Source organism: Mytilus edulis, chromosome 7 (genome assembly GCF_963676685.1).
Source record: "Mytilus edulis chromosome 7, xbMytEdul2.2, whole genome shotgun sequence".
NCBI classification, from domain to species: domain Eukaryota; kingdom Metazoa; phylum Mollusca; class Bivalvia; order Mytilida; family Mytilidae; genus Mytilus; species Mytilus edulis.
In genome coordinates, this window is record NC_092350.1 from 85907067 (window position 1) to 85979155 (window position 72089).

The window sequence follows — 72089 nt, forward strand, 5'->3', positions numbered from 1 at the left end:
ACCTCTGATAGCCGATAATCGCGTGAGAGATCCTCTATAACTGATTGTACAATCTGTAATCTACTGCTTGATCAGAAGTGTTTTACAATGCAATATATATGCATTTTTTACAGCTACAAAAGGTTTAACGTAAGTTTCTTCCAAATCTTAAAGGTTTTCCGATTGTCATTATAATGAGTAACCATCATATCTACCAAATCAACACCGCTCATGTTTTTAGCTCACCTGGCCCGAAGGGCCAAGTGAGCTTTTCCCATCACTTTGCATCCGGCGTCCGTCGTCGTCCGTCGTCGTTAACTTTTACAAAAATCTTCTCCTCTGAAACTACTGGGCCAAATTAAACCAAACTTGGAAACAATCATCATTGGGGTATCTAGTTTAAAAAATGTGTCCCGTGACCCGGCCAACCAACCAAGATGTCCTCCATGGCTAAATATAGAACATAGGGGTAAAATGCCGTTTTTGGCTTATAACTCAATAACCAAAGCATTTAGAGCAAATATTAGAGGGGTAAAATTGTGAATCAGGTCAAGATCTATCTGCCCTGAAATTTTCAGATGAATTGGACAACCCGTTGTTGGGTGGCTGCCCCTAAATTGGTAATTTTAATGAAATTTTACTGTTTTTGGTTATTATCTTGAATATTACTATAGATAGACAATAATAGTGCATTGACTTGACATACCAACGATATAAGGATGAGGCTTAGAAACGGGGAAATGCGAGGCTGTGCCGAGCTATTTTCCCGTTTCGGGCCGAATCCTTATATCGTTGATATGTCAAGTCAATGCACTATTATTGTCTTTATACTGCAATCTAAAACAACCTTTTCAATGGTTGTTTAATGCGTAAAGGTTATTTATTGGATTTAAATATTGGGGAAAATCCCCTTTAAAAAGGCCTCATATCATGCTCGCGGAGAAATGTACATATTTACCTGTTGAAACTCACACTCGATGGTGAACGAAATCGTTTGAGTCTGGACTTAAATAGCAACCATAAGCACGAAACATAATAATTTATAGGTTGCAAACAAAAAATATTAACAAATGAAATATGTTTTCCCAATAATTGCAAAAGAAACAAGGTTTAGTCGATCCACGCGTCGTTGTATTCATTGGAAACAAGAACAGGTTGAAGAGGTCGTATGCATAACTAAATATTATTTCGGCATTTTCTATTTAAATATTCATGAGGAAAAGTGATATCGGGTCAGTGACTGTATATGACATAGAAATATACAGTCAACGCATTTTGACTGCTCAAATAGAACGAGTGCAGTATAAATAGAGATAAACTGTAAACAGCAATAATGTTCAGCAAAGTAAGATCTACAAATAAGTCATTATGACCGAAATGGTCAGTTGACCCCTTTAGAAGTTATTGTCCTTTATAGTCAATTTTTCACAATTTTTCGTAAATCTTAGTAATCTTTTAAAAAAAATCTTCTCCTCAGAATTGACTAATTTGACTAAAAAAAAATTTCCGGTGAAATGTGAGTGTTTTACATGATACTGAAGAAATCACAAACTTCCGTCGCAATGGAGAAGAAGTAGATCGTTTAAACCTTTCATAATCATCATTCACCCAACGATAAGTCACTGGAAATCTTGCAATTGAGCTTCAAATTGCTGGGTAGACCAACCAATTAACGTATTTTTCAAATAACTTATTATTAAAAGTGTGTTTATCCCAACGAATAGGTTATCTGGGGTTGTTTGATTCATTCAATAAAATTGAGAATGAATCATATAACATCCTTATAATTCTATCAATCTCACATGTCTTATATCTTTGAGTATTAAGTCACGGCCGATTTGAATACAGAAACCAGCTTTGTGCGCATAAAACATATCCTCAATAAAAATACTATGCTTGTGCGATCTCTAAGGTTTTGTGATAAGAAGAGTATGACGAAACAGCGGTTCATAAACAAAGACTCGCATTCAAGAACTAGCCACTGTTTTTCTTACTGCCTGAACATTTTACCAGGTGATTACTTCAAGTCAAACAATCCTTGCGATTTTATTTGTGAATGGAATCTTGATTTATGGAAGTAAATATGCCTTGGTAAAATATCATTTGTATACAACATGGACTTGTTTAATCTGTTAGGGAGAGGGAGCGTAAAGAAAAGAAAACACTTCCAACATAAATATGCCTTGGTAAAATATCATTTGTATACAACATGGACTTGTTTAATCTGTTAGGGAGAGGGAGCGTAAATAAAAGAAAATACTTCCAACATAAATATGCCTTGGTAAAATATCATTTGTATACAACATGGACTTGTTTAATCTGTTATGGAGAGGGAGCGTAAATAAAAGAAAACACTTCCAACATAAATCTGCCTTGGTAAAATATCATTTGTATACAACATGGACTTGTTTAATCTGTTAGGGAGAGGGAGCGTAAATAAAAGAAAACACTTCCAACATAAATCTGCCTTGGTAAAATATCATTTGTATACAACATGGACTTGTTTAATCTGTTAGGGAGAGAGAGCGTAAATAAAAGAAAACACTTCCAACATAAATCTGCCTTGGTAAAATATCATTTGTATACAACATGGACTTGTTTAATCTGTTAGGGAGAGGGGGCGTAAATAAAAGAAAACACTTCCAACATAAATATGCCTTGGTAAAATATCATTTGTATACAACATGGACTTGTTTAATCTGTGAAGGAGAGGGGGCGTAAATAAAAGAAAACACTTCCAACATAAATATGTCTTGGTAAAATATCATTTGTATACAACTTGGACTTGTTTAATCTGTTAGGGAGAGGGAGCGTAAATAAAAGAAAACACTTCCAACATAAATATGCCTTGGTAAAATATCATTTGTATACAACATGGACTTGTTTAATCTGTTAGGGAGAGGGAGCGTAAATAAAAGAAAACACTTCCAACATAAATATGCCTTGGTAAAATATCATTTGTATACAATATGGACTTGTTTAATCTGTTAGGGAGAGGGGGGCGTAAATAAAAGAAAACACTTCCAACATAAATATGCCTTGGTAAAATATCATTTGTATACAACTTGGACTTGTTTAATCTGTTAGGAAGAGGTAAATAAAAGAAAACACTTCCAACATAAATATGCCTTGGTAAAATATCATTTGTATACAACATGGACTTGTTTAATCTGTTAGGGAGAGGGAGCGTAAATAAAAGAAAACACTTCCAACATAAATATGTCTTGGTAAAATATCATTTGTATACAACATGGACTTGTTTAATCTGTTAGGGAGAGGGGGGCGTAAATAAAAGAAAACACTTCCAACATAAATATGCCTTGGTAAAATATCATTTGTATACAACATGGACTTGTTTAATCTGTTAGGGAGAGGGAGCGTAAATAAAAGAAAACACTTCCAACATAAATATGTCTTGGTAAAATATCATTTGTATACAACATGGACTTGTTTAATCTATTAGGGAGAGGGAGCGTAAATAAAAGAAAACACTTCCAACATAAATATGTCTTGGTAAAATATCATTTGTATACAACATGGACTTGTTTAATCTGTTAGGGAGAAGGGGGCATAAATAAAAGAAAACACTTCCAACATAAATATGCCTTGGTAAAATATCATTTGTATACAACATGGACTTGTTTAATCTGTTAGGGAGAGGGGGCATAAATAAAAGAAAACACTTCCAACATAAATATGCCTTGGTAAAACATCAATTGTATACAACATGGACTTGTTTAATCTGTTAGGGAGAGGGAGCGTAAATAAAAGAAAACACTTCCAACATAAATATGCCTTGGTAAAATATCATTTGTATACAACATGGAATTGTTTAATCTGTTAGGGAGAGGGAGCGTAAATAAAAGAAAACACTTCCAACATAAATATGCCTTGGTAAAATATCATTTGTATACAACATGGACTTGTTTAATCTGTTAGGGAGAGAGGGGGAGTAAATAAAAGAAAGCACTTCCAACATAAATATGCATTGGTAACATATCATTTGTATACAACATGGACTTGTTTAATCTGTAAGGGAGAGAGGGGGAGTAAATAAAAGAAAACACTTCCAACATAAATATGCCTTGGTAACATATCATTTGTATACAACATGGACTTGTTTAATCTGTTAGGGAGAGAGGGAGCGTAAATAAAAGAAAACACTACCAACATAAATATGCCCTGGTAAAATATCATTTGTATACAACATGGACTTGTTTAATCTGTTAGGGAGAGGGAGCGTAAATAAAAGAAAACACTTCCAACATAAATATGCCTTGGTAAAATATCATTTGTATACAACATGGACTTGTTTAATCTGTTAGGGAGAGAGGGGGAGTAAATAAAAGAAAACACTTCCAACATAAATATGCCTTGGTAACATATCATTTGTATACAACATGGACTTGTTTAATCTGTTAGGGAGAGAGGGAGCGTAAATAAAAGAAAACACTACCAACATAAATATGCCCTGGTAAAATATCATTTGTATACGACATGGACTTGTTTAATCTGTTAGGGAGAGGGAGCGTAAATAAAAGAAAACACTTCCAACATAAATATGCCTTGGTAAAATATCATTTGTATACAACATGGACTTGTTTAATCTGTTAGGGAGAGGGAGCGTAAATAAAAGAAAACACTTCCAACATAAATATGTCTTGGTAAAATATCATTTGTATACAACATGGACTTGTTTAATCTCTTAGGGAGAGGGGGCGTAAATAAAAGAAAAACACTTCCAACATAAATATGCCTTGGTAAAATATCATTTGTATACAACATGGACTTGTTTAATCTGTTAGGGAGAGGGGGCGTTAATAAAAGAAAACACTTCCAACATAAATATGTCTTGGTAAAATATCATTTGTATACAACATGGACTTGTTTAATCTGTTAGGGAGAGAGGGGGAGTAAATAAAAGAAAACACTTCCAACATAAATATGCCTTGGTAAAATATCATTTGTATACAACATGAACTTGTTTAATCTGTTAGGGAGAGGGAGCGTTAATAAAAGAAAACACTTCCAACATAAATATGTCTTGGTAAAATATCATTTGTATACAACATGGACTTGTTTAATCTGTTAGGGAGAGGGGCATAAATAAAAGAAAACACTTCCAACATAAATATGCCTTGGTAAAATATCCTTTGTATACAACATGGACTTGTTTATTCTGTTAGGGAGAGGGAGCGTGAATAAAAGAAAACACTTCCAACATAAATATGCCTTGGTAAAATATCATTTGTATACAACATGGACTTATTTAATCTGTTAGGGAGAGGGAGCGTAAATAAAAGAAAACACTTCCAACATAAATTGGCCCTGGTAAAATATCATTTGTATACAACATGGACTTGTTTAATCTGTTAGGGGGAGGGAGCGTTAATAAAAGAAAACACTTCCAACATAAATATGTCTTGGTAAAATATCATTTGTATACAACATGGACTTGTTTAATCTGTTAGGGAGAGGGAGTGTTAATAAAAGAAAACACTTCCAACATAAATATGTCTTGGTAAAATATCATTTGTATACAACATGGACTTGTTTAATCTGTTAGGGAGAGAGGGGGAGTAAATAAAAGAAAACACTTCCAACATAAATATGCCTTGGTAAAATATAATTTGTATACAACATGGACTTGTTTAATTTGTTAGGGAGAGGGAGCGTTAATAAAAGAAAACACTTCCAACATAAATATGTCTTGGTAAAATATCATTTGTATACAACATGGACTTGTTTAATCTGTTAGGGAGAGGGAGCGTAAATAAAAGAAAACACTTCCAACATAAATATGCCTTGGTAAAATATCATTTGTATACAACATGGACTTGTTTAATCTGTTAGGGAGAGGGAGGAAAGAGGGAGCGTAACTAAAAGAAAACACTTCCAACATAAATATGCCTTGGTAAAATATCATTTGTATACAACATGGACTTGTTTAATCTGTTAGGGAGAGGGGGAGTAAATAAAAGAAAACACTTCCAACATCAATATGTCTTGGTAAAATATCATTTGTATACAACGTGGACTTGTTTAATCTGTTAGGGAGAGGGGGCGTAAATAAAAGAAAACACTTCCAACATAAATATGCCTTGGTAAAATATCATTTGTATACAACGTGGACTTGTTTAATCTGTTTAGGAGAGGGAGCGTAAATAAAAGAAAACACTTCCAACATAAATATGCCTTGGTAAAATATCATTTGTATACAACATGGACTTGTTTAATCTGTTTAGGAGAGGGAGCGTAAATAAAAGAAAACACTTCCAACATAAATATGTCTTGGTAAAATATCATTTGTATACAACATGGACTTGTTTAATCTGTTTAGGAGAGGGAGCGTTAATAAAAGAAATCACTTCCAACATAAATATGCCTTGGTAAAATATCATGTGTATACAACATGGACTTGTTTAATCTGTTTAGGAGAGGGAGCGTAAATAAAAGAAAACACTTCCAACATAAATATGTCTTTGTAAAATATCATTTGTATACAACATGGACTTGTTTAATCTGTTTAGGAGAGGGAGTGTAAATAAAAGAAAACACTTCCAACAAAAATATGCCTTGGTAAAATATCATTTGTATACAACATGGACTTGTTTAATCTGTTAGGGAGAGGGGAGCTTAAATAAAAGAAAACACTTCCAACATAAATATGTCTTTGTAAAATATCATTTGTATACAACATGGACTTGTTTAATCTGTTTAGGAGAGGGAGTGTAAATAAAAGAAAACACTTCCAACAAAAATATGCCTTGGTAAAATATCATTTGTATACAACATGGACTTGTTTAATCTGTTAGGGAGAGGGGAGCGTAAATAAAAGAAAACACTTCCAACATAAATATGTCTTTGTAAAATATCATTTGTATACAACATGGACTTGTTTAATCTGTTTAGGAGAGGGAGTGTAAATAAAAGAAAACACTTCCAACAAAAATATGCCTTGGTAAAATATCATTTGTATACAACATGGACTTGTTTAATCTGTTAGGGAGAGGGGAGCGTAAATAAAAGAAAACACTTCCAACATAAATATGTCTTGGTAAAATATCATTTGTATACAACATGGACTTGTTTAATCTGTTAGGGAGAGGGGGCGTAAATAAAAGAAAACACTTCCAACATAAATATGCCTTGGTAAAATATCATTTGTATACAACATGGACTTGTTTAATCTGTTAGGGAGAGGGAGCGTTAATAAAAGAAAACACTTCCAACATAAATATGTCTTGGTAAAATATCATTTGTATACAACATGGACTTGTTTAATCTGTTAGGGAGAGGGGGGCGTAAATAAAAGAAAACACTTCCAACATAAATATGCCTTGGTAAAATATCATTTCTATACATCATGGACTTGTTTAATCTGTTAGGGAGAGGGGGCGTAAATAAAAGAAAACACTTCCAACAAAAATATGCCTTGGTAAAATATCATTTGTATACAACATGGACTTGTTTAATCTGTTAGGGAGAGAGGAGCGTAAATAAAAGAAAACACTTCCAACAAAAATATGCCTTGGTAAAATATCATGTGTATACAACATGGACTTGTTTAATCTGTTAGGGAGAGGGGAGCGTAAATAAAAGAAAGCTTTTCCAACATAAATATGCCTTGGTAGAATATCATTTGTATACAACATGGACTTGTTTAATCTGTTTGGGAGAGGTAGCGTAAATAAAAGAAAACACTTCCAACATAAATATGCCTTGGTAAAATATCATTTGTGTACAGCATGGACTTGTTTAATCTGTTAGGGAGAGGGGGTGTAAATAAAAGAAAACACTTCAAACATAAATATGTCTCGGTAAAATATCATTTGTATACAACATGGACTTGTTTAATCTGTTAGGGAGAGGGGGCGTAAATAAAAGAAAACACTTCCAACATAAATATGTCTCGGTAAAATATCATTTGTATACAACATGGACTTGTTTAATCTGTTTAGGAGAGGGAGCGTTAATAAAAGAAAACACTTCCAACATAAATATGCTTTGTAAAATATCATTTATATACAACATGGACTTGTTTAATCTGTATAGGAGAGGGAGCGTTGATAAAAGAAATCACTTCCAACATAAATATGCCTTGGTAAAATATCATCCGTATACAACATGGACTTGTTTAATCTGTTTAGGAGAGGGAGCGTAAATAAAAGAAAACACTTCCAACATAGATATGTCTTTGTAAAATATCATTTGTATACAACATGGACTTGTTTAATCTGTTTAGGAGAGGGAGCGAAAATAAAAGAAAACACTTCCAACAAACATATGCCTTGGTAAAATATCATTTGTATACAACATGGACTTGTTTAATCTGTTAGGGAGAGGGGAGCGTAAATAAAAGAAAACACTTCCAACATAAATATGTCTTGGTAAAATATCATTTGTATACAACATGGACTTGTTTAATCTGTAAGGGAGAGGGGGCGTAAATAAAAGAAAACACTTCCAACATAAATATGTCTTGGTAAAATATCATTTGTATACAACATGGACTTGTTTAATCTGTTAAGGAGAGGGGGCGTAAATAAAAGAAAACACTTCCAACATGAATATGCCTTAATAAAATATCATTTGTATACAACATGGACTTGTTTAATCTGTTAGGGAGAGGGAGCGTTAATAAAAGAAAACACTTCCAACATAAATATGTCTTGGTAAAATATCATTTGTATACAACATGGACTTGTTTAATCTGTTAGGGAGAGGGGGGCGTAAATAAAAGAAAACACTTCCAACATAAATATGCCTTGGTAAAATATCATTTGTATACAGCATGGACTTGTTTAATCTGTTAGGGAGAGGGAGCGTAAATAAAAGAAAACACTTCCAACAAAAATATGCCTTGGTAAAATATCATGTGTATACAACATGGACTTGTTTAATCTGTTAGGGAGAGGGGAGCGTAATTAAAAGAAAACACTTCCAACATAAATATGTCTTGTTAAAATATCATTTGTATACAACATGGACTTGTTTAATCTGTTAGGGAGAGGGAGCATAAAAAAAAGAAAACACTTCTAACATAAATATGCCTTGGTAAAATATCATTTGTATACAACATGGACTTGTTTAATCTGTTAGGGAGAGGGGGAGTAAATAAAAGAAAACACTTCCAACAAAAATATGTCTTGGTAAAATATCATTTGTACACAACATGGACTTGTTTAATCTGTTAGGGAGGAGGGGGGCGTAAATAAAAGAAAACACTTCCAACATAAATATTCCTTGGTAAAATATCATCTGTATACAACATTGACTTGTTTAATCTGTTTAGGAGAGGGAGCGTTAATAAAAGAAAACACTTCCAACATAAATATGCTTTGTAAAATATCATTTATATAAAACATGGACTTGTTTAATCTGTTTAGGAGAGGGAGCGTTAATAAAAGAAATCACTTCCAACATAAATATGCCTTGGTAAAATATCATTTGTATACAACATGGACTTGTTTAATCTGTTTAGGAGAGGGAGCGTAAATAAAAGAAAACACTTCCAACATAAATATGTCTTTGTAAAATATCATTTGTATACAACATGGACTTGTTTAATCTGTTTAGGAGAGGGAGCGTAAATAAAAGAAAACACTTCCAACAAAAATATGCCTTGGTAAAATATCATTTGTATACAACATGGACTTGTTTAATCTGTTAGGGAGAGGGGAGCGTAAATAAAAGAAAACACTTCCAACATAAATATGTCTTGGTAAAATATCATTTGTATACAACATGGACTTGTTTAATCTGTAAGGGAGAGGGGGCGTAAATAAAAGAAAACACTTCCAACATAAATATGTCTTGGTAAAATATCATTTGTATACAACATGGACTTGTTTAATCTGTTAGGGAGAGGGGGCGTAAATAAAAGAAAACACTTCCAACATAAATATGCCTTGGTAAAATATCATTTGTATACAACATGGACTTGTTTAATCTGTTAGGGAGAGGGAGCGTTAATAAAAGAAAACACTTCCAACATAAATATGTCTTGGTAAAATATCATTTGTATACAACATGGACTTGTTTAATCTGTTAGGGAGAGGGGGGCGTAAATAAAAGAAAACACTTCCAACATAAATATGCCTTGGTAAAATATCATTTCTATACATCATGGACTTGTTTAATCTGTTAGGGAGAGGGGGCGTAAATAAAAGAAAACACTTCCAACAAAAATATGCCTTGGTAAAATATCATTTGTTTACAACATGGACTTGTTTAATCTGTTAGGGAGAGGGGAGCGTAAATAAAAGAAAACACTTCCAACAAAAATATGCCTTGGTAAAATATCATGTGTATACAACATGGACTTGTTTAATCTGTTAGGGAGAGGGGAGCGTAAATAAAAGAAAGCTTTTCCAACATAAATATGCCTTTGTAGAATATCATTTGTGTACAGCATGGACTTGTTTAATCTGTTAGGGAGAGGGGGTGTAAATAAAAGAAAACACTTCAAACATAAATATGTCTCGGTAAAATATCATTTGTATACAACATGGACTTGTTTAATCTGTTAGGGAGAGGGGGCGTAAATAAAAGAAAACACTGCCAACATAAATATGTCTCGGTAAAATATCATTTGTATACAACATGGACTTGTTTAATCTGTTAGAGAGAGGGGGCGTAAATAAAAGAAAACACTTGTAACATAAATATGTCTTGTTAAAATATCATTTGTATACAACATGGACTTGTTTAATCTGTTAAGGAGAGGGAGCATAAAAAAAAGAAAACACTTCCAACATAAACATGCCTTGGTAAAATATCATTTGTATACAACATGGACTTGTTTAATCTGTTAGGGAGAGGGGGAGTAAATAAAAGAAAACACTTCCAACAAAAATATGTCTTGGTAAAATATCATTTGTATACAACATGGACTTGTTTAATCTGTTAGGGAGGGGGGGGGGCGTAAATAAAAGAAAACACTTCCAACATAAATATGCCTTGGTAAAATATAATCTGTATACAACATGGACTTGTTTAATCTGTTTAGGAGAGGGAGCGTTAATAAAAGAAAACACTTCCAACATAAATATGTCTCGGTAAAATATCATTTGTATACAACATGGACTTGTTTAATCTGTTAGGGAGAGGGGGCGTAAATAAAAGAAAACACTTCCAACATAAATATGTCTTGTTAAAATATCATTTGTATACAACATGGACTTGTTTAATCTGTTAGGGAGAGGGAGCATAAAAAAAAGAAAACACTTCCAACATAAATATGCCTTGGTAAAATATAATCTGTATACAACATGGACTTGTTTAATCTGTTTAGGAGAGGGAGCGTTAATAAAAGAAAACACTTCCAACATAAATATGTCTCGGTAAAATATCATTTGTATACAACATGGACTTGTTTAATCTGTTAGGGAGAGGGGGCGTAAATAAAAGAAAACACTTCCAACATAAATATGTCTTGTTAAAATATCATTTGTATACAACATGGACTTGTTTAATCTGTTAGGGAGAGGGAGCATAAAAAAAAGAAAACACTTCCAACATAAATATGCCTTGGTAAAATATCATTTGTATACAACATGGACTTGTTTAATCTGTTAGGGAGAGGGGGAGTAAATAAAAGAAAACACTTCCAACAAAAATATGTCTTTGTAAAATATCATTTGTATACAACATGGACTTGTTTAATCTGTTTAGGAGAGGGAGCGTTAATAAAAGAAAACACTTCCAACATAAATATGTCTTGGTAAAATATCATTTGTATACAACATGGACTTGTTTAATCTGTTAGGGAGAGGGAGCGTTAATAAAAGAAAACACTTCCAACATAAATATGCCTTGGTAAAATATCATTTGTATACAACATGGACTTGTTTAATCTGTTAGGGAGAGGGAGGCGTAAATAAAAGAAAACACTTCCAACATAAATATGCTTTGGTAAAATATCATTTGTATACAACATGGACTTGTTTAATTTGTTAGGGAGAGGGAGCGTAAATAAAAGAAAACACTTCCAACATAAATATGTCTTGGTAAAATATCATTTGTATACAACATGGACTTGTTTAATCTGTTAGGGAGAGGGGGCGTAATTAAAAGAAAACACTTCCAACAAAAATATGTCTTGGTAAAATATCATTTGTATACAACATGGACTTGTTTAATCTGTTAGGGAGAGGGGGCGTAAATAAAAGAAAACACTTCCAACATAAATATGTCTTGGTAAAATATCCTTTGTATACAACATGGACTTGTTTAATCTGTTAGGGAGAGGGGGCGTAAATAAAAGAAAACACTTCCAACATAAATATGCCTTGGTAAAATATCATTTGTATACAACATGGACTTGTTTAATCTGTTAGGGAGAGGGGGCGTAAATAAAAGAAAACACTTCCAACATAAATATGCCTTGGTAAAATATAATCTGTATACAACATGGACTTGTTTAATCTGTTTAGGAGAGGGAGCGTTAATAAAAGAAAACACTTCCAACATAAATATGTCTCGGTAAAATATCATTTGTATACAACATGGACTTGTTTAATCTGTTAGGGAGAGAGGGGGAGTAAATAATAGAAAACACTTCAAACATCAATATGCCTTGGTAAAATATAATTTGTATACAACATAGACTTATTTAATCTGTTAGGGAGAGGGGGAGTAAATAAAAGAAAACACTTCCAACATCAATATGCCTTGGTAAAATATAATTTGTATACAACATGGACTTATTTAATCTGTTAGGGAGAGGGGGAGTAAATAAAAGAAAACACTTCCAACATAAATATGCCTTGGTAAAATATCATTTGTATACAACATGGACTTGTTTAATCTGTTAGGGAGAGGGGGGCGTAAATAAAAGAAAACACTTCCAACATAAATATGCCTTGGTAAAATATCATTTGTATACAACATGGACTTGTTTAATCTGTTAGGGAGAGGGAGCGTAAATAAAAGAAAACACTTCCAACATAAATATGCCTTTGTAAAATATCATTTGTATACAACATGGACTTGTGTAATCTGTTAGGGAGAGGGAGCGTTAATAAAAGAAAACACTTCCAACATAAATATGCCTTGGTAAAATATCATTTGTATACAACATGGACTTGTTTAATCTGTTAGGGAGAAGGAGGAAAGAGGGAGCGTAACTAAAAGAAAACACTTCCAACATAAATATGCCTTGGTAAAATATCATTTGTATACAACATGGACTTGTTTAATCTGTTAGGGAGAGGGGGCGTAAATAAAAGAAAACACTTCCAACATAACTATGCCTTGGTAAAATATCATTTGTATACAACATGGACTTGTTTAATCTGTGAGGGAGAATGGGGGAGTAAATAAAAGAAAAAACTTCCAACATCAATATGCCTTGGTAAAATATCATTTGTATACAACATGGACTTGTTTAATCTGTTAGGGAGAGGGAGCGTTAATAAAAGAAAACACTTCCAACATAAATATGCCTTGGTAAAATATCATTTGTATACAACATGGACTTGTTTAATCTGTTAGGGAGAGAGGGGGAGTAAATAATAGAAAACACTTCCAACATAAATATGCCTTGGTAAAATATCATTTGTATACAACATGGACTTGGTTAATCTGTTAGGGAGAGAGGGGGAGTAAATAAAAGAAAACACTTCCAACATAAATATGCCTTGGTAAAATATCATTTGTATACAACATGCACTTGTTTAATCTGTTAGGGAGAGGGGGGCGTAAATAAAAGTAAACACTTCCAACATAAATATGCCTTGGTAAAATATCATTTGTATACAACATGGACTTGTTTAATCTGTTAGGGAGAGGGAGCGTAAATAAAAGAAAACACTTCCAACATAAATATGCCTTGGTAAAATATCATTTGTATACAACATGGACTTGTTTAATCTGTTAGGGAGAGGGAGCGTTAATAAAAGAAAACACTTCCAACATAAATATGCCTTGGTAAAATATCATTTGTATACAACGTGGACTTGTTTAATCTGTTAGGGAGAGGGGGAAAGAGGGAGCGTAAATAAAAGAAAACACTTCCAACATAAATATGCCTTGGTAAAATATCATTTGTATACAACATGGACTTGTTTAATCTGTTAGGGAGAGGGGGCGTAAATAAAAGAAAACACTTCCAACATAAATATGCCTTGGTAAAATATCATTTGTATACAACATGGACTTGTTTAATCTGTGAGAGAGAAGGGGAGTAAATAAAAGAAAAAACTTCCAACATCAATATGCCTTGGTAAAATATCATTTGTATACAACATGGACTTGTTTAATCTGTTAGGGAGAGGGAGCGTTAATAAAAGAAAACACTTCCAACATAAATATGCCTTGGTTAAATATCATTTGTATACAACATGGACTTGTTTAATCTGTTAGGGAGAGAGGGGGAGTAAATAATAGAAAACACTTCCAACAAAAATATGCCTTGGTAAAATATCATTTGTATACAACATTGACTTGGTTAATCTGTTAGGGAGAGAGGGGGAGTAAATAAAAGAAAACACTTCCAACATAAATATGCCTTGGTAAAATATCATTTGTATACAACATGCACTTGTTTAATCTGTTAGGGAGAGGGGGCGTAAATAAAAGAAAACACTTCCAACATAAATATGCCTTGGTAAAATATCATTTGTATACAACATGGACTTGTTTAATCTGTTAGGGAGAGGGGGGCGTAAATAAAAGAAAACACTTCCAACATAAATATGCCTTGGTAAAATATCATTTGTATACAACATGGACTTGTTTAATCCGTTAGGGAGAGGGGGCGTAAGTAAAAGAAAACACATCCAACATAAATATGTCTCGGTAAAATATCATTTGTATACAACATGGACTTGTTTAATCTGTTAGGGAGAGGGAGCGTAATTAAAGAAAACACTTCCAGCATAAATATGCCTTGGTAAAATATCATTTGTATACAACATGGACTTGTTTAATCTGTTAGGGAGAGGGGGGCGTAAATAAAAGAAAACACTTCCAACATAAATATGCCTTGGTAAAATATCATTTATCTACAACATGGACTTGTTTAATCTGTTAGGGAGAGGGAGCGTAAATAAAGGAAAACACGCCCAACATAAATATGGCTTGGTAAAATATCATTTGTATACAACATGGACTTGTTTAATCTGTTAGGGAGAGTGGGCGTAAATAAAAGAAAACAGTTCCAACATAAATATGCCTTGGTAAAATATCATTTGTATACAACATGGACTTGTTTAATCTGTTAGGGAGAGGGGGTGTAAATAAAAGAAAACACTTCCAACATAAATATGCCTTGGTAAAATATTATTTGTATACAACATGGACTTGTTTAATCTGTTAGGGAGAGGGGGCGTAAATAAAAGAAAACACTTCCAACATAAATCTGCCTTGGTAAAATATCATTTGTATACAACATGGACTTGTTTAATCTGTTAGGGAGAGTGAGCGTAAATAAAAGACAACCTTTCCAACATAAATATGCCTTGGTAAAATATCATTTGTATACAACATGGACTTGTTTAATCTGTGAGGGAGAATGGGGGAGTAAATAAAAGAAAAAAAACTTCCAACATCAATATGCCTTGGTAAAATATTATTTGTATACAACATGGACTTGTTTAATTTGTTAGGGAGAGGGGGCGTAAATAAAAGAAAACACTTCCAACATAAATATGCCTTGGTAAAATATCATTTGTATACAACATGGACTTGTTTAATCTGTTAGGGAGAGGAAGCGTAAATAAAAGAAAACCTTTCCAACATTAATATGCCTTGGTAAAATATCATTTGTATACAACATGGACTTGTTTAATCTGTTAGGGAGAGGGGGCGTAAATAAAAGAAAACACTTCCAACATAAATATGCCTTGGTAAAATATCATTTGTATACAACATGGACTTGTTTAATCTGTTAGGGAGAGGGGGCGTAAGTAAAAGAAAACACATCCAACATAAATATGTCTCGGTAAAATATCATTTGTATACAACATGGACTTGTTTAATCTGTTAGGGAGAGGGAGCGTAATTAAAGAAAACACTTCCAGCATAAATATGCCTTGGTACAATATCATTTGTATACAACATGGACTTGTTTAATCTGTTAGGGAGAGGGGGGCGTAAATAAAAGAAAACACTTCCAACATAAATATGCCTTGGTAAAATATCATTTATATACAACATGGACTTGTTTAATCTGTTAGGGAGAGGGAGCGTATATAAAGGAAAACACGCCCAACATAAATATGGCTTGGTAAAATATCATTTGTATACAACATGGACTTGTTTAATCTGTTAGGGAGAGTGGGCGTAAATAAAAGAAAACAGTTCCAACATAAATATGCCTTGGTAAAATATCATTTGTATACAACATGGACTTGTTTAATCTGTTAGGGAGAGGGGGCGTAAATAAAAGAAAACACTTCCAACATAAATATGCCTTGGTAAAATATTATTTGTACACAACATGGACTTGTTTAATCTGTTAGGAAGAGGGGGCGTAAATAAAAGAAAACACTTCCAACATAAATCTGCCTTGGTAAAATATCATTTGTATACAACATGGACTTGTTTAATCTGTTTAGGAGAGGGAGCGTAAATAAAAGAAAACCTTTCCAACATAAATATGCCTTGGTAAAATATCATTTGTATACAACATGAACTTGTTTAATCTGTGAGGGAGAATGGGGGAGTAAATAAAAGAAAAAAAAACTTCCAACATCAATATGCCTTGGTAAAATATTATTTGTATACAACATGGACTTGTTTAATCTGTTAGGGAGAGGGGGCGTAAATAAAAGAAAACACTTCCAACATAAATATGCCTTGGTAAAATATCATTTGTATACAACATGGACTTGTTTAATCTGTTAGGGAGAGGGAGCGTAAATAAAAGAAAACCTTTCCAACATAAATATGCCTTGGTAAAATATCATTTGTATACAGCATGGACTTGTTTAATCTGTTAGGGAGAGGGGGCGTAAATAAAAGAAAACACTTCCAACATAAATATGCCTTGGTAAAATATCATTTGTATACAACGTGGACTTGTTTAATCTGTTAGGGAGAGGGGGAAAGAGAAAAATATGCCTTGGTAAAATATCATTTGTATACAACATGGACTTGTTTAATCTGTTAGGGAGAAGGGGGCGTAAATAAAAGAAAACACTTCCAACATAAATATGCCTTGGTAAAATATTATTTGTATACAACATGGACTTCTTTAATCGGTTAGGGAGAGGGAGCGTAAATAAAAGAAAACACTTCCAACATAAATATGCCTTTGTAAAATATCATTTGTATACAACATGGACTTGTTTAATCTGTTAGGGAGAGGGAGCGTTAATAAAAGAAAACACTTTCAACATAAATATGCCTTGGTAAAATATCATTTGTATACAACATGGACTTGTTTTTCTGTTAGGGAGAGGGAGGAAAGAGGGAGCGTAACTAAAAGAAAACACTTCCAACATAAATATGCCTTGGTAAAATATCATTTGTATACAACATGGACTTGTTTAATCTGTTAGGGAGAGGGAGCGTAAATAAAAGAAAACACTTCCAACATCAAGATGCCTTGGTAAAATATCATTTGTATACAACATGGATTTGTTTAATCTGTTAGGGAGAGGGGGGCGTAAATAAAAGAAAACACTTCCAACATAAATATGCCTTGGTAAAATATCATTTGTATACAGCATGGACTTGTTTAATCTGTTATGGAGAGGGGGAGTAAATAAAAGAAAACACTTCCAACATAAATATGTCTTGGTAAAATATCATTTGTATACAACATGGACTTGTTTAATCTGTTAGGGAGAGGGGGGCGTAAATAAAAGAAAATACTTCCAACATAAATATGTCTCGGTAAAATATCATTTGTATACAACATGGACTTGTTTAATCTGTTAGGGAGAGGGAGCGTTAATAAAAGAAAACACTTCCAACATAAATATGCCTTGGTAAAATATCATTTGTATACAACATGGACTTGTTTAATCTGTTAGGGAGAGGGAGCGTAAATAAAAGAAAACACTTCCAACATAAATATACCTTGGTAAAATATCATTTGTATACAACGTGGACTTGTTTAATCTGTTAGGGAGAGGGAGCGTTAATAAAAGAAAACACTTCCAACATAAATATGCCTTGGGAAAATATCATTTGTATACAACATGGACTTGTTTAATCTGTTAGGGAGAAGGGGAGTAAATACAAGAAAACACTTCCAACATAAATATGCCTTGGTAAAATATCATTTGTATACAACATGGACTTGTTTAATCTGTTAGGGAGAGAAGGGGAGTAAATAAAAGAAAACACTTCCAACATAGATATGCCTTGGTAAAATATCATTTGTATACAACATGGACTTGTTTAATCTGTTAGGGAGAGGGGGCGTAAATAAAAGAAAACACTTCCAACATAAATATGCGTTGGTAAAATATCATTTGTATACAACATGGAATTGTTTAATCTGTTAGGGAGAGGGGAGCGTAAATAAAAGAAAACACTTTCAACATAAATATGTCTTGGTAAAATATCATTTGTATACAACGTGCACTTGTTTAATCTGTTAGGGAGAGGGGGGCGTAAATAAAAGAAAACACTTCCAACATAAATATGTCTTGGTAAAATATCATTTGTATACAACATGGACTTGTTTAATCTGTTAGGGAGAGGGGAGCGTAAATAAAAGAAAACACTTCCAACATAAATATGCCTTGGTAAAATATCATTTGTATACAACATGGACTTGTTTAATCTGTTAGGGAGAGGGAGCGTAAATAAAAGAAAACACTTCCAACATCAAGATGCCTTGGTAAAATATCATTTGTATACAACATGGATTTGTTTAATCTGTTAGGGAGAGGGGGGCGTAAATAAAAGAAAACACTTCCAACATAAATATGCCTTGGTAAAATATCATTTGTCTACAGCATGGACTTGTTTAATCTGTTATGGAGAGGGGGAGTAAATAAAAGAAAACACTTCCAACATAAATATGTCTTGGTAAAATATCATTTGTATACAACATGGACTTGTTTAATCTGTTAGGGAGAGGGGGCGTAAATAAAAGAAAATACTTCCAACATAAATATGTCTCGGTAAAATATCATTTGTATACAACATGGACTTGTTTAATCTGTTAGGGAGAGGGAGCGTTAATAAAAGAAAACACTTCCAACATAAATATGCCTTGGTAAAATATCATTTGTATACAACATGGACTTGTTTAATCTGTTAGGGAGAGGGAGCGTAAATAAAAGAAAACACTTCCAACATAAATATACCTTGGTAAAATATCATTTGTATACAACGTGGACTTGTTTAATCTGTTAGGGAGAGGGAGCGTTAATAAAAGAAAACACTTCCAACATAAATATGCCTTGGGAAAATATCATTTGTATACAACATGGACTTGTTTAATCTGTTAGGGAGAGGGGGAGTAAATACAAGAAAACACTTCCAACATAAATATGCCTTGGTAAAATATCATTTGTATACAACATGGACTTGTTTAATCTGTTAGGGAGAGAAGGGGAGTAAATAAAAGAAAACACTTCCAACATAGATATGCCTTGGTAAAATATCATTTGTATACAACATGGACTTGTTTAATCTGTTAGGGAGAGGGAGCGTTAATAAAAGAAAACACTTCCAACATAAATATGCCTTGGTAAAATATCATTTGTATACAACGTGGACTTGTTTAATCTGTTAGGGAGAGGGGGGAAAGAGGGGGAGTAAATAAAAGAAAACACTTCCAACAGAAATATGCCTTGGTAAAAAATCATTTGTATACAACATGGACTTGTTTAATCTGTTAGGGAGAGGGGGCGTAAATAAAAGAAAACACTTCCAACATAAATATGCCTTGGTAAAATATCATTTGTATACAACATGGACTTGTTTAATCTTTTGGGGAGAGGGGGCGTAAATAAAAGAAAACACTTTCAACATAAATATGCCTTGGTGAAATATTATGTGTATACAACATGGACTTGTTTAATTTGTTAGGGAGAGGGGGAGTAAATAAAAGAAAACACTTCCAACATAAATATGCATTGGTAAAATATCATTTGTATACAACATGGACTTGTTTAATCTGTTAGGGAGAGGGAGCGTTAATAAAAGAAAACAACAACAACTAACCTGGGAAGAGATACAAAAGAAAGATAAAGACAAATGTATGATTACACACTCAAACTTTAATAAATCATCGATTATAAACTACACTACAACATTTAAAAGTACAAAACGTAAGTTGCAATTTAAATTTAATGTAGTTCATCCAAAATATTTGTTTGGTAAACAGTTGCATAAGCATTGCATTACTTGGGTCTAAAAGACATCAACATAATTTTCTAACAATTAACATCCCACTATCCGTTCCTCATGTCAGAATTTCAAAATCTAGTTATACACCTACTAATTCTATTCTGAATCCTTTTAACATGTTTAAGAGATAAAATTTTTGATGGTTACTACCATGAAAAATGCAACCTTGATTTCAGATTTACTTTGTTAAAGATTTTAAAATATCTTCTATTGATTTTTTTGTTACAATAAACATTTTTGTTGAATGACACATGTTGTGTATTTGTAGACATTTTGGTACCCTTACGCGAAATAACTTATAATTAATTTGTAGACCTGTTGCTCCCCTTTCGCAAAATAACTTATACATGATGTGTAGACATTTTGGTCCCCTAATGCGAAATAACTTATACATAATGTGTAGACATTTCGGTCCCCTTACGCGAAATGACTTATAAATGATGTGTAGACATTTTGGTCCCCTAATGCGAAATAACTTATACATGATGTGTAGACATTTCGGCCCCCTTACGTGAAATGACTTATAAATGTTGTGTAGACATTTTGGTTCCCTTACGCGAAATAACTTATAAATTATTCTTTAAATATATAGCTTGACAATTCTCTGCACATTTTACCCAAGGATAATATCTGTATCCCCTCACTTCCTCGACATTAACCTCCTTCTTAATGTCATAATTTCAACGTAAAATAATATTTCAAAAACTAAATTCAGGTATATTCATTCACACCAATGCCATGTTTTAAGCCAGATTAATTTCAATCTCAACTTACAATGTACTTGCATAATGAATTGAAATTCTAACTTGCTGAACTTTTGTCATGTTTAAGTGCTTAGAATATACAAAACGGCGATGTCATTTTATAGGAAGGTTCAAGATGAAGTCTGGATAACGGGTACGAATTTCACGTTGTTTGGTGATAATCTAAAAACAGATATTCTTGATAATATTGAAAAAAACGATACTGTAACAGATGTTCCAAATAAGTAGCTAAACACCATCTTACACTTTCAAAATAAAAATAAAAACAAAAACAAAACAAACACAGAAACAAAAACAATATACCACGACATTGGTTCGTACTACATAAACAAGTGACCACCGTCACACTGTACCTCATCATAATTTACCACAATGCATAATGCGACGTCATGCATGGAATTGAATAATCCAAATATATTTTATAAAATGAAGACACCTCTACCAAGAAATTTGTTTTACATGCGCACGTATAAAGATTGCGGTATTTATACAACGCAATCATAGGTTTGAACTTTGTTTTCAATTTAGACTTGTTTATAACTTTTCGTTTGGGTTTGTATTATATTTGTCTTCAAGATTATATACTCTGTTCCTCCTGTTTCGACTCTTCCTAAATTGAGGTAAATTATATGGCCTTCCAAACACCGTTTCAATTCCTAACATCACTGAAGAAACATCAATTGTCGAAATCAGGACATGGTGTACTAATGTTTGCACCTCATGTTTGCGGTATACCATCTTTTTCGCAAATTTGTTTTTTTTCTGTTTGGTATTAAATCAATTATTAAGATCCATTCTGTTAAATCTGGTGATCCGTTTATTTGGCAATTGCAATGTCAGTCAGTAGTGTTCAAGAACATTCGTTGTTCGACCTGCTTGTCAAATGCGTTTTGTTAAAATATACTTGTTCACTTTTTTTTAGAAAATGTTGTTTGTGCTGTATTTAAACCCCTGTGACAAGAAATTGTTTTTTCATGCAGACGTATACAAATTGCGGTTTTTATCCTACGCAATCATAGGTTTAAACGTTGTTTTCAAGTTAGACTTGTTTATAACTTTTCGTTTAGGCTTGTGTTATATTTGCCTTTGGGTTTATATAATCTGTTCATCCTATTTCGACTCTTCAAAATTCAAGAGTCTATCCTAAATACGGTGTACTAATGTTTGCACCTCATGTTTGCGGTATACCATCTGTTCCGCAAGTTTATTGTTTTCTGTATCAAATTAATTGACTTTTAAATCAGAAAATTTACTCTATTTTATAACATGTGTCAACTGTAAAGAAAACTACATAGGTTAAACGGGAAATAGTGTGAATGAACGGGTCAGGATTCATAAACCTCAAATATGGCAACCCGAGTAAAGACAAATTCCGTTGAGCGAACATTTGGACATGTGTGCGGGAGGGAAATTTAATTGTTCCGAGTTCTTCATATGTACGGTATCAACAGAGGAATATCGGAAATAACTAGAAAGAAAGTTCAGAAAAGTATTGACGCCAAGCTTAATGCTTAGTAGTTACATGTACAACGACGTTGCGATATAATACAAATGTGTTCCCAATAACGACGTTCATAGTCGGATGAAAGTGCTTCACAATGCTGCTTTTAAAACTCTTTTGTGTATTTGATTTTTAATATATAATTCCGGGCATCGCTTAAATAGAAACTTTTTTGTATATTAAACTGAGAATGGAAATGGGAATTATGTCAAAGAGACAACAACCCGACCAAAGAGCAGAAAACAGCCAAAGGCCCTCAATGGATCTTCAACACAGCGAGAAAATCACGTACCCGCAGGCGTGCATCAGCTGGCCCCAAAACAAAAATGTGTACTAATTCAGTGATAATCGACGTCATACCTAACTCCGAAATATATAAAAGAACTAAAACTAAAAATCATACAAGACTAACAAAGGCCAGAGACTCCTGACTTTGAACAGGAGCAAAACTTCGGCGGGGTTAAACATGTTTTGTGAGATCTCACCCCCTTTACCTCTAGGCATTATAGAAAAAAAAACAAATACACAGCAATACGCACAGTAAAACTCAGTTTAAAAGTAGTCCAAGTCCGATGTCAGAATAGGTAACAAAAGAAAATAAACTAAATGACAAAAGTCAATGATACATAGATTAACAAAGGACTACTAGCAGTTACTGACATGCCATCTGCAGACCTCAATTAAACTGATTAAAAGATTTTGTCTTCATCATACCTGACCGTATAAGATGTCTGCATGTTTATTTATAATTACAAATGATGTCCTTGAAACATTGATGAAACTTAGTTATTGTTTTGACTCGTTTGTGATATCGGAATCCCTAGTGTAATTATTTTTTTTAGTAATACATAGCTTTCTTTCGTTAAAATCTAATACGATGTTACATACACGAGCGGATCGAACAAGTTGAGATATATAAACACCTTAGGGTGGTGACAAGGAAACGTCACCATCTAACAATGGATAATTAACAATAGGAAATGAAAAATCATCTCTTTTATCACAAATTTTGGTATTAAGCTTCCCGTTAAAAGATATAGATATCAAGATCCAGGAAAGGACATGGTTCATTGTTAGTATTAGCTTTATTTAAAGTTAGTTCAACAGGATAAATATCTTTAGAGTACATACTAAAGTCGTCATTATTGAGGGCCAATATATCCTCCAAACTGCTAACAGTATTATTATTATTTTTTATATACGTTTATAAATCTTATAATCACAATATACCATACTAATGACAGTTTGTTTTGGATAATATGTTTTTAGAATATATTAAAAATATCACATGGTGTTGCATTTTTTTAAATAGTTATATGTATTGTGTAGGAATTGTACGCTTCGGGTACAAGATAAATAGTCTGATGGTCTTAATTAGCAGGAAGAGCATCAGCTCAGTAAGAAAATAATAAGATGGCTATTTTACGTATCTCTGAAATAAAGTTTCTGGCAGCGAAAAGATGAACACAATATAAAAGAATTGTCTTTCGATCAAATCCATTCTACAACAATTCACAATTATATATATATTAATAATAAAGAGAAATTCTAAAAGTCTTTGTATCACTTCAATATATCAATAATTTATCATGAACAATTTTTTTTTGTATTTCTTAATTAGGGAAAACAAAACGGTCCGTATTTCTTTGTCTTCATAGCACGGATAATTACTTTGTAATTGACACTCATGTTCCAATTATCTTTTTAGATATTCGCAACTTGTCCTTATTAGTTCATGAGTATGTATACGTTGTGTCTATATATATACTTCCAAGAAATATCCTTAACCTATTTTTCATCGTGGATAGATTTAACAATCTATCAGAATTTCAAATTGACGAGAAAAACATCCTGCTAAAAGGAAGTTGAAACTTATGTACAGTCGAAATTTCTGTTATATTGTTCAAATTTAAAGAGAGATTCATTACGCGTATTTTATTTACATTCGGAAGAAAATAACATCATAACATCCCTGTAAGTTAATTCCAAAGTTTACTGGCATTTCAACATATTTCTAAAAGGCGGCAGAATTTACAACTTTTAATTTCTATATATCAAATTGTTTAGTGTTTAAAGACTTTTAATAAAGTTAGTTATTGCGGTAATGAAAATCATTCGAATCATACTAAAAAACGAAGGTCACGCGATTTAATAATTTTTGAAAATATGAATTATACAAAATTATGAAAATAAACTCATCGTAGATACCAAAATTAAAATTTTATATTTGCGCCAGACGCGCGTTTCGGCTATAAAAGACTTATCAGTGACGCTCGAATCAAAAATATTAAAAAGGTCAGATAAAGTACGAAGTTGAAGAGCATTGAGGACCAAAAATTCCTAAAAGTTTTGCAAAATACAGCTAAGGTTATCTATTTCTAAGGTAGAAAAACCTTAGTATTTTAAAAAAATTAAAGTTTTGGGAATAGTTCATTTATAACTATGAACATATCAATGATAACTCAAGTCAACACATAAGTGCTGACTACTAGACTGGTGATACCGTCGGGGAATTAAAACTCCACCACCAGTGGCAACGAACAAATGGTTGTAAATAAACTCATCATACATACCAGGATTGAAATTTTATATTTGCGCCAGACGCGCGTTTCGTCTACAAATCACTCATCAGTGACGCTCGGATCAAAAATGTTAAAAAGGCCAAATAAAGTACGAAGTTGAAGAGCATGCATTGACGATAAAAAATTCTTAATTGTTTTGCCAAATACAGCTAAGGTTATCTATTCCTGAGGTAGATAAACCTTAGTTTTTCAAAAATTTAAAGATTTGCAAACAGTTAATTTCAAATTATGAACATATCAATGATAACAACGGATAACTCAAGTCAACACAGAAGTGCTGACTACTGGGCTGGTAAGCTTAGATGGCGATGACCCATTGGTCTTAATTAAAGTTTCGGAGATAGCAGATAGAGTTTTTTTTATACGATTATTTGAAGTAATCAAATAAGTAAACAATATCATTAAGCAATTAGTATTATTGTGAATATAATGGAAGTACATTGTAGGTCAGAATCAATAAATTCTGTAAGTCTATGTGTCTGTCAGTGTTTAATAATAACGTTCAAATTAAGGAAAAGAAAGACATCAGCCCCCCCCCCCCCCCTTTTCCCCTTTATGGTTAAACCTTAAACGCGTTCCCCTGAACATTCAAGTTCCAAATTTTTACCCCCTATTTTTTCGGCTATTTTATTTCCTGTTCATCAGTGCAAATATCCATCTTTGCGACCTTTCTAATAAAAATGTAGAAAAGATTTAAATGCATTATATCCTTGTTTCATCCTGAGAACATAAGGAGTCTAGTGTGGGTTTTTTTTTCACGCATACCTACTTAATGTCTTAGGTGCTTCATATTTTCCCACAACAGTGTACAAACCAGATTGCAAGTTGTATATTTTTCGTTCATGAGTGAACATATCCTCATTACGATCCACCTCATAAAAAAGTACAAAAGATATAATAGATAAGTATTAACCGTACTTATTCATCAAAAAGTTTGGAGTCTAGTAATTTTATGTTCACGTCCAATCACTGAATGTTGTTAACAAATTTTGGTCCACAGTGCTCTTCAACTATGTGTGGCCTTTTCAACCCTTTTTAATTCGAGGGTAAATGATGAGTCTTTTTGAGACGAGCCGCGTGTCTTGTGTACACAATTTCAATCCTGGTATATATAATGAGTTTACTTTTGTGAAGTTGCGTCACATTATCCCACAACATTTTAATGCAAACAAGGGTGTAACTGTATAATGACTACATCCAAAATGGAGTTGCTCAATCCAAGAAATACGATAAAATTGCAATGTCACTTAATAATCATACTTCAACAGGAGCAACCGTGATTTGGAATGTAAATCAAGACATCGTTTTCGGTTTTTACAGTAGTCTTTACGCTTAGCTATGCATAACAAAAAATATAGTTAATATTAAAATAAAGAGATGTGGTATGATTGTTAATGAGGAAAACTATGCATCAAATGTCAATTTAAGTGGATTTAAGCAATTATAACACTACAAAAATCTAAAAGTCTGTAAAGACCAGTTTTTGTCTTAATTTGCATGAACTCTAAGTGGATTAAAACAAGTATAGGCAACCGCACGGCCTTCAATAATTTAAAAAACCCATACAGTATAAGCGGCAATAAATGGTCCCGACATGAAAAATATAAAACAATTTAATTGAGTAAATTTACGAAAAGTAAACATAACGGACAGGAACCAATGGCAACCACTGAACTACGGGCTTCTGACTTCGGACGGGCTCATAAATAATGTGGTGGGGCTAAACGTGTTTGAAAGCGCCAGTCACCTCCTTTATCTGGGACAGATTGTCAAGATAAAAACAAACTATAAAAACCAGTTGAAAAGAGGTAAATCATTAGATCGATACAAGGCAAATAAACATTTCACAAAAACACAAAAGGTTTACAACTTTTTAAAAATGTGTGTGCATATAGTAGTCATGATAAGTTAAAAAAAAGTTCAAATAGAAGAATCAACAAGCAACATTATGTAACCATATATATGATATATGACCAGAAAAGAAAACAACATTGAAACATATAAGAAATTCCGACCAAAAACAACTGACTATTATTTTTATACATTTAAATATAATTTAAAAAAAATATTTTTAAACACAGTATAAGTACTACATGACTTGAATCTTGACTCATCATAACAGGAAGATATAGATAATAAATGTAAACGATTTGAACTTGACATCTTCCGTAGGTTACAAGTAAAAACGTGATACTTTCAACATTCGCTGGGTTTGTCCTTGATTTTTTTAACAAATGCATTCTATCATGAGCTATGACGATCTGAATTGTGAATAAAGCAGACCTGGGTTAATTGTAATTGTAATCACCAATCAGCTGTAATTGATTACTCTTTTTCAAGTAATCCTTGTAATCATTATTCAGCAAACAATCTGATTACATGTAATTTGATTTAAACAGATGAACCTTTTAATTAATCATATATAATAAATATTTAACTTGTTAAAATAGTGTCATCAAATTGAGAATGAAATGTTAATTGAGTTATTTAATTCAGTAAAATTTAAACTGTTGGAGAGTTATCTCATTGACATTCATACCATATCTTCTTATATCTTGTTACAGTCTTGTAATCCTGATTACTTTTTTTTTACATTTTGATAACAATGAAAAAAATATATCTAAAATTGTATTTATGGTCAAAATGTCATGTCTTAAATGAACCTTTTTTTTAATCATATTTAATAAATATCTAAGTTGTTAAAATAGTGTTGTTTACTTGAAGCATGTTAATTGAGTTATTTAATTCAGTAAAAAATAAACTGTTGGAGATGTGTCTAATTGGCACTTATACCATATCTTCTTAAATCTTGTTACGGTATTGAAAGACATCATTAGTTTAAGTAAAAGGTACTGTACATATATATTTACAATTTAGAGGTGTCTATATACTAGTCAACAAAAGAAACGATACAAGGCAATTAATTTTCCATATACATATAGTCTTATATTTACAGAGTGTCATTTTCTCATCAAAACCATTGATTTAAGAAAAATACGCGAATTTGATTTTGTTATTGTTTGTGTCCTCCAGATTTCACTCCAAACACAATGATGATTGGGGGATTGTCTTTATGAAATAATTATGCTTGTACTTATCATGATTATGTAATGATAGCAACTTATTTCATTTAACTGAATTGCATATTAAAGATTTCCAGTGATTGCACCAGGCACTAGCAATCTGAAATCAAATATCTCATCAGGAAAAACAAAAAGATTTGAATCAATGACGAATACAAGAAATCCCCAATCTACAAAAGAAGACCACAATCAGGTCATATAAAGGATAAATCGTACCCAACGTTTCTGTTATTGTTGTAAATTGAGTTCGACCTTGAAAACTTATTTTATATACAATATAAGTACTACGTGACTTTATAAGTTGAATGTTGACTCATCATAACAGGAAGATGAAGGGTGTAAATATTAACGATTTGAACTTGACATCTTCCGTAGGTTACAAGTGGAAACATTATAGTATCTACATTAGCTTGGTGATTCCTTATATACATGATATACCTTATTCATTGTATCATCCAATGCTTTGTATCTTGAATGTAGTAATCGGGAACTATGTTACGGGTGGAGGAGGCTACAATATGTACACGTTTTTATTAACTATACAGCCCATTCAATGCGACATCAAACCATGTTTCGAAATCTTAAAAAAAACAAGGGTTGCATATCATTTTCATTACTAAGTCGAGTTTGGACGTTTCTATTTAGGGGTATTAAATTACTACTAACTTGATCATCTAGTTGGCAGTTCTTTTTTCAAAGGGATTTAATGTCTTTCATTGTTCAGCGTGTTTATGTCATTACATAGCGGTATTAATTTCTTTTTTAACGCAATATGATGCAGTTAGTATATAAACATATTTGATTTGGAACATTTACATTGGTAAACTATTAGGTTGACAATGCTCTTTGTACTTTAAAAAAAATAAGCTCTTCTAGTCTTTTAGACATAAATGTTAGCTAAATAGACGTTTCCCAGCACCTTACGAACGGATAAAACTCTACGAACGTATCGTCAAGGAGCAGTTATTTTGTTATAATAAAATCCACTAATAAATGTCTACCGACATGGCAGTGTGTTCAACGACAACAGTTAACACTTAATATTCTTTTTGCAACCTTGCATTTTATTAGTATGGTTAAACATCAGGCTAAAGAATTTCTGTTGTTGAATGTTCCGTATTCTTACGTTCAGTTCCGTTTGTTTACTTGTCGTATATGCCTTCGATTTATCTGCCTTATCAATTTAAAAATAAAGTTGAGAATTGAAATGGGGAATACCTCAAAGAGACAACAACCCGACTAAAGAGCAGACAACAGCCGATGGCCACCAATGAGCTTCCAACGTAGCGAGAAAATCCCGCACCCGGAGGTGGTCCTAAGCTGGCCCCTAAATAAAATGTGTTACTAGTTCAGTGAAAATGGACATAACACTAAACTCCAAAATATATAAATGAAATAAAATAAAAAAAAAACATACAAGAACAACAAAGGCCAGAGGCTCCTGACTTGGGACAGCCTAAAAAAAGCAGCGGGGTCAAACATGTTTTGTAGATTCTCAACCCTCCCCTATACCTCTAGCCAATGTATAATAAAGAAACACATATTATTACGCACAGTAAAACTCAGTTTAAAAGAAGTCCGAGTCCGATGTCAGAATAGGTAACAAAATAAACTAAGCAAAATGACAATGATACATAAATTAAAAAAGGACTACTGCAGTTACTGACATGCCAGCTTCACATCTCAATTAAACTCATTGAAAAATTATGTCTTCATCATATGAAAAAGAACATTGTTTTCTGAATGTCGTTGTTGAAAAAAAATGGCGCATATGGTTTGTATTTGATTGATTGATTGTTGGATATTTAATGTTCAGTGGCAAGTATTTCATCCATTTCACGACGAGATTAACGTTTAATAAAGGATTGAAAAGTGATTGAGGTGACATAACCTAAATATGCTTCATTTATTATATCCACATGTCCTTTATATTGAACGTCTAAAGAAAATGTTTTGGTAAATACTGTCTCCTAAAATACAGCACCCAACAGTCTAAAGATACGCAAGGTCTAATTGGTCCGAGTTGCTGATACGCATGAGCGTTATTTTCGTGTTCAAGAGTATCTTGGATAAATATGTTGTGAACACCGCTATTTAGTCATGTTTTAAGAATATTTATTAGGAATCAGTTACAGAAATATAAAGGTGCACCCGATCTATCGTAAATTGATAGAGTTTTGTGTATCCTTGTTGAAAGTATGAGTCAGAACCAACAAAACTGCATAGTTATCAAAAGGTATATTTTTTTGTTTTAAATTGCATGGCCAAAGTAAAAAGAAAGAGATGATAAATATAAATAAACAGAAGAAAATATAAACAGCATGCCATAAAAGCTCCTCAACGAAAACAATAAAAAAGAAAACAAAATAAATTATATATGTACTATGGACGATAATAAAAACATACACAAAAAAGAATAAGAAAGGCAATATTTTTTTTAAAAAACAAACAAAAAAACACAATACATGACAGAACATCTTTTTAAAATTTTAACTGTTTTTTTTTCAAATATTTATTTAAATATTTCCTTTTATTTATCTGCTTCAGTATACCAGTTTAAGCTTAAATATCAATCAATAATAATCAATAAAGGGGAATACGTATACGTGATCATTCGGATTTTAGGGGTTAGGGCAACGAAGTTATCCCGGATCCGAGTATGTTTTTTGTTTTTGTTTTCAAATTAAAAAAACTAGTGGTGTTCGCTCCTAGATTTATTTTACCTCATGTTTGCGAAAACTTTTTGCCGTTGATCTGATCCTAGAAAAGACTCAAAATGATTCCTTTCCCCTTCCATTTCAAAGGTCTATATAATTTTATCCTTTTTCACTTATATGTACTAAAAAATATATTTGAACTAATGTTGTAATATTTATCAAAATCTCTTGGACGATTACTGTACTTGGTCTAAACATTTTATATTCTTTGCCAAAAGAATTGATCAATTAGATGTTCAACTGTGTTGATTGAACAGAACATTGTATATCATATATTATGATATATAAAGTAAGTCAAAGACATTTCAAAAGTAAGAAGAGCACTGTCGATAGTCCTATAATAATAAATAAATTAATGCTACTTCTTTTCTCGTTACGGCAAGTTATGTCAAGTTAGGGCAGATTTCGTTCGTTCGTTAGATTCATCAAAAAAATCCAATAAGGTTGTAAAGATGTCGTATCAAAACGTTCTTATAAAAAAATCTGCTTCTATGTAAAAAAGAAAATAACAAAAATACTGATCTCCGAGGATGGTTTTGACAACATTTTAAAATTTGGTGTAAACATCTTAAAAACGTTACGTAATTAACATTGATAAAATATATTTAAACATAATTATTTTGCTAATGTGTTAACAACATGAACAATAATCTTTAAATATTGATATGAAAAGATATATGCAAAAGCATTCAATAGAAATACATGAAATAATGAAACAATTTACTCAAAATATATACATATTGCTGTTATCCAGATTTGTTGATAAAGTGCCAACAGCGAACGTTTTAAATTCATAATAGTACTGTTGTCACCACTTCTTAGACATGATCCTAACATATGATGGAATCAGAAACCAAAGGTTTAACTAACTCTTTACATGTTAAAAAAGCTCAAATTTTGAACTTATAAATGCGTCTGAAGATACCAAACAATAGAATAAATGAGATGTGGTAGGTTTGCCAATGAGACAACTATCCACCAAAGGTCTAGCTGATTTTTAAGTGTCAGCAAACACAATTTAAAAATGAGGTAATTATTTATTCGGTGCCTTTATTATGAAATTGATCACAAATGCAGGATTGAGATAGAAGGGGTTGCATGTCCTTTAAATGACATTTATATGATTTTGTCTTTAAAACATTTTGCTTCATTTGTATTGCTTATTTGAGGGTTACTACGTTAAGGTCTAGTTTAACCTTTAGTTATTCATACGCGGCATAAAATAGTCCTGCTGTTAGGTTCTGACTGCATATATTCATGATTTGTTTAACAGAATCCCTCCAAAAATATGATTATCATTCAATGTATAAAACAATTCCGAGTTGCCCAGAATGCTATGTGAGCTAAAACTGAAGCTTCATTCCGAAGTTTTAGTAACAACCATGTACACAGGTTTCGTTATTTTGACTAGTAGTTTTCTGATTTGTAGGCAGTACTTTCCTATTCACATAATGGTTCTTCTTTATCGCTTCAAGGTCGGACTATCACCTAACTGAATTAAAAGCCGTTCAAAGTGAAAAAAGTGGAAATAACTCAATTAAAGATTGATATAAAGGAGTTCACAATTACACTGCTTTACATTTCAGGCTGTTAAAATAACAAAATGGTTGTATTGTAATCAATGATGTATATGTACAAACTTTTTCTCATCAACAAAAGTCATCATGACTATACAACATTTAGCTAATTTGGTAAATTTTGATATCATATATGATCCTGTTTTCTATATTGTGATAGTTGTAGTGTGTCACATTAGCGGACAGACTTCTGGACCTATTAAAGCAGTTGGTATGCGGTACCTTGGGTATTGTTGACTTTTTGATATTTTGTTTATTTTACATGAATCAAGTGAAGTATTGTGACGTATGGAGTCCTGGTGAAATGTTTCAAACATATCAAACTAAAAGAAACTCTTAGAAACTGTATACATGTGAGATGAATGATTATTCGAATGTAAATACTGAATAACATAGGTATGAATTATAGAAAAATTTTATTCTCATCTTAAACTTACTAAACTGTGATGTATGAATAATTTGCAAAGAATGATAATGTTCTTTAGAAAGGAAAGATATGATAATGATTTTACAAGAAGTAAATGAAAACAAATGCACTTATAGGTCTCCATTTTGCCTTTAACAATGAGAAATTTCCATACAGTATGGTCAGCTATAACAGACTCCCTCACATGAAAAATGTGAAACAATTTAAATGAGAAAATAAACGTCCTAATTTACCAAATACAAGTAATGAAAAACAAATATGACAGACATGAACTATGGACAATCAGCAAAATACCTGGGACAATGTGTTACTGCACAACATGAGAACAATCTATAAAAACTAGCTGCGAATGGCTTAACTAAACAAATTTGCACGAAGCACAAATAAACCACCTTACATGAACACATAGCCGTAAAGCTATTAAATTACAATTTCAAAGGCAAAGACGACTTTTATATTCCAGCATTCGATACACTTTTGATGTCAAAATGATGTTGTTAATACGTCACGGTAAACGTCAGTTATTCAAAGGAGTCTTTTACACAAATCAATCTTGTGTCAATAGGCTAAGCCTATCTTGATTAAACTGCACAAGTTCATAAAACAGGAGCTCGATATGGGTATTGTATTCACCGTGCATATTGTTAAAACAAATCACCAGGAGCCTATATTTCATCGTAAAAGGTTTATTTTATTTTCCGTTGAATCTTGATGCGTGCACATATACCTATTACGATTAACTTTAGAACAAAGTTTTAGAAAATGAAAATAAAAAACAATATCCAGACTTCATCGTAAAAACATAGACAACCACAATGTTATTTGAGCATATGTTTGTAAATATATATAAAGACTGCTTTCAAACCGGAGCCATTCATTCTGAGAAGGGCAATATGTCCTCAATATTACTAAAAGTTATAACTTGACCAGGAACTACGGGATCTTCAATTGTAAATAAAAAAATAAGGATTACAGATTACTCTTTGTCGGACGATATATCTTATATATGTCTTATGAAACGATATTACGGTCATTGATAAAAATTTAACAACGACAACGACGCCATTGACACCGATTACCTATAATAAATTACTTTGATCATTCAACCCTCTAAAACAGAGTTTGAATTAACCTACAAATCTATTTAATAATCAGGAAAGTGTAGACAATGGTTGCGAGTTAATTCTTTATTTCTATTGAGTAATAAGCAATATAACAAAACTCTTCAACCATCAACAATCAGACACTAACAATCTACAAATATACCACTCGGTAAATATATATGTTAAAACTCGGCAAGTCTACAAGAACAACTCTCGGCCAATATAAACAATGACCGCTAGGATAAAAAGTCAAATCACAAAAATAGCGAACTCCAAAGAAAATTCAAAACTGAAAGTCTCTTATCAAATGGCAAAATCAAAACCTCAAACACATCAAACGAATGGATAACAACTGTCATATTCCTTACGTATTAAACAGTTGCAAATCAAATTATATATTAGATAACTCCCGGCCAATCTACAAAATGACCATTCGTGTCAGACATTTTTTTTAAATCAGCCAAAAAAGAGCACGACCGCTCGTATTATGTATACGATAAATATCGGCAAAAATAACTAGGGAAATAAAGAAGATAACTCGCCAATCTTCAAATGACTTCTCGGGTAATTTATAAGATAACTCTGACCATCATATATTCTGTCATTGTACATTTATCTTGACCTTGAACAACATTTTTTTTAAATATAAACAGGATAAGTACAACGTGATAACATTATTTGATTGTTGACTCATCATAACAGGAAGATATAGGTTGTAATTATTAACGATTTAAACTTGACATCATCCGAAAATTATAAGTACACACGTTATATTATTGTAATAAACTTGTATTGACTTTAATTATTGTATTTTCCAATGCATTTAATTATCAGTCTAATAATATTTATTAAATTAAAGGTAATATGATAAAAAAAAAACATTTCAGTCAATGCTGTAAATACAACTTGTTTCGAGAACTTATCAAACCAGGGTGTCTATTAAATTTCTTCAGTCAAGTTTAAAGCTTAACCGTGTGCCAAATTCTTAATTCTTTACCTTAAACAGTATTATTTAGGTTAATTTTCTGTTTTCGGTTACGTTTTACGGAGGTTTATTAGAGCATAAAATAGTAGATATCATGTGTGTCCCTCTCTCTGTTGTTTCAAATATCAGTGCTCTATTATATGTTATATCAGTGCTCTATTATATGTTGTCTGACTTCATTGAGGCAAACATCATAATCAATCGCTGAATTTTATTATATATTGCCTGGTGTCATTGGGAGGAACACCATAATCAATAGGAGAATTCTATAATGCGTTCAATGGTGTTGTCTAATGTCATTGAGACAAACTATATAATCAATCGGCAGAATTTATTACATGTTGTCTGGTGTCATTGAGACAGACATCAAAATCAATCGGCGGAATTTATTACATGTTGTCTGGTGCCATTGCGATAGACATCAAAATCAATAGGCGGAATGTATTACATGTTATCTGGTGCCATTGCGATAGACATCAAAATCAATCGGTGGATTCTATGATATGTTGTCAAGTGTCATTGAGACAATTATAAAAATAAATCGGTGGATTGTATTATATGTTGTCTGGTGTCATTAGGACTTACAGTATAATCAATCGGTGGATTCTTTTATAGGTTTATTGTCCTGGGTTTATAATTTTTGATCCCATTTCACAAAGTTGATACACAACCATCTTGTCTTGTTTTATTATAAAATGTTACTGAACAGGGATATTATTAGTCAGATAGTTGATAAAAATGTTAACAAATATACGACACTACAAGATCAATTGTAAAAGGGAAAGTCATTCAAAACTGACAACATCAATTAAATGGACTCATCTAATTTAACAAAATATGTTCACTGTTTATCAAATAGAACATCTTTAGCAAACTAGTATGTCGACACTGTCTGACAAGTGCTATCACGAAGTTAAGTGTACAGGATGAATTTATTCTGGTTACTAAACATTAACGTTATAAGAACGCAAGACCAATATTACCTAATTTTTTTTATCATAGTTTTATTTTCTTCAAAGGTACAGAATATGACAGATATCATCTACACTTGTTTTTATCAGCCTTTTGTTTTCAACTTTCTTATTATACTGTTAGTTTTACCTTTTACTTCCTCTAGACAATATCTTCAAATGTATAAAAGTAAATCAAAGTGCCCAGATGCAATTAATATGCAATACATCAACGACCGTCTATATCGTTGAATGAGTTAAAGTGAGCTAAAATAGAACAAAAAAATATATAGAACAAAACAAGCTTACTTACCTTCTATAGCTATTACATCTACATGGCGCTGGTTTAAAATAATGTTGTCGCCTATTAGAGTATTACCTCATATGGAATAGAAGAGCAGGAAGCAAACATTTATTCAGAACGAGGCAGTGATGAACTGCTCTTCTATTAATTGTACATCCAAGTAATTTAAGTGTAATACAAAATCGTTACTGTACTTATCATATTAAACATTGACTAAACATGATAAAATAAAGACAGGATAACAAAAAGGTTTTGCAATATAATTTCAGCACAACATATGAGAATAGAGACTCTTTAAATGTCGTGCGTCTGATTGGATCTTCTGAATTTTATTTCATCACGACCTCTCAAATCTATATATCATTGATGTATAGATACGTCAACACGTGTTGGGACTAGATAACAAAACGGTACCTACCAAATAATCAAATTCATCTAACATAGGAACTATATAACAAAACGGTACCTACAAAATAATCTAATTCATCTAACATAAGAACTATATAACAAAACGGTACCTACAAAATAATCAAAAACAGCCAACACAGGAAGATAGAGGCTTCACTATTGTTAATAACCTATAAAATATTCACCAACGCTAATTTTTTTTAAACATATGTTATAAATTGTTTCAATACCAAATTACCTAATGACTTTATACACTGACTGGTAGAATAAAAAAAGTCAGTCAAAAAGCTGAAAATCAATAAGCGCTTTACATGTCTCATTAAAAGCCTTCTAACACGCAAAACAAAGTAGAGATACAATTTTGGATAGACGATGATTAATTGATACATTTCTATCTACTACTATATTACATCATCTTAAATTTTCTGCTTTAAATACATGTAAAACAAATGCAGATACGGTCGCTTTTTAAGATTGAATATGGTAAGAAAACATTTGTTTAATGATATACGGCATTGCCCTTTTTAGACGGTTTTTGGGGAGGGGATCGTTCTTGGATTTTTATTAAGCTAAAACTGAAAAAAATATAACGGTCCATTCATTAGAAGTCAAACATTATCGTTTAATATTGCTTTACCTAACTATCATCTTGAACAATATGCCCGATTACCAATTGACAAGCTAAAAGTCTGACGTAAAAGAAGTACACCACTAATTCATGGCCCCATTGCTTTCTATATTAATTTCCTCAATTTCAAACAGACACAGCTCTTTTGTTTGAAGTTCAAATAAAGTGACAATCGGTCAATGTCAAAGCAACACTTTACGGTGTCTTGTACTGGAAAAATCAACATATCTTTAATGCCATATAAGAAAGAACTGGTTCCCGGAACTTTGGATTACCAAAAACAGGTACATCAGATCTGACAAACAGGAAAAATGTACCCTCTTTATAAAATGTATTAATGTTCAAAATTATCAGTCAAAAAGTGTTCTACAATGATCATCAGTCATTCAGCTTTCATTTGATACCAACAATACCTAAATATTCTACATATTTTGAAAGTAACACTCATGCGTAGGAACTATTTTGTGTTAAATATGTACTACTTTCTGGTATGTGCTTTCTGTCCGGGACGAATTAGTGGTGCTACACCTAAACCCAGTATTAGAACCCATTACATTCCACAGAGTTTAGGAAAATGATGTGATATATTGAACTCGACGCAATCATCTAAAATCAGTGTTAATTCATTTGAAAGAGCACTAACCTGTGTGCGCAATGGCGGTTCATGGTTTTATTATCATAAGTAATAAGTGCACTCTTTTTTTACATAAACAAAAGTTCAAATATCATTATACTTAGACTATTCACATTTTATAAAACTATCTAATCCATCGGCATGACTTCGTGGAAAAAGCGTCGCATTTGCGTAGATACATGTACAAATCAGAAATTAAACGCAAACAAGAAATTTGTGCATTTTAAACAATGCGAACAAATATATACTATCTTTTCACTTCTGGCCAGATGGCAATATAATCGCCCTTTGATTGTTGTTGTCTTCACATATTACCCCTAGTATGGACATTGTTTTTCTTGCAAATATTTCTCATTAACCTTCCGAATTTATGTTTTCATATTCATTCCTCCAGTCAGTGTAAACACATAGGGTCATGCATTTTAACGATAAAGTATTTATTTGGTCCGGTTGAAAAAGGTCAAAAGTTAGAATATCTGAAGATGTGAAACCGAATGCAAGTCCTCCTCAACATAAAAATATCCATAGTTGAAGTTGGAGCTGATCAGTTTATCAATTTGTCCCAAAGGTAATACATCATACTGCAAGAATAGTATTGAAAAAGCGCATGTATTGTTAAAAAGAAATGCACTACATATCATGGGTGTCACGAGCCATTATATATTTGTCCTATTTACGGCAAAACAACAAATTTTGATGTACAAAGAGAACTAATACCAAATGAGGCTCATGATTTTCATGAACAAAGAACTAATTGAATTCTTATTGAACACAAACAAAAGTTTAAATATCATTACTTTTATATTAATCACATCAAGATAGATCGAAATGAATGATGTTAAAAGAGAATGCATATATTTGATAAAAACGAAAGAAAAAATGTCATTAGATTATATAAAAAAAAAACTTACCCTGATGCTCACAAAGTCCTACCATCAAATGACAGTTAATGATTTCTAAAAGTTTCTGATTCTGTGTGGCGTAAATTTTTATTATCTAATTACAAGCAGACTGTTTTAGAATCCATAAATACATAAGTTCTTAGGCAGCTTGCACTCACAGAAATACATAAGTTCTTAGGCAGCTTGAACTCACAGAAAGACATAAGTTCTTAGGCAGCTTGCTCTCACAAAAATACATAAGTTCTTAGGCAGCTTGCACTCACAAAATTGAAACTTATTGTCATCTGTTGAAACAATTTCAAAAGAAAGATCTCAACGGTGTGAACCCTATCAAAAGCTATACAAATGGTATGAACAAATTGCCAGCAAAGTTATCTGTTCATTTATTTGATTATTTGAGTCTTCCTATTCGTACATAAAATTGTGAAATTTGGTATATGGATGTGTTCATATCATGTAATTGTTTATCTCTACATTTCCTAAATGTTACATGTAGTCCTTTGGTTAGACTCAATTTTAAAGATAAGAGTCCCCCTGAAACACTCCTGTAAATTTACACATGGAATAAAGAAATGTGCCGATAACATTGCCTCTAGATCTGAATTTATAAAGATTTCCCATTTATTTTTCCATTGCCTCGCAATCACTTGTGTATGAGAACGACTTTTTGAGTGATTTACTTAAAGGGTGTTAACTCTCTCGAAGTCACTTCATGATCAAGGCAAATATTCACGGTACTCACATGTAAATCATATGAGGTCCGTCAATATTATTAGCAAACCCAAAGATGAAACCAAAAACAAATACATAGTCTGTAAAAAACTCAGTAAAGCATAATATTTTAATTAAATTCAGCAATGATATAAACAAAATATTTAACAATAAGATATCATCTCTTGACCAACATTTAAATTTCTGTTGTTTAAGCATATACATGTAAAAACTGAATAAAGACAAAAACGAAACATTTGACATACCCTAACCTTGAAACAAAAAGAAACATTAAGCAAATTTGAAATTAGTGATCTTTCCGTTGCTATTGAATCTGGAAGAGATAAAGAAAGTGATACAGCATCTGGAAAATTTGAGATAATAACACTTTTCTTGCTTTATCAAAACCAATTGATCTTTTCATACAAATTATCGGAATTTCAATGGGGACTAACTGTGTATCACTTATTGCGGATCTGTTTTTGTATTACTATGAGTTACAATTTATGACAGAAATCAGCAAAAACCCACCGAAACAACATATGATAAACAAATTGATTAATAATTTTAGATCTTTGGATGATATTTTGGCTCTCCACAATGACGACTTCAGTACGTATACTAAAGAAATTTATCCTGTTGAACTTTCTTTAAATAAAGCTAATACTAACAATGACCACTGCCCTTTCCTCGATCTTGATATCTTTATTACTAACGGAAAGCTTAATACTAAAATTTATTTCTATCGTTAATTATCCATTTTTAGATGGTGACGTTCCCTTGTCACCATCTTACGGTGTGTATACATGTTATATATCTCAACTTGTACGATTCGCGAGTGTATGTAACAATGTTTTAGATTTTAACGAGATAAATTTATGTATTACTGAAAAATTATTACACCAGGGTTTTTCGATATCACAAACTAGTCAAAACATTTACTAAATTTTATCATCGGTATAAGGACACCATTCGTAAATATAGCTCAACATGCAGACTTCTTATACATTCAGGTAATTCACATCCAATTTTGTATTGAAATATTCTTTATCAAGCACAAACATGTCAGTATTCACCTCAGAAACTAACAAAACCTTTAAATATACTTCTTAAGAAGGGATATAGTTACGATACTGTTGTCAGGTCATTAACGATTGCATATTTTGGCGTTAATATTGATTCACTTATAGGGTCTTTGCATCGGAACTAAACAAATTTATCAAAAACACAGTTGTTGTCATGACACGTGTTACGTTCTTCTCATATTTGTTATGATGGTATGATACTAAACCCCTAACGGGAAGGATTTTGCCTGATATTCATATTATGAAATCATAATCTTTCAATCAGTTTAATTGAAGTCTGGAGCTGGCATGTCAGTTAATTGCTAGTTGTCTGTTGTTATTTATGTATTATTGTCATTTTGTTTATTTTCTTTGGTAACAACTTCTGACATCAGACTCGGACTTCTCTTGAACTGAATTTTAATGTGCGTATTTTTATGCGTTTACTTTTCTACATTGGCTAGAGGTATAGGGGGAGGGTTGAGATCTCATAAACATGTTAAACCCCGCCGCATTTTTGCGCTTGTCCCAAGTCAGGAGCCTCTGTTAGTCTCGTATTATTTAAATTTTAGTTTCTTGTGTACAATTTGGAAATTAGCATGACGTTTTTTTTATCCCTGAACTAGTATAAATTTGTTTAGGGGCCAGCTGAGAACGCATCCGGTGCGGGAATTCTTGCTACATTAAAGACCTGTTGGTGACCTTCTGCTGTTGTTTTTTCTATGGTCGGGTTGTTGTATCTTATAAGAAAACAATAAGATGGCGATTTCACGTATCTCTTAAATACAGTTTTGGGGAACGACAAGATGAACACAATATAAGATAATCGTCTTACAATCAAATCCATTCTACAACAATTCACAATTATATATATATTTTTATCATTAAGAGAAAAGTCTTTGTATTTCTCCAAAATATCAATATTCTGTCGCGAACAAGTTTTTTTTTTATTTCTTAATAAGGGAAAATAAAACGGTCCGTATTTCTTTGTCTTCATAGCACGAATAATTACTTTGTAATTGAAACGCATGTTCCAAATAACTTAGTCCATAACAGGTCTTTAGATATTCGCAACTTGTCCTTATACTATTAGTTCATGAGTTTTCATAAGTTGTGTCTATATATATATACTTCCAAGAAACACACTTAACCTATTTTTTTGATCGTGGATGGATTTAACAATCTTTCAAAATTCCAAATTGACGAGAAAAACATCCTGTTAAAAGGAAGTTGAAACTTATGTACAGATGAAATTTCTGTCATTTTGTTTAAATTTTAACCGAGGGATTAACATTTACTGATAACAAGTTCATGACGCGTATTTAATTCACATTCGGGAGAAAATAACATCATAACTTCCATGAAAGTTAATTCCGAAGCTTACTTTCATTTCAGCATATTTCTAAGAGGCGACAGCAGGCCACAGACCACAAAAAAATTCCCTATCATTTCTTTATAACGTTTTTTTCGCATTAAAACAAAAGGCACTCCGAATTTGCAAAATGTTTGGTGTGTGTAATATACAGTATAATTCTCACATTATATCCAACCTTAAGGAAAATCCCTTCTGTGCATTTCATAAAATGAGCCAAAACAAATCCCTACTGCTATGGACAAGTCAAGAGATGTTTCGAAAACTATAAATTGTACCTTTTGCAACTGACCTAATCACTCATTCACAAAACTGAATAGTTAAACTAATGCATCTAAAAATGTATTTTAACTTACTTCTTTCATTTCCACCCAATAAAAACTAAGAAATGAATCAGGAAAGCAAAGAACAAAAATAAAGAAGAAAGACACTATAATAACAAGGGACTATATTCGTGAACAAAGATAAGCGGGGTCATTAATTGTGGTCTTGGGCCAGAATTTGCAATTCTTCATTTCTATTTATCAAATTGTGTATTCTTTCAAGAATTTTATTAAAAGTTAGTTATTGCTGTAATGCAATCATTCGACTGATACTAAAAAAATGAAGGTCAAGCAATTTGATAATTTTTAAAAATATGAATTATACAAATTTATGAAAGCCTAGATGACGATGTCATATTTGTCTTAATTAAAGTTTCGAAATTAGCAAATAGAGTTTTTATCAGATTATTTTAAATATTCAATACAAATATCATATAGCAATTAGTATTATGAAGACTATAATGGAAATACATTATAGGTCTTTATCAATCAATTCTGAAAGTCTATGTGTCTGTAAGTGTTAAATAATAACGGTCAAATTAAGGAAATGAGGGACACAAGCCCCCTTTAAGTTAAACCGTTTAAATCTTTCCCCTGAAAATTCAAGTTTTAATAAACTGAGAACCATTGTTTTCTATTACTGTTCACCTTCTATTTTCCGTTTATCTGCAAATATCCGTCTTTGCGACCTTTCTAATACAAATGTAGAAAAAATTTAAATGATACATTGTATCCTAGTTTAATCACCGATGAGTCTTATGTAGACGAAACGCGCGTATCAAATTATAAGCCTGGTACCTTTGATAACTATTTACACCACTGGATCGATGCAACTGCTGGTGGACGTTTCGTCCCCAAAGGTATCACTATCCAAGTAGTCAGCACTTCGGTGTTGACATGAATATCAATTATATGGTCATTTTTCTAAATTTACTGTTGTCAAAATTATGAATTATTCGAATTACTAAGGATTTTCTGATCCCAGGCATAGATTACCTTCAGCCGTATTTGGTACAATTTTTTGGAATTTTGGTTCCTCAATGCTCTTCAACTTTATACTTGTTTGGCTTTCTATTTTTTTATCTGATCGTCTCTGATGAGTCTTATGTAGACAATACGCTCGTCTGGCGTATCAAATTAGTCTGGTACCTTTAATAACTATTAATCCTGAAAACATAAGGTCTTTTTTCACGTACACCTACTCAATATTTTACGTGCTTCATATTTCTCCACAACATTGTATAAACCAGATTGCAAATTGTATATTTTTCGTTCATGCGTGCACATATCCTCATAACAATCTTACTCATAAAAAAGTTCAAAAGATATAATACCGTACTAATTAATTCAGCAAAAAGTTTGGAGTCTAGTAATTTTATATTTACGTCCAAGTACTGAACGTTGTTGGAAAATTTTTGTCCACTATATGCTCTTCAACTTTGTTTGGCCTTTTCAACCGTTTTTTTTTTTCAATTCGAGCGTCACTAATGAGTCTGTTTAAGACGAAACGCGTGTCTGGCTATACACTTTTAATCCCTGTATATCTGATGAGTTTACTTTTGTTGAGTTGCGTCTCATTATCCTGCAACATTGTAATGCAAATAAGGGTTTAACAGTATGAGGACTATTTCCAAACTAGAGTGGTTTCATCTTAGAAACACGATCGGCCCGCAATTTCACTTAATAATCATACTTCACCAGGAGCTACAATGATTGGGATTGTAAATCAAGACAATGTTTTGTGGGTTATACGATTATTTAATCGTTCAATTATGATTGATTTCAAAGTAAGGGATGTGATATGATTGGCAATGAGAAAATTATCCTCCAAATTTCGACAGAAATGGATGTAAGCAATAGTAGACAAGCGTATTGCTTTGTCTGTACTTTTTGGTCCTTTTTTTTTTTATAGCTTTTCATATTTTAACAAGCTTTGGATTTTCAAATATTTTGGCCTCGCGCATCACTTAAGAGACATTGATTATCGAAATGCGCATCTGGTGCAGAACAATTGGTACCATTTATGTTATTACTTCAACAATGAGAAAACTCCACACCATATAAACGGCTATAAAAGGCATCGACATGAAACATTAAAAAATAATTCATTTGAGAAAACTAACGCCCCAAGCTATCTCAAAACAATTTAAGAAAAGCGATTGTATCTTGAACTGGCTACAACCACTGAACTAAAGGTCACTGACTTAGGACGGGCTCATCAACAATGTGGTTGGTTGAAACGTGCTAAAAGGCGTCAACAATCTTTCTTACCTTGGATAATGTTCAAACAGTAAAACATAAGAATAAATTATAGAATGTCCACAACTTTTTAAAAATGTCTGGCATGTAATAGTTGTAATATTTTGGACAATAATATCGAATGTTTTCCTTTGATCGAGTTGCGTATTAAACAGCTTAACAGGGCCCATCAACAAACAGTATTTTGTAGCAACATATCTGACCAGAAAGAAAAAAAACATTGACGAATATCAGAAATTCTGATTAAAAACAATTGGCCAACTCAGTTATTATAATTTGAAAACATATTTTAAAACACAGTATAAGTACTACATGCACTCCGTGATCACATTATGACTCAATGTAACAGGAAGATATGGAACGCCACAGCTTCCTTATGATAAGAATAACCATGTCATTAAGGTTAGAGATATATCATGAAGCAAATGTTCTATACTATAAGGACATTTGACTATAATACTCTGTCAATTCGCTATATCCCTAAGATACATTTATATACTAAAAAGACATTTGACTATAATACTCTGTCAATTCGCTATATCACTGAGATATATTTATAAACTATAAAGACATTTGATTATAATGCTCTGTCAATTCGCTACATCACTGAGATACATTTATATACTATAAAGACATTTGACTATAATACTCTGTCAATTCGCTATATCACTGAGATACATTTATAAACTATAAAGACATTTGACTACAATACTCTGTCAATTCGCTATAAAGACATATTTCAATATCAAGCTAACACTTCTTATATCACGGGGTGTTATCTATATACCAGTAGACTATTTGATTACACTATAAGATCATTTCATCATACCATAAGACCATTTCATCGTACAATAAGACAAAGCTATAAATAGCGGCGAAAATACCGACGAAATTCATCAGCAACATCGATTGTTATAAAAAAAAAGGCCGTGAAGGAAATCTGTTTGCGGACCTCAGGGAATTGCTTTCAAGATGAATGAATTTATCGACTTTTGTGTTGCATTTGCCCTCAGCAATGCGGAGTTGAAAAGACTCTGTTTCGACTAGATAGGCGACACATACAGATTGGTACTCCCAAAAAATAAACAAGCACAAACTAAATAACATAAAAGACGAAAACAAAAAGATAGCCTATATTCTTTTCGCCAAATTTTGATTATCATTAAAACAACTTGTTTTTTAAATAGTTTACTTAAACCACGTGTTAGCAAATCATTCTGACAGGTACCGGTAAGATGCAAAATGTGTAACCCGTATCCCGTACCAACTTTCCCCGTACCCATTATGATTTAGCCGTAATCTTGAATATTATTATTGACTTAAAGCTGAAATACAGTCCAGATCGGCAGATGTTTGAACTGACATTAATGTTAAAATCATAATGATTTGTAAAATGAAGTTAACAAATCTATACTGAAAGTCGATAAATCTTTACATTTTCCATCTACATTTTACATTATCTATCGGTAGGTATCTGACAGCTAATATCTGAATTGATAAGTTCGTAAAATGTAGATAGAAAATATAAAGATTTATCGACTTTCAGTAATCACTCAATGCATAAACACCACATGTTTCGAAATATTGAAAAAAGCAAGGGTTGCACATGCGTTTCATAACATAATCAAGTTTTGATCTTATTAATTATGGTTAATTTCTTTTAACTATAGATGCAATCTTTAGTCATATTTCATTTGTCCAGCGTGTTTTTATGTCTTTACATATATAGATTAAACTGTTTTGTTTGTCGAAGGGGTCTTTCTCAGAAGCAGATTACACTCATATGAATGTTATGGTTGAGCTGACACATCTTTATTCAGCAGCAGATAAACTATTTCCCTCAGTTGGACGAACTGAAAATGTAGCCAGTTGCTTTCAATTCAATCGCAACGAACATACAGGAAAGTAATTGAATGTGACACAATATGATGCAGTTAGTACATTTCATTTTATCATGACATATTTTGTATTGAACAGTTATGTTGGTGGGTAAGTTTAGGTTCAACATTTTTATTAATAGTGGATTGGAAAACAAGTTATTGCAACTTATTGCAACTTACATGTATATTAATCCCTTTTCACTTGGCGGGTGCAAGGGCTGCCCTGTAGTGGCATACGCTGGCTGGTTTTGTTTCGAAATATACAAGGGTGATTTTTACGTACAAGATATATGGCTCTCTCTTATCACGGGTCAGCCATTTATCGTCCCCGTCCGACGGATAATCATGGTTTCTCAAGACCATACTCGCAAATGTTGTCAACGATGAGCTGAAAATTCTGTCCCTGAAATATTTTCCCCGGAAGATTGACATTGCTTTAAGCTTGGTGTTTTGCTAAATAGGTGGATTATAACCGAAAACCACTTAAAACGTACTGCATGCAGTGTTTTTTTTTAAATATTATTATTCCTAGCGGTTGTTAGAAGGGATTTTATTTTACTTGGTATTCTTGCAGTCATCGCGTGCTTACGCATATAAACCTATGAATTATAAAACACTGTCCAAAAATACCAATAAAGCTTCTTAGATGTCTTATTAAATCGTTAATGAAAAAAATCCAATGTTATGTAGAAAGTAGAATAACAAAAATAACGAACTCAAACGCAAATTCAAATCGAAAAGTGATTTATTAAAAAGCAAAATCAAAAGTTCAATAGATATAGAAGCATGTGGTATGAGTGCAAATGAAACAACTCTCCATCCAAGTCACAATTTATAAAAGTAAACCATTATAGGTCAATGTACGGTCTTCAACAAGAAGTCTTGGCTCACACCAAACAGCAAGCTATTAAGGAACCCACACAAAAACTAGTATTAGACCCTTCACACGAGTATAAAACACTGTCATTCTCGTTTCTTTTTATAGTCATATCGGGTACAGGTAATTCTCGTAAAATAAATTATTTAGAAATACTCATTAAACATTGATTGACATGAGATTGCCTTGGTTATGGTACATACAGTGAATATATTGAAAAAAGCAAGGGTTGCACATGCGTTTCATTACTTAATCAAGTTCTGGATCTTATTTATAATGGTTAATTTCTTTTAACTATAGATGCAATCTTTAGTCATTTTTCATTTGTCCAGCGTGTTTTTATGTCTAGACATATATAGATTAAACTGTTTTGTTTGTCGAAGGGGTCTTTCTCAGAAGCAGATTACACTCCTATGAATGTTATAGGTGAGCTGACACATCTTTATTCAGCAGCAGATAAACTATTTCCCTCAGTTGGACGAATTGAAAATGTAGCCAGTTGCTTTCAATTCAATCGCATCGTACATACAGGAAAGAAATTGAATGTGACACAATATGATGCAGTTAGTACATTTCATTTTATCATGACATATTTTGTATTGAACAGTTATGTTGGTGGGTAAGTTTAGGTTCAACATTTTTATTAATAGTGGATTGGAAAACAAGTTATTGCAACTTATTGCAACTTACATGTATATTAATCCCTTTTCACTTGGCGGGTGCAAGGGCTGCCCTGTAGTGGCATACGCTGGCTGGTTTTGTTTCGAAATATACAAAGGTGACTTTTACGTACAAGATATATGGCTCTCTCTTATCACGGGTCGGCATTTATCGTCCCCTTCCGACGGATAATCATAGTTTTTCAAGACCATACTCGCAAATGGTGTCAATGATGAGCTGAAAATTCTGTTCCTGAAATATTTTCCCCGGAAGATTGACATTTCTTTAAGCTTGATGTTTTGCTAAATAGGTGGATTATAACCGAAAACCACTTAAAACGTACTGCATGCAGTGTTGTTTTTTAATATTTTTATTCCTAGCGGTTGTTAGAAGGGTTTTATTTTACTTGGTATTCTTGCAGTCATCGCGTGTATACGCATATTAACCTATTATATAACACTGTCCAAAAATACCAATAAAGCTACTTAGATGTCTTATTTAATTGTTGTTGAAAAACATTCCAATGTTATGTAAAAGTAGAATAACAAAAATAACGAACTACAAAGCAAATTCAAATCGAAAAGTGATTTATTCAATAGCAAAATCAAAAGTTGAATAGATACAGGACCATGTGGTATGAGTGCCAAGGATACAACTCTCCATCCAAGTCATACTTTATAAAAGTAACCATTGTAGGTCAATGTACGGTCTTCAACACGAAGTCTTGGCTCACACCAAACAGCAAGCTATTAAGGAACCCACACAAAAACTAGTATTAGACCCTTCACACGAGTATAAAACACTGTCATTCTCGTTTCTTTTTATAGTCATATCGGGTACAGGTAGTTCTCGTAAAATAAATTATTTAGATATACTCATTAAACATTGATTGACATGAGATTGCCTCGGTATGGGTAAATACAGTGAATGAATGGGGAAACTTTACTTTATCGATTCACTATTCATTTACATGGAAAAAGGGAGTAACAACACAACATAATAAAAAGAAATTGTTGATGAAGGTATACGGTTTCCAGATATCTTTTTGAGTAAATATGCATGAGTAAAACAAATACACGTTTTAAAAACCGAATTGGGTTCATTGGTAAAAAATTAATAACGACGCCATTGACAACGATTCTCAATATCTAAATTAATTTATTCATGGAACCCCTCATATCCAGATTCGCTTCATCAGAAGCAAATATGTCATAGACATTTTCAAGATCATGATGCAACACATTTCTGTTAACTAATTCACAGAAAGAAAGTTAAGATGAAAACTGTATTAGAAGATTTTACCGCCAGTTTTGATTCTAATGTCATAACAAACAATTATGGTCAATAAGATGTCTGTAATTTTAAAACAAATGTGTACATGTAATCACTTTTAACACATGTGTGTACATTTAATAACTTAAAAAACATGTGCTTACATCGATTACGTTTTAAAACCATGTGTACATGTAATAATAGCGAACATGTAGACAATGATTAGGTGATTACATTTGACTAATCAACAAAATGAACAATCATGCAATATTCATTTTAGAGTGGTATATATGGTCACAAACGTTCAATCTACAAGACGACCAATGAGGTTATATTCTAGATTTTCCAAAATGACCGCTTGGTAATATTTACGGTAACATGTTGTCATCTGTAACACGACTACGTACTAGGTAGTATATAAGACAACTGCCAAAATACACAAAACAACAAAGTCGTACAATATTTAAGATAACATTATGCCCATCTTCGAAAATGTAAATGTTTTAGTTCAAACTCGGCCAATCTACACAATGACCACTTAGGTAATACATTAGATACAGGAGTAGTCAATCTAACAAAACGACCAGTTCGGTTATATAATAAATAACACTAGATCAATATACAAAATAACCACTCGGAAAATCAATCAGATAACACTCGGCAAATATACAAACAATACTACTCAAGTACTATGAGATAATTATTTGTAAATCTACGGAATGACCACTCGTGTTGTATAGTTTTTAAAACTCTTCCAATAAAAAACACGAACACTCGTATAACATACATGTTATAAACGATAACTTTAGGTAAATCTACTTATAACAACAAGCGAAATATAGAGGATGACACTCGGCTAAACTACAAATGACCACTTTGGAAATGTATAAGTTATTTCTGGCCATTGTATATTCTGTCATATTACATTAAGTTCGACCTTGAAAACAGGGTTTCAAATATAAACAGAATAAGTACTACGTGATGACATTATAAGTTGAATGTTGACTAAACATAACAGGAAGATATATATATATAGATACAGATACAGTTAAGTCGGCCTCATATCTTGACTTACATCTAGAAATTGACAATGACGGTCGCTTCAAAACATATTTTCGACAAAAGACATGATTTCAGCTTTCCAATTGTGATGTTTCCATTTCTAAGCACAATTCAAGCAGCACATCACACGGGGTATATATCTTCCAATTGATATGATATTTCCGTGCTTGCATTTCCTTTTATATAATATCTTTTATTGTTGAGGTTAAACATCAGTGTTCAAATTTATTTTCTGTTGTTCCGTATTCTTACGTTGAGTTCCGTTTCTTTACATGTTGTATATGCCTTCAATTTATTTGCCTTATCACTTTAAAAATAAAATTGAGAATTGAAATGGCGAATATCTCAAAGAGACAACAACCCGACTAAAGAGCAGACAACAGCCGATGGCCACCAATGAGCTTTCAACGTAGCGAGAAAATCCCGCACCCGGAGGTGGTTCTAAGCTGGCCCCTAAATAAAATTTGTTACTAGTTCAGTGAAAATGGACATAACACTAAACTCCAAAATATATAAATGAAATAAAAAAAAAAACATACAAGAACAACAAAGGCCAGTGGCTCCTGACTTGGGACAGCCGCAAAAATATGTTTTTTAGATTCTCAACCCTCCCCCAATACCTCTAGCCAATGTAGAATAAAGAAACACATAATAATACGCACAGTAAAACTCAGGATTGAAAAGGGATTGAGGTGATATGACCTAAATATGCGTCATGTATTATATCCACATGTCCTTTATGGTGAACGACTAAAGAAAATGTTTTGGTAAATACTGTCTCCTTAAAAACAACACCCAACAGCAAAGTCTAAAGATACGCAAGGTCTAATTGGACCGAGTTGCTGATACACATGAGCGTTATTTTCGTGTTCAAGAGTATCTAGGATAAATATCTTGTGAACACCGCTATTTATTCATGTTTTAGGAATATTTATTAGGAATCAGTTACAGAAATATAAAGGTGCACCCGATCTATCGTAAATTGATAAAGTTTTGTGTATCCTTGTTGAAAGTATGAGTCAGAACCAACAAAACTGCATAGTTATCAAAAGGTATATTTTTTTGTTTTAAATTGCATGACCAAAGTAAAAAGAAAGAGATGATAAATATAAATAAACAGAAGAAAATATAAAAAGCTTGCCATGAAAGCTCCTCAACGAAAACAATAAACAAGAAATCAAAATAAATTATATATGTACTAATATTTGGACGATAATAAAAACATACACAAAAAAGAATAAGAAAGGCCATTAAAAAAAAACCAAACAAACAAAAAGACACAAGACATTACAGAACATCTTTTTAAAGTTTTCACTGGTTTTTTTTTTTAAACATTTATTTCAATATTTCCTTTTATTTATCTGTTTCAGTATACTAGTTTAAGCTCAAATATGTATCAATAATAATCAAGAAAGGTTAAGATGTGATCATTTAGATTTTAGGGGTTAGGGAAACGAAGTTATCCCGGATCCGAGTAAGTTTTTTGTTTTTCAAATTAAACTAGTGGTGTTCGCTCATAGATTTATTTTACCTCATGTTTGGGAATAACTTTTTTCGTTGATCTGATCCTAGATAAGATTCAAAATGAGTCCTATTCCCCTTCCATTCCAAAGTCTACATTTATCCCTTTTCACATATATATGTACTAAAAAATTTGAACTAATGTTGTAATGTTTATCAAAATCTCTTGTATGATTACTGTACTTGTTCTAAATATTGTATATTCTTTGCCAAAAGAATTGATCAATTAGATGTTCAACTGTGTTGATTGAACAATACATATATATATATAAAGTAGGTCAAAGACATTTCAAAAGGAAGAATAGCACTGCCGATAGCCCAATAGTAATAAATAAATTAATGCTACCTCTTTTCTCGTAACGCCAAATTACGCCAATTTAGGGGTGTTTTCGTTCGTTCGTTAGATTTTGAGAAACCTCACATTGCTGAATTCATTTTTCTATACATATATGTATATATTCTAAACATTTATAGCGGGTGTTAGAAGGGTTATTTTTTTACTACAGACTGTGAAAGTGTTTGAAATTTGTATTGAACGCGTGTATACCAATTTAAAGCTAGGAATCGCATATCATTTAAAAAAAAATCCATCAAGGTCGAAAAAATGTCGTATCAAAACGTTCTTACAAAAACATGTGCTTTTATGTAGAAAGAAAAATAACGAAAATACCGATCTCCGAGGATGGTCCTTTTTCAAATGGCAAAATCATAGCTCAAACACATCAAACAAATGGAAAAAAAACTGTCAAATTTCTGACATGGTACATGCATACCAGGTGCAGGTAGTGTTTTTAAAATAAGATATTTTCTGAAAATGTTTTCAAAATAATTTAGAATTATTCATAAATCAAAAATGCACAACATGAGAACAATCTATAAAAACTAGCTGCAAATGGCTTAACTAAACAAATTTGCACGAAGCACAAATAAACCACCTTACATGAACACATCGCCGTAACGCTATTAAAGTACATGGACAAAGACGACTTTCATATTCCAGCAATTTTTTCGATACACTTTTGATGTCAAAATGATGTTGTTAATACGTCACGGTAAGCGTCAGTTATTCAAAGGAGCCTTTTACACAAATCAATCTTGTGTCAATAGGCTTAGCGTATCTTGATTAAACCGCACAAGTTCATAAAACAGGAGCTCGATATGGGTATTGTATTCACCGTGCATATTGTTAAAACAAATCACCAGGAGCCTATATTTCATCGTAAAAGGTTTATTTTATTTTCCGTTGAATCTTGATGCGTGCACATATACCTATTACGATTAACTTTAGAACAAAGTTTTAGAAAATTAAAATAAAAAACAATATCCAGATTTCATCGTAAAAACATAGATAACCACAATGTTATTTGACCATATATTTATATAAAGACTGCTTTCAAACAGGAGCCATTCATTCTGAAAAGGGCAATATGTCCTCAATATTACTAAAAGTTATATCTTGACCAGGAACTACGGGATCTTCAATTGTAAATAAAAAAATAAGGATTACAGATTACTCTTTGTCGGACGATATATCTTATATATGTCTTATGAAACGACAATACGGTTATTGATAAAAATTTAACAACGACAACGACGCCATTGACACCGATTACCTATAATAAATTACTTTGATCGTTCAACCCTCTAAAAGAGAGTTTGAATCAACCTACAAATCTATTTAATAATCAGGAAAGTGTAGACAATGGTTGCGAGTTAATTCTTTATTTCTATTGAGTAATAAGCAATATAACAAAACTCTTCAACCATCAACAATCAGACACTAACACAGTGGGCAAACTGGTGACAAAATATTACCTCCCCTGTAAACAGTGCGCTCTTCTGACTAGAGGTAATCGGTAAAAAAAAACGGATGATGGTGTAATTGTTTAGCTTGTTTAAAATAAGCTAGCATAAACGAACTAAGACGTGTCAACATAATGTGAATATGATAACGAATTAGGTAAATTATTTCTTGTTAAGTTTATCACCTCATCGTATCATCATATGATAGGTAAATGCGTGAATTTTCGATTTTCAGTGTCGTCAGGGATCAAACATGTAATCATGCCATCCTTTCATTATTTTTTTTAAATACTATCCAATGGTCGGAACACCTTGATTGTCTCCCAATTTGTAAAGTTGATTATGTTGCATGATATATTTTTTTATCGGGGAAAACAATTGATATGCAGCAAAGATTGGCAGTTTTTAATTTGTGTTGCTATGTGAAATAATGGGAGGTAAATTCAAGTATAAGAAGGCGCGCTTTTTCAAATAGTAAACAATTCCTTAATTCAGATGCATAGTATGTTGTCAAATGATAAAGAATATCGTAGAAACTTACTAGAAATTCATCTAATTTATAAAATATATACAACATGACATACTGAAATCTGAAAAGGGGCAAACCACTATACCTTGAACAAACTCAGTTAAAAAAGGGGGGGGGGGGGTGAAAATGCTACGAAATTTAGCCTTTTTATATTTATCTGGGGTCTACAACCAAAGGATGATGGGACATGCAACTAACTACTTTTTCAATTTTGTGGTAAAGTAAAATGGCTGAGGTTTCTTTGGGGGATTTTTTTTTAGCATCTCTGTTCAAACGTACGTTGGTCTAATATTTTCAGGTTCTCTTTGGATTGCCAAATAATATTATAATCACCTAATTGAATGTTCAAATTATTTTGCAGTGATGTTCTGTGTGGAAGGAAGACTGTCATAAAATCTAACAGTTCCGGATGGCCCGTTTAACTAATTGCTTAACATCAATAACGATGTAAGATTCAAGTGTCTGATCCAGCACAAGTTTAGCCAGATTTTCCACACTATGTATATACAGTGACTGGCATTGAAAGGATATCAAACGGATGTTTTATGTAATGATTCTCACGTACATATGACCATCACATGCATAGGAATGTGGAGCTAGACTCTTCCATGCAACACTTTAATTTCCAATATAAACTCCGAAAAGACAAGAGCATAGAAATGTACATCAATGAGAAACATTCTTTGTGAATAAAATCCTTCCAAAACTTAAATGTGTCATTAATGTTGCATTATTTATCAGTAGAGATAATTAGATTCCAGTCAGATTGCCCAACTGAAGGTTTTTGTTGGAAATGTTTTGTAAATCTTGGCTGTTTTGCAAGACAAGCTTGGCTGTGTAGGTTGCTCGGCCGCCCCTTTTAGTATGAGACAATATTTTGTTTATTACTAGTACATACTAAATCACTGATGCAAGACTGAAGCGGGCCCCCTTTTAGGCAGTTAGTGCGAATCACCTTAGGTTTCAACCATTACATGCCAAACCGCGGGAGGGGGGAAGGTTTTTTCATAATAATAATACATTGAGATTTAACATATACTTTCCTATATGTAGTGTTTCTTTAAAAGTATTGCCAACAAAATTCCTCAAATTTGGGATCATAATATTGTTTAAGAAAAACACCTTACCCCCTGTACTTCATAAAAGTGCAAAGTTTTCTTCAATACACGTGCATGGTTAATTCGGATCACATATTTTCTATTCCGATATTATAAGAATTCGAAGGTTCATATCATTTACAATATCAATCAACATTTTTCTGGGATTTTTTTTTTACTACCAACGTTTAACCTCGAGGTTACATTGAAGTAAAAAAAAAATCCAATAAAAACGTTGAATGTAAGTGATATGAACCTTTACAAAGTCTTATATTATAGGACTCATGTTTTTCAAATATAATGTGTTGATCAATTATGTTATGATGATTTTAATAAACTTCACATTAGGTTATTTGTCACGTATATTGATTACATTATATCGAGTTGTCCCAACGATACACTTGTCGGTGTGTTCGATCATACGAATTTACCGACATTCATATAGACAAAATGACCCAACTTTGAAAAATTCTTGTGACGAAACTACATTTCGGAACACGTTAAAAATTGGATACTCAGAAAGCTGCATTATTAAGGTTTGATATATATTTTTTTCAAAAAAAAAGAAAAATATGCAGTCAAATCTGGCAGTTTTTTACACACCCCTATGTTGAACAATAGATTGTTCAATTAACAGCATGTTTGGCAATTAAAAATTCATATATTAACAAATTTAGCTTTAGCATACAATGTATACTTTATTTATAGTGGTTGTATAAAAGTTATATAATGGTTTTGTGTTTTAAGAGATATTCATCCCTATGCATATCGGTTTTTATGCGTAAATTGTCTCTCCTTTTTTTCTACCTTTTCTATCTCTTTCATAAGAAGAGTGAGTGATTTTTCTATTGTTCTAGTGTCACTGGAAATCCCACTGTAACAATCTACAAATATACCACTCGGTAAATATATATGTTAAAACTCGACAAATCTACAAGAACAACTCTCGGCCAATATAAACAATGACCACTCGGATAAAAAGTCAAATAAAAAAAATAGCGAACTCCGAAAAAATTCAAAACGGAAAGTCTCTTATCAAATGGCAAAATCAAAATCTCAAACACATCAAACGAATGGATAACAACTTTCATATTCCTTACGTATTAAACAGTTGCAAATCAAATTATATATTAGATAACTCCCGGCCAATCTACAAAATGACCATTCGTGTCAGACATTTTTTTTAAATCAGCCAAAAAAGAGCACGACCGCTCGTATTATGTATACGATAAATATCGGCAAAAATAACTAGGGAAATAAAGAAGACAACTCGCCAATCTTCAAATGACTTCTCGGGTAATTTATAAGATAACTCTGACCATCATATATTCTGTCATTGTACATTTAGCTTGACCTTGAACAACATTTTTTTAAAATATAAACAGGATAAGTACAACGTGATAACATTATTTGATTGTTGACTCATCATAACAGGAAGATATAGGTCGTAAATATAAACGATTTAAACTTGACATCATCCGAAAATTACAAGTGCACACGTTTTATTATGGTAATAAACTTGTTTTGACTTTAATTATTGTACTTTCCAATGCATTTAATTACCAGTCTAATAATATTTATTATATTAAAGGTAATATGATAAAAAAGACACATTTCAGTCAATGCTATAAATACAACTTGTTTCGAGAACTTATCAAACAAGGGTGTATATTTCATGTCTTCAGTCAAGTTTAAAGCTTAATCGTGTGACAATATCTTAGTTTTTTTTTTATCTTAAACAGTATTATTTAAGTGAATTTTGTTTTCAGTTACGTTTTACGGAGGTTTATTAGAGCATACAATAGTAGATATCATTTGTGTCCCTCTCTCTGTAGTTTCAAATATCAGTGCTCTATTATATGTTGTCTGACATCATTGAGGCAGACATCATAATCAATCGCTGGATTTTATTATATATTGCCTGGTGTCTTTGGGAGGAACAACATAATCAATAGGCGAATTCTATTATGTGTTCAATGGTGTTGTCTTATGTCGTTGAGACAAACTATTTAATCAATCGGCGAATTTTATTACATGTTGTCTGGTGTCATTGAGACATATATCAAAGTCAATCGGCAGATTTTATTACATGTTGTCTGGTGTCATTGAGACAGACATCAAAATCAATCGGCGGTTTTTATTACATGTTGTCTGGTGTCATTGAGACAGACATCAAAATCAATCGGCGGATTCTATAGGTTGTCAAGTGATTCTATAGGTCGTCAAGTGATTCTATAGGTTGTCAAGTGTTTCTATAGGTTGTCAAGTGATTCTATAGGTTGTCAAGTGATTCTATAGGTTGTCAAGTGATTCTATAGGTTGTCAAGTGATTCTATAGGTTGTCAAGTGATTCTATAGGTCTTCAAGTGATTCTATAGGTTGTCAAGTGATTCTATAGGTCGTCAAGTGATTCTATAGGTCGTCAAGTGATTCTATAGGTCGTCAAGTGATTCTATAGGTTGTCAAGTGATTCTATAGGTTGTCAAGTGATTCTATAGGTTGTCAAGTGTCATTGAGACAAACATAGAAAATAAATCGGTATAATCCATCTGTGGATCCTATTACATGTTGTCTGACGTCATTTAGACAAACAAAATAATTAATCGGTGGTTTCTATTATATCATGTATATGTTGTCTGTTGTTATTTAGGAGAGACAACATAATCAAATGGTGAATTTTATTATATGTTGTCTGACGTCATAAAGACAGACAACATAATCAATTGATGAATTTTATTATATGTTTCCTGGTGTCATTGGGAAAGACAACATAATCAAAAGATGGATTCTAGTATATGTTGTCTGGTTTCATTGAGACAGACATGATAATAAATCGTTGGATTATATTGTTTGTTGCCTGGTGTCTTTGAGATAGATATAATAATCAATCGTTAGATTATATTGTATGTTGTCTTGTGTCCTTTAGACAGACACGATAGTCAATCGTTAGATTATATTGTGTGTTGTACATATTAAAGACGTGTTTCCTTCATCAAAGAGCAAATTATTCTGGCTCTAAGCTAGCAATTTCTATGATAAATTTATTGTCCTGGGTTTATAATTTCTGATCCCCTTTCACAAAGTTGATACACAACAATCTTGTCTTGTTTTATTCTAAAATGTTTCTGAACAGGGATATAATTAGTCAGATAGTTGATAAAGATGTTAACAAATACACGACACTATAAGATCAATTTTAAAAGGGAAAGTCATTAAAAACTGACAACATCAATTAAATGGACTCATCTAATTAAACAAAATATGTTCACTGTTTATCAAATAGAACATCTTTCGTAAACTAGTATGTCGACACTGTCTGCCAAATGCTATCACGAAGTTAAGTGTACAAGATGAATTTATTCTTGTTACTAAACATTAACGTTATAAGAAGGCAAGACTAATATTACCTAATTTTTGTTTATCATAGTTTTATTTTCTTCAAAGGTACAGAATAGGACAAATATCATTCTACACTTATTTTATCAGCCTTGTTTTTTCACCTTTCCTATTATACTGCTAGTTTTACCTTTTTATTCCTCTAGACAATATCTGCAAACATATAAAAGTGAGCCAAAGTGTCCAGATGCGATTAATATGCAATACATCAACGACCGTCTATGTCGTTGAATAAGTTAAAGTGAGCTAAAATAGAACAAAAATATATAGAACAAAACAAGCTTACTTACCTTCTATAGCTATCACATCTACATTTTGCTGGTTTAAAATAATATCGTCGCAAATTAGAGTATTACCTCATAATGAATAGAAGAGCAGGAAGCAAACATTTATTCAGAACGAGGCAGTGATGAACTGCTCTTCTATTAATTGTACATCCAAGTAATTTAAGTGTTATAAAAAATAGTTACTGTACTGTAAATATTGACCAATCATGTTAAAATAAAGACAGAATAACAAAAAGGTTTTGCATTACAATTCCAGTACAACATATGAGAATAAAGACTCTTTAAATGTCGTGCGTCCGATGGGATGTTCTGAATTTTATTTCATCACGAACTCTCAAATATATATATCATTGATGTATAGATACGTCAACACGTGTTGGGACTAAATAACAAATCGGTACCTTTCAAATAATCAAATTCATCTAACATAGGAACTATATAACAAAACGGTACCTACAAAATAATCAAAAACATCCAACATAGGGAGTTAGAGGCTTCACTATTGTTAATAACCTATAAAATATTCACCAACGCTAATTTTTTTAAACATATGTTATAAATTGTTTCAATACCAAATTAACTTATGACTTTATACACTGACTGGTAGAATAAAAAAAGTCAGTCAAAAAGCTAAAAATCAATAAACGCTTTACATGTCTCATTAAAAGCCTTATTACACGCAAAACAAAGTAGAGATACAATTTTGGATAGAAGATGATTAATTGATACATTTCTATCTACTTCTATATTACATCATCTTAAAATTTTTGCTTTAAATACATGTAGAACAAATGCAGATACGGTCGCTTTTTAAGATTTAATATGGTAAGAAAACATTTGTTTAATGATATACGGCATTGCCCTTTTTAGATGGTTTTTGGGAGGGGATCGTTCTTGGATTTTTATTAAGCTAAGACTGAAAAAATATAACGGTCCATTCATTAGAAGTCAAACATTATCGTTTAATATTGCTTTACTTAACTACCACCTTACACAATATGTCCGATTACCACTTGACAAGCTATTAAAAAGTCTGACGCAAAGGAAGTACACCACTAATTCGTGGCCCCATTGCTTTCCTCAATTTCAAACAGACACAGCTCTTTTGTTTGAAGTTCAAATAAAGTAAAATTAGTGCATGTCAAAGCAACACTTTACGGTGTCTTGTACTGGAAAAATCAACATTTCTTTAATGGCATATAAAAAAGAACTGGTTCCCGTAACTTTGGATGTACCAAAAACAGGTACCTCAGATCTGACAAACAGGACAAATGTACCCTCTTTATAAAATGTTTTTAATATTCAAAATTATAAGTCAAAAAGTGTTCTACAATGATCATCAGTCATTTAGCTTTTATTTGATACCAACAATACCTAAATATTCTACATACTTACATACTCATGCGTAGGAACTATTTTGTGTTAAATATGTACTACTTTCTGGTATGTGCTTTCTGTCCGGGCCGAATTAGTGGTGCTACACCTAAACCCAGTATTAGAACCCATTACATTCCACAGAGTTTAGGAAAATAAAGTGATATATTGAACTCGACGCAATCATCTAAAATCAGTGTTAATTCATTTGAAAGAGCACTAACCTGTGTACGCAATGGCGGTTCATGGTTTTATTATCATAAGTTATAAGTGCACTCTTTTTTTTACATAAACAAAAGTTTAAATATCATTATACTTAGACTATTCACATTTTATAAAACTATATAATCCATCGGTATGACCTCTTGGAAAAAGCGTTGCATTTGCGTAGATACATATACAAAAAGAAATTAAAAACAAACAAGAAATTTGTGCATTTTAAACAATGCGAACAAATATATACTATCTTTTCACTTCTGGCCAGATGGCAATATAATCGCCCTTTGATTGTTGTTGTCTTCACATATTACCCCTAGTATGGACATTGTTTTTCTTGCAAATATTTCTCATTAACCTTCCGAATTTATATTTTCATATTCATTCCTCCAGTAGCAAGTTGAGGGTATTACAATTACAGTGTAAACACATAGGGTCATGCATTTTAAAGAATAAAGTATTTATTTGGTCCGGTTGAAAAAGGTCAAAAGTTAGAATATCTGAAGATGTAAAACTGAATGCAAGTCCTCCTCAACATAAAAATATCCATAGTTGGAGTTAAGAGCTGATCAGTTTATCAATTTGTCCCAAATGTAATACATCATACTGTAAGAATAGTATTGAGAAAGCGCATGTATTGTTAAAAAGAAATGCACTACATATCATGAGTGTCACGAGCCATTATATATTTGTCCTATTTTAGCCAAAACAACAAATTTTGATGTACAAAGAGAACTAATACCAAATGAAGGCTCAGGATTTTCATGATCAAAGAACTAATTGAATTCTTATTGAACACAAACAAAAGTTTAAATATCATTATACTTTTATACTTATCACATCTAGATAGATCGAAATGAATGATGTTAAAAGAGAATGCAAATATTTGATAAAACGAAAGAAAAAATGTCATCAGATTATATGAAAAACAACTTACCCTGATGCTCACAAAGTCCTACCATCAAATGACAGTTAATGATTTCTAAAAGTTTCTGATTCTGTGTGGCGTAAATCTTTATTTTTTAATTACAAGCAGACTGTTTTAGAATCCAGAAATACATAAGTTCTTAGGCAACTTGCACTCACAAAATGGAAACTTATTGTCATCTGTTGAAGCAATTTCAAAAGAAAGATCTAAACGTTGTGAACTCTATCAAAAGCTATACAAATGGTATAAACCAATTGCCAGCAAAGTTCTCTGTTCATTTACTTGATTATTTGAGTCTTCCTATTCGTACATAAAATTGTGAAATTTGGTATATGGATGTGTACAGATCATGTAATTTCTAGAGCCATAGAAAGATAACTATCCTTTGTAGAGAGGCCAGGCCTTTTTATTGACAGGGAATATATTGTCATTTAGGCATGTTATTGGACAAAGCTCCTTGAGACAAACATTTTGAGCTATTAATTTTCTTAATCGGACATACGGTTCAAAAGTTATGGGTGTTCAAAATTTCCAATTCATCCCCCCTTTTTTATCAAAGATGGCCGCCATTTATTAGACATTGAAGTCCCTTTTGGATGGTTAGAATTGATCCACATTGACATATATCAACCACATATTGCTTGTTTTCTGATAGTGTATACCACATTCTATTATAGTACAGTTAAGAGTAGTCCATGATTTGCTCTCAAAAAATTTAAATGCTGCACAAATTACCATAAAGTGCTGTTTTTTGTCTTGCATAATTGGACACGATAACCATATAGCTCTATCAATTATCAAAAATGATGGTATGCATATGCGATCTAGATTGATTTCACCCTGCAACTCATCACAAATGGACCATTTAAGAGTAATTGGACAAGTAGGTTGAAGGACTTAAAAAAAAATCAAGGCTCAGTTTGCATTCTCAGACTCTTTGACATTAAAATGATGAACGGCACCAGTCAATATTACAAAAATAAGTGTTGCAGTGTCTAATGGTAGCACTAAAATGGAAATATCTCATAAACTACTGAAGATACAGTCATATAATTTTTCATGGTATTAAAACAGTTATCAATGCATGTGATGATTAATTCTTTGTACCTTGAAGAACGAGGAGGGCGGCCATTTTGAATAAACAGGAATTGCCTACCCATCCTGAGAAAATATGCATATGGCATATCGAATTGTGCATTTACATGTTGTATACTTCATCCTGAATATGCTTGAAATATTTGCCCTTGGATGTTACTGGAGCTAAATAATGAAATGTCATTATGTTATTGATACATTGACTGAAACAAATTATGCCTGATATTTGATGATTTCATAAAAAAACTTCAGCATAAAATGTTTTTTTTATTTTTTAAACAGCTCTGATAAATTCTCTACTAGCACGGTCATGTGCATGCCTGCATCACCATTTGTTATCAATAACACATCAATTGGATAATTCTGTTGAAGTTGTACCATCAGTGCATCACTGCATCATATGAAGTTGTAATACCAATGAGTTTGAGATTCGTCAAGGTTCTTTTGATAGGTTACCATTCCATGACATTTTTTAAATTTGCAATGCAATTGTTGGTCTAGCTTACATGTACATCTATGGGATCCAGACTAAAACATCACAAGAAAAAAAAACAAAGTTATTAATATGCTATACATATTTATTAAGATTTATATTAAATCATAGTAATGTTAGCAGCAATAATAAGAAACATATATATGTGACTACATATTGTATTACACAGAAATTTGTGATATCTGTTTACATAAATATTTGACATAGCATTTAAACATGTCAGGATGTCATAATTTCTAGACAAAATAGGTATTGAAATATTTCTTATATTCAGAACAAATAGTGTCATAATTTGTTAAAAACCAAGTTCTTCCATCTGAATCTTTTGCATTAACTTCAAAATCTGAACAGAAAATAAAAATCTTTTCCACAACACTTATGTCATCTTTTTGTGGCCATTTAAACAGATTGCCCATATTTTGGGATGGACACAAACATTTCACCTGAACCAGTAAATCATTTTTAACAGATAAAATTTGACCTGGATACCATGTATCAATATATGCTACAGCTATATACTGTCCAGCTTTCAAAGCTATGGACTTTGGAGTATATGTTTCTGAAGGTTTGCTAACAACAAAATCAGTTTCTTCTACATTATCATGATTTTGATTTTTATGATTTGTATTATTACTGTTTGATTTTCTTGGTTTTTTCTGTACTGGCTCACAGACTGAATGGTTCTGTTTAAGTTTAATTTCATTGAGCTTTTTACAAATGAGTTCTCTTTGTTTTTCCATAATTTGCTCCCTTTCTTCTTTTGATTTGATACAAAAAATAATACATGCATCTTGGGTTCCAGATTGTGCATTGTTAACACTAATATTCAAATGTATAAGAACTTTCAAATTAGAGATAAGCTCTGCTAACGAAAATGAAATATTATTAGAGGAAAATTGTATTTTATATGTAAAACTTTTTTCCTAAACTTAAGTTGAGTTTTTACTGCTTCAATCTTTTCATTTTGAGGTAAGTTAACTAAAAATTTATTAATGTCTTCAACATTTTGCCAAAGACCACCTATGTTCTGAATGTCTTTCGAATTTTTTTCAATTTCTTGTTGCTTTTGCAATTGTTTTTTTAATTTATCTGCCTCTCTTTTCTTAAGTAATAATAAATGTTGGTTTCTTATTTCAATCTTTCTTTCTTTAAACTGTCTAATGATATCTGGTGTACGGTTTCTTGCTATTTTAAAATATTGAGATTTTTTCTCACTTTCTAAATTATTTAACCATTTTACTGTTTTGTTGTTAGCAAACAAAATAATACCTTCCAGTGCTATTAAATTAGCATTTGGTTTTTCCCTTTGGAGCCTGTCTAAATTTGCAAAATCTCTTTCAGAAATAATATTAGTTGTAGCAACTGATTGGCTTTGTTCTCTTAAATTTATATCAATCCCATCAGTATTTTCATTAAATATTCCTCCCGGAAGACAGTCACTTAACTGTCTCTCTAAAATCAACTGAAAGTTCAATAAAATAATTTGAAGAGCTTCAGTAGTAAGAGTATTGAGTTCTTCGTCTTCAACAGCAAATAAACAATCAAAAATTTCATCAATATTAGTATAGTTTTTGTACAATATTTTTCCTTCAACTAAATCAGAAGCATCTTGAGAATAAATCTCTAAAAAACCTTTAAATTCTTCCCACACCTTATTTAAATCTAATATGTGATCTGTGTTTTCTATAATCCGCCACAAAGGACCAGTAAATAACTTGTCAACTATTCCAAAGGCTCTACAATCAGCCAAATACATTGGATTTTTAACATAATTAGCAACAGCTTTTAATAAATTATTTCTATTCTCTTTTTCAAAATACAAATCAATTAATTCATAAATATTATCTTTGTGAAAAAACACAGATGCACCCATAGCAAAAAGCAAATTAATACGATGACCATGAAAAGTTGTCAACTTTAGATCTACATGTATGTCATTATCACTCAAAAATGTTCGAAATAATGAACCGTAACCAGACTTTTCATCAGCACCTGGTACACAAAGTTTGCAGCAAGCTCTTATAAAATCAGTTGTTGACTGATTAATATGAGGCAGGCATTACCTGTAAATGGGGACGAAGTCTGTATGAATTATTTTTTTGTAACTTAAAGATTTGTTAAAAAAAAGAAACGGAAATACCGTAACGTTTCCGATTTTGGTTCTGTTGTTAGGGATTTTAGTTGTGACGTTATTTAAATTATGACGTCATGTGCAATGTAAACAAAGAAACGCTATCATCAGGTAACGTTTTTCATATCAAGGAATTATTAAAAATGAAATTGGTATTGCGCGTTCCTTCCTATTTTATACTAGACTGATAAATATATATATTACTCAAAGTTTCATACAAACGAGACCGGAAAAAGGAAGTACATTGTACAATTCTGCGCAGGTCCGGGATTTCAAAACATGACATAAAAAAAATTGAACGATTTTGAGTTCATTAGTACAATGAAAAATTCGGGAAATTTTCCCGATTTTTTTTTTTATTGAATTTTCTACTGTTATTGGGGACTTCGTCCCCATATAAGTAAAATTAACATTATTATTTTCAACATTATCTAAATTAGAAATATGTTTTTCCCATTGTTTAAGGCCAATTTCTGCCTGGGAAGCAAAATTAACAATTACATGCAAATTACATTTGAAACCATTTAATTTAGCAACTTTTGTTCTTACTGTCTTTGGTGTATCCCCATCTTCCGGTATACACTCAAAACGCATTTTTTCTAAACAATGTTTCAAACAAGTATTTACAATATGACGATCTGTCATTAAATTTTTAACTGACAAAAGTAGTTTTGCCTTCTTAACAGCTATGTCCTCATCAGTTTCTAATAAACTACCCATATCACTCAAAATTTGATCAATCATTTTTAAAAAGCTTTCGGTATTGGCACTCACAAGTTCCGAAATACCTAAAGAAAGTTGCCCAGAATTAGTACCAACTTGAAGCCCCCCAAATTCCCTACCCATACGCTTAGTCCCATCTGTATGTAAAGTGTTAAAATTGCTGTCTAACATAGCTTCTGCAGCTTGAATTTGGGCTAAAGCCTTTGCTTCAACCATCATGTATTCAGCAAAGGTTTTTTTGGGAAGTCTTTCCACTTTTATACCTCCAAGTTTTTCTAAAACTGTTTTGATTACATTTTCTATGTTTTTCACGCCTACATTCATAGATAACAATGTAGCATACACCTCCCGTACATCATCTGTGTATTTACCCTCATGAAATGTCGTTACTATTTGTTCTTCCAACTCATCTTTGAGAATAAAATTTTCATTTTCTAAATATGATATTTTCTCTTTAAGCGACGAAACCTCAATATTTTCCTTGTTGTTTGTTTTGTGTGTAAAATTTTGTGTAACTTTAGCTTTTTTCAAATTTCTGTACTTGTCGCGGTAATATTTCAAAAGTAATGATGTTTGTTTATGATGTTGTCTACTAATTTCTGACCTCTTTTTTATTAATTTTTTTTCTGTAATGTGTTTGCTATTTTCTGACTTAAGAAACTGTATTTTCTTTTGCCTACGCTTCAACTTTTTGTTTACATTTCTTATAGAAAAGTTTGATAGTTTAGTACAGCATGTAGCATATTTTTTATTCAGGTTCACATTGCTCTTTTTTAATTCATTTAATTTTAAATTTGCATCCATTCTTGCACGCCTAGCAATTTTTAATTTCTTTTCAAGACTTTGTACATTTTTTTTCAACATACATTTCTCTGCATCTTCAGTGCTTAAACAATGCTGCTTTTGTTGAAGGCCTTAATCTTTATTTTTTGCTGTTGTATTAGATTTAGTTTTGGGGGGGTACATATATACTATCCAAGTACATATCTTGATCTATTTTACTGTTTTTAGAAAGCGCTAGCTGCTTTTTATAAAAACATTCCATTTGTCTCCTCAAAAAACCGACATCAGGACAATAGTCAAGGTCCAACATTAATTTTATCCACAAAGAAAAATCTTTAAACGTAAAATTGTGTCTGACTCTGAGTTTTCGTAACTCTACAATTGAACCAATTGACAAATTCAAAATACCTTTCAACTTGGAGGGATTTTTTAACCAGTCTAACGAAATACCATATCTAATACAATAGGGCCTTACTTCACTATAATTTTCATTGCCAAAAACTACATCATATCCTAAAGATACATCAATGCGTTTTACAATCAGAGCCATTCTGTTTCGAATTTTTCTTACAAAAGATGATACAGAAGTGATTGAAAAATCAAAGTTCTTAAAAGCTATTGGTAAGTTCACTTTTATTGACAACTCTTCTTCATCTTCTACAACTTTTATAACCGCGTCCCAGAAATAAAATTCTCTCCAAATTGGACTCTTTAATTTCTCTAATGACCAATCATCTGAAATAATAATCGTACCCAAAAATAAACAATTCTACTAAAAACCTTGCCAGTCAACTTGTTGCTGTCTCATGAACATATACCCTAAATTTTTGCCCATTGGATGTGTTAAACATTTTACTGTTTAAAAAACCTCACCTATATTATTTTATCAGGTACATGTATGACTGTCACAAATATATCATGGTCTAAATTGTCATCGTCCATCAATCGTAAAAATTATATATCATTGGTAGGTGATGAGATGAGTATGGTTTCTATTTCTGTGATGTAATGGCATTATCATAATTTGGCTATATTTTCTAGCAATGAGTTCACTCATATAGTTTTTATCATCCAGCAATGCAACATCTATCAACGGCTACATCCAAATTTGCTGACATTCTAGATGTTCGAACAATTCTAAATATCCATTATGCTGAAAAACAAAAAGGAGGGACCACAAAGAAAAGGTTCTTATGCAATGGAACATGATTCAAACATTTATTAAAATGATGCAGTATAAAGTATTATTTTCAAAACTTTTATGTAAAAATGAACATTAAAACACCCCGTACAAGTATGGAACGGATATCCATTTATAAAATTGAAACATAGCTACATGTATGTTGGAGATTTCCTCTGCCTCAAGATAGGTTAGCATTAACTACATGTAGGTTTAAATTGTTTTACGATCAAGCTTCCAATAAAATATCAAAGTAATTGTTATCTTTTCTAAAAAAAATGAACCAGGACCCTTTGTTTATTGACATGACACTTTAAGTCTCTTTGAAACTTCCCTATTTCAGTTCCTTCTTCATGATAAACTAACATATATATCTATGCCCCACCCCCTACTGCCCAAATTTATTTGCCGATTGTTTATTTAATGTCTTTTAATTTCCTTATTTCTAAGTTTAAATAATGCTAAAAGCATAAAATATGAGAACTAACCGGTATAATTCTCGTCTTTTAACAAAGCGACCACTGTTTCTCGATAAACGTTGAACTCCGACAGCCGTTTCCAACATTCCTGTTCACTGGACATTTTCACGTTGGCACTGTAATTACTCGACGCTGAAAAGAAATATGTTCCCGGTTAAATTTAAAGGAACGATTTGGATCATTTCAAAGATAAAATATTGAAGATTAAAAATATCTCGTTCAAAAAGGTTAAATTCTTACTTAATCTGGTAAATTTTCGACTCGAACTTTTGTTATTGAAATTGCAAGGTCATAGAGACCGGAAGGTGAAATTTGACTGGTACTAAAAGGAAGAGGAAACCCTGCTCTTTCATAGGATAACAAAATTAGCTCGACATGACGTCAGGAACATATTTCTATTTCGGTTTGAATAGGACTATCCCGTCTCGAAATGTGTGCCGCGGACGACGTTTCTCTGAAAAAACATTGCGAATTCGCCTGAAAATGAAAATTCATTACTACAAGTGTTCAAAAATTTTATTCTAATAGAAAACACAATCTTTCAAACTTTATTTTAATATTTAAATGACACTTAGAATACACGGGAATAACAAGAAAATTATATTTCAATTTCTTTGAATATTGGTAAAATTGTCACCTGGAAAACAAAATGGCGGACAAAAAAAACAAATCTGGCCTCTCTATCCTTTGGTTAAACTCAATTTTAAAGATAAGAGTCCCCCTGAAACTCTTCTGTAAATTTACACATGGAATAAAAAAATGTGCCGGTAACATTACCTCTAGATCTGAATTGATAAAGATTTCCCATTTATTTTTCCATTGCCTCGCAATCACTTGTTAAGAGAACGACTTTTTGAGTGATTTACTTAAAGGGTGTTAACTCTCTCGAAGTCACTTCATGATCAAGGCAAATATTCATGGTACTCACATGTAAATCATATGAGGTCCGTCAATAATATTAGCAAACCCAAAGATGAAACTAAAAACAAATACATAGTCTGTAAGAATCTTAGTAAAACATATTATTTTAATTAATTTCAGCAATGATATAAACAAAATATTTAACAATAAGATATCATCTCTTGACCAACATTTAAATTTCTGTTGTTTAAGCATATACATGTAAAAACTGAATAAAGACAAAAACGAAACATTTGACATACCCTAACCTTGAAACAAACAAAAAAAAACATTAAGCAAATTTAAAATTAGTGATCTTTCCGTTGCTATTGAATCGGGAAGAAATAAAGAAAGTGATACAGCATCTGGAAAATTTGAGATAATAACACTTTTCTTGCTTTATCAAAACCAATTGACCTTTTCATACAAATTATCGGAATTTCAATGGGGACTAACTGTGCACCACTTATTGCGGATCTGTTTTTGTATTACTATGAGTTACAATTTATGACAAAAATCAGCAAAAACCCATCGAAACAACATCTGATAAACAAATTGATTAATAATTTTTGATATTTGAATGATATTTTGGCTCTCAACAATGACGACTTCAGTATGTATACTAAAGAAATTTATCCTGTTGAACTTACTTTAAATAAAGCTAATACTAACAATGACCACTGCCCTTTCCTCGATCTTGATATCTTTATTACTAACGGAAAGCTTAATACTAAAATTTATGATAAAAGAGATGATTTCTCATTTCTATCGTTAATTATCCATTTTAGATGGTGACGTTCCCGTGTCACCATCTTACGGCGTGTATACATGTTATATATCTCAACTTGTACGATTCGCGAGTGTATGTAACAATGTTTTAGATTTTAACGAGATAAATTTATGTATTACTGAAAAATTATAACACCAGGGTTTTCGATATCACAAACTAGTCAAAACATTTACTAAATTTTATCATCGGTATAAGGACATCATTCGTAAATATAGCTCAACATGCAGACTTCTTATACATTCAGGTAATTCACATCCAGTTTTGTATTGAAATATTCTTTATAAAGCACAAACATGTCAGTATTCACCTCAGAAACTAACAAAACCTTTAAATATACTTCTTAAGAAGGGATATAGTTACGATACTGTTGTCAAGTCATTAACGATTGCATATTTTGGCGTTAATATTGATTCACGTATAGGGTCTTTGCATCGGAACTAAACACATTTATAAAAAAAACAGTTGTTGTCATAACACGTGTTACGTTCTTCTCATATTTGTTATGATGGTATGATACTAAACCCCTAACGGTAAGGATTTTGCCTGATATTCATATTATGAAATCATAATCTTTCAATCAGTTTAATTGAACTCTGGAGCTGGCATGTCAGTTAACTGCTAGTTGTCTGTTGTTATTTATGTATTATTGTCATTTTGTTTATTTTCTTTGGTAACATCTTCTGACATCAGACTCGGACTTCTCTTGAACTGAATTTTAATGTGCGTATTTTTATGCGTTTACTTTTCTACATTGGCTAGAGGTATAGGGGGAGGGTTGAGATCTCATAGACATGTTTAACCCCGCCGCATTTTTGCGCCTGTCCCAAGTCAGGAGCCTCTGGCCTTTGTTAGTCTCGTATTATTTTGATTTTAGTTTCTTGTGTACAATTTGGAAATTAGTATGACGTTCTTTATCCCTGACCTAGTATAAATTTGTTTAGGGGCCAGCTGAAGGACGCATCCGGTGCGGGAATTCTCGCTACATTAAAGACCTGTTGGTGACCTTCTGTTGTTGTTTTTTCTATTGTCGGGTTGTTGTGTCTTTGACACATTCCCCATTTCCATTCTCAATTTTACCAATGTCAATATTCTGTCACGAACAAGTTTTTCTTAATTAGGAAAATAAAACGGTCCGTATTTCTTTGTCTTCATAGCACGGATAATTACTTTGTAATTGAAACGCAAGTTCCAAATATCTTAGTCCATAACAGGTCTTTAGATATTCGCAACTTGTCCTTATACTAATAGTTCATGAGTTTTCATAAGGTGTGTCTATATATATATATACTTCCAAGAAATACACTTAACCTATTTTTCATCGTGGATGGATTTAACAATCTTTCAAAATTCCAAATTGACGAGAAAAACATCCTGTTAAAAGGAAGTTGAAACTTATGTACAGATGAAATTTCTGTCATTTTGTTTAAATTTAAACTAAAGGATTAACATTTACTGATAACAAGTTCATGACGCGTATTTAATTCACATTCGGAAGAAAATAACATCATAACTTCCATGAAAGTTAATTCCGAATCTTACTTTCATGTCAGCATATTTCTAAGAGGCGACAGAAGGCCACAGAGCACAACAAATTTTCCTATCATTTCTTTATAACGTTTTTTCGCATTAAAACAAAAGGCACTGCGAATTTGCAAAATTTTTGGTGTGTGTAATGTACAGTATAAGTCTCACATTATATCCAACTTTAAGGAAAATTCCTTCTGTGCATTTCATAAAATGAGCCAAAACAAATCCCTACTGCTATGGACAAGTCAAGAGATGTTTCGAAAACTATAAATTGTACCTTTTGCAACTGACCTAGTCACTCATTGCCAAAACTGAATAGTTAAACTAATGCATCTAAAAATGTATTTTAACTTACTTCTTTCATTTCCACCCCATAAAAACTAAGAAATAAATCAGGAAAGCAGAGAACAAAAATAAAGAAGAAAAACACTGTAATAACAAGGGACTATATTCGTGGACAAAGATAAGCGGGGTCATTAATTGTGGTCTTGGGC